General features: G+C 40.5%; 2 protein-coding genes across 3 annotated transcripts; one reads left to right on the forward strand and one right to left on the reverse strand.

Annotated features, from left to right (window-relative positions):
* Positions 1–11,296: 11,296 nt before the first annotated feature.
* On the reverse strand, positions 11,297–21,366 carry nts (neurotensin). Of its 2 annotated transcripts, none has more exons than XM_079684645.1 (4): positions 20,741–21,366; positions 16,265–16,326; positions 12,395–12,571; positions 11,297–11,748 (listed from the first exon to the last, which is right to left on the reverse strand). In XM_079684645.1, exons 1-4 carry the CDS (start codon positions 20,751–20,753, stop codon positions 11,605–11,607), a joined length of 396 nt encoding a protein of 131 aa, XP_079540771.1. In that variant the 5' UTR covers positions 20,754–21,366; the 3' UTR covers positions 11,297–11,604. The 2 variants fall into 2 exon arrangements, with proteins under 2 accessions (XP_079540771.1, XP_079540770.1); XM_079684644.1 differs by lacking the exon at positions 20,741–21,366 and adding an exon at positions 17,530–17,825.
* Positions 20,083–32,199, forward strand: rassf9 (Ras association domain family member 9). The gene is made up of 2 exons (XM_079684643.1): positions 20,083–20,680; positions 29,828–32,199. The coding sequence occupies exons 1-2, from the start codon at positions 20,634–20,636 to the stop codon at positions 31,074–31,076; spliced, it is 1,296 nt and encodes a 431-aa protein (XP_079540769.1). The 5' UTR covers positions 20,083–20,633; the 3' UTR covers positions 31,077–32,199.
* Positions 32,200–72,089: the final 39,890 nt, after the last annotated feature.

The raw sequence follows: 72,089 nt of genomic DNA on the forward strand, positions 1-72,089 counted from the left end.
GTATACATCACTGCACATGTTTCACTACCGTTACCTCCAGGGATCATTATCTATTTTCTGAAACAGAAAAAAAGAAAACGCCTGGACGCGAAGCTTACAGTGTGTCACGGGATGCGAAAGCCAAATAGAAAAAAGCCAGGCAAAGTCTTTACAGATTAACCGAACCTTGACTTTGATGAGACAAAATGAGCTCACCACGAGACATAATGTGTTGCCTCGCCTCTGCCCCTCTGCTCATATCTATCCCCAACAGTAACTCTCATACTCCCGGGCATGTCGTCCAAAATTGTAAAGGCCTTAATTAGAGATTAATGTCAGGGTTTCTTGCATGTGTCGCTTAGATAGCTCATTTCCCAAAGGCGAGTTGCTAAAACCCTCCCAGGCCGGACACCAGATATTTCAGCGTTCAGAACAAAAGCCCTCAGCTCTGTGGCCAACACGAGCCTTTCAGCTGAAGGACAAGTAATAACAGCTCTGCTGCTGACTGCAACAGGGGGAGGTTGATTCATTTTAATTATCACAGGCAGGCACAGAGACACAATCAGCCAGTTGAAGGCCCGCCGCTCTGACTGCTTGTCCCTCCACCCCTCGCAACAATTACCAATGCTCTTCTTCTTCGTGGAGCCTGTTTATAATGTCAGGGCATGCCACAGCGTCAGGATCTGTCTCAGGGAATCAGCCTCGCTCTCTATAAGCCTCTCCACACAACCGAGGTGTAGATTCATGTTGTACACGCAGAGCCATTCAATATATGTGTACCATGTGTGTTCATGCTTTGTCAGCAATTTCAAATAGATATAAATGAGATCTGACCCACTACAGCGGAGTGCCAGCAGCGCTGTAAAGGGGCTTGTTGTTACATTATTCCTTCTCTCAAGGCCGACTCTCCCATGGAAAAGACAGTGACAGGTTAGACACATCAGCTTCCACCTTTATAATCAATATGATAAGGCTTGCAGTGACAGAGCATTGCATGGATGTTATTTAGCTCATTCTCCACTCTGGGATAATCTCAATAACAACTCTGCAGGAGCCTCACAGAGATGAAAAACAAGCCCACACTGAAGTATCCAGCCGGCTGTCCAGTCCAGCAGATAGCAGAGACGAGGTTTCAAACACATTATATCTGCTGTGAAGGGAATGCTATCTGATCATTGCTGTATTTGCCTAACATCTCAGATGCCAAAATGACTGTATCATAGGAAGTGCTGCCACTGGTGGGAGCAAATCTCCAACATGATATTCTGGCAGTTTCAGACGTTGAATTATTTTTGCCTGGGATTGATTTTGACTTCTTCTACAGATGATGTCATCACAAGTCAAGACTGAGGTTGTTTAAAGTGTACTGAGATTGGTAGTGAAAGCAAACTTGATTGTTAAATAAGTAATAACATGACAGGATTTTACACAATGCAGGATGAGCTTTTCCATTGTGTTCCTCAGAGAGCATTATCACCATTTCCGTATTGACAATTACCAAAGAAACAAAAGAGATACTGTGTTTAATTAACTCAAGACAAGTAATCAAGAAGATTTATTGCCAGTGTACCTGCTTGACCTCTGTAATGTGTTATCGTCTTACTGCCGATAACCAAGGCTATAAACCATACAAAGTGACCACACACTCCTGGAGAAATGAAAGCTCCAGCTTACTGGGTGGAAACCTGTTTTAATTTATTACAAAAATGTACTATGTTGGCAGCCCACATGCTGGATCTCGGTCCCGATGCTTCGAATACGGCCTGGGAACGCGTGTCATCACCTCCGCAACTGGCGTGGATGAATAAAAAAGTGATATCACATGAAGAAGCCATCTCTTGAACAGTGTCAAGTTTTGAAATGTTCACTATTCTAGTTACTTCTATGGTGCACAATGTGTACCTAAATTGCAAGATATGCTTACCCTCTGTGTTTGCTTTTTTTGCACGTTGCTAATTCTTAATTTGATTGTGCTCATACAGTCAAACACACACCAGCCAAAGGATCCCAATAGAAAGAAGCTATATTATATCATATTTTCCTTTTCTGTATACCGTGAATACAACATTAAATCAAAAACCATGTGAGGGTGATGAGTTAAAACAATTATCAGTGATTAGGCAAGGCAAGGCCATTTATATGGCACTTTTCAGAACGTGGAAATTTACAGATTTAAGTGCTTTGCAGATTAAAAGCAAAAGACTTTTAAGAACAAATACAGCATAAATACATTATTAAAAAGGCATTTAAAAACAGGCATAATAAGCAAAGGTAATGAAATAAAATAAATAAATAAACACAGCAGGTACAGAATACATGACTAAAAAGGCATACTGTAGTGTGAGTATGGGCAGCTCAATTAAAAGCAGCGGCAAATTGGTGAGTTTTTAATCTGGATTTAAAAATAGGAAGTGTTTCGGCGGACGTGCATGATTTGGGCAGTTTGTTCCAAATTGTTGGGGCATAATAGCTAAAAGCTGCTTTTCCATGTTTAGTGGTTATTCTGGGAACAGAGAGCAGACCCGACCCAGAAGACCTGAAACTCCTGGATGCTTCATAGTGATGGAGGAGGTCGTCTATATATAGATTATACAAGATTAGACACACACATGTAAATTGATGGGGAAAAAGTGTAACAAATGTCATTGATCATGTATTATACATTATAATGAGCTGTAATTAACAACCAAGATACACGTTTCAACTGACCTCCCTGACACTGAAAATGTAAACATGCTTCTCCGTGTGTGTATAAGCAAGCCTGCACACTTGTGTTGACATGGCTGCTTTCTTTAACAGATGTTGTTGACAACATTAATGTATCCACTTCAGTTGAATCAACCAATCAGCTTGTTTGATGCACTGAGATTTACTAGATGTTTTTACCCCTAACATTTGTGTTTGTGTTTATCCGCGGAGATGTTAACATGTATCTTTGCTAAAATATTAAACACCACTATAGATATAGTAAACCCACTGTAAGACTTTAATTGCCTTTGTTGTTTCCCTGACTGTAAAGCCAGCCATCAGAGTAAAACTCAACCGTTTGAATCGATGACTAACCTATAGACAGAGATGGGGTCGTTACTAAAAAAATGTAATATATTACATATTACATATTACTTTTTTAAAAAGTAATATATTACACTACTTCGTTACTCTCTTCATAAAGTAACTCGTTACTTTACTCGCCGAGCACGTACGAACTGCGCACGCGTGAGTGGCAATAACTCTCCTTACCAGCAGGCGGCGGTAGTGTGTATTCGTCATTCAAAAAAGGCAACAACCGGAAGACAGAGAAGAAGAACAGACTACGTGATATAAACAAACAACAAATAGCTGTGCGTTAGCTTCACTTTAGCATGTGTTCTTTGCAGGTGTTTGTTGAGGTTTGACGTGGTGTTTACAGCAGCGGATAACAGCTTCTGGCCTGGACACAGTTTGCACCTCACCGTCACATTCCTGTCTATTCTTCGGACGAACTCAAAATAATGGGCATACCTCCTCCATCCCTCTAAAGTTATCGCTGACTCAGCCAAGTTTATGCAGCACTGCACGTGGAGATGTGGACGCGCAGATTACGTACATATAACCTGCAGCGGAAACCCCTCTTGTCTGTCAGTGTAATTATGGCTGATTTTTAGTAAGTAACGAAGTAACGCGTGTCGGGGCAATTTTAGTAACTGTAGTGTGATTACTGAATTATAAAAGTAGCGCGTTACACTACTCCGTTACCGACAAAAGTAGTGTAACGCGTTACACCCAACTCTGCCTATAGATGTTGTGATTCAGATTAAATTATAGCGGACATCAAAGTCAGTTGTTAATTCGGATAGCAAACTCTGACGCTGACTGCTCTTGGAATTAAACCAGTTGAGTCTTGAGGCTCTTTTTAGTTTTACTTTGTCTCTGTCTGCTGTCTAACTTAAGTAACCAGAGGCCACTTTTAACAGCTGACATTGACAGCCTAACCTGTGACAATAAACAGCTCCGACATTGCCGAAGGCGTCAGTAATGCTGCCCATATGTGAGGCCTAAGTACTTCCTCCACTGGCCCTGCCACAAGGTCGCACTTGATATGCCACTTCTCCATCCGCACAATCAGATTCCTCACAAAAGGGAGCTAATCTCATTCCTTCACAAGCCATTATCTTGATCAGATTGGATTTTTACGCAATTTGCAACGCTGTCCAGATGAGAGAACTACTTTCCTTTTCACAGGAGTGAAGACGCTCATCAGCATCCCAGAGAGAAGTTTCAAACTGTCAGCCAACATCCACCAACTCGAAATTGGAGTTAAATTGAAGAGGCGTCCGGCTGGAGAAAGGCCAAGACAAGCCGGCCGAGCCTCGCTGCAGCGGCAGATGTCGATGAAGGTTTTTAATGGAGTTGAATTAATTCACGCAGGGTATAATTTGTCTCGTGGATGTGGGAGGCGTACTAAGTCTGAACTTTTTCAGGGTCAGGAGAGTCGTTATATTGATAGACATCTGCTGAGGTGGCCGGCGAATGTACTAAAACTGACAGATCTGCTCTGATGGTGAGATAATGATACATTGCATTTCTCCAATGTGAGGCCTGTCGTGAATCTTGCATATGTTTCACAAATATTCAGCAAAGGGAAAGTGTTAAAGCGCTCAGCAAGTAAATAACTACTCTTTAATTAGTTAAAAAACATAAATTGGTGCAATTATTGAATTCACATGGAAGTGTATGTTCAAATATATTTACATTACATGTCATTTGTTAGACGCTTTTATCCAAAGCGTCTAACATACATTCAGTACTGTGGGCAATCCCCACAGGAGCAATTTGGGGTGAAGTGTCTCAGGGACACAACGACATGCTGACTGCAGTGGGACTCGAACTTGCTATCCCCTGGTTCGAAGTCCACTGAGCCACAGCCTCCTACAAGTCCATTTGATTAGTTTTACTTTCATAAACTGTACATTTTTAATATGTTCCAATATTGAGGAGGATATAAGGATGAACAAAATGTGATTCACGGTTTCTCAGATAATCAAATGTAATACTGTAGGCCTCGTTTTCTTCAATGTTTTGCAAAAATATTAATTGAAATGAACTTGTTAAAATGTAGTCAGCATTTCCAAGGCAAATGATCAGTCCTTTTCTTGATGACTTTGTCACTCAGTCCGTTGTACCCCCTACAAAGCTCTGATCTGATTTGTATCCATCTAGGACGTGAATCGCTGTCAGTGAACACAACACCAGATCAATTGCAATTGCTGGAAATGATCCGAGGCGTCAGCGATTCAGAGGTCTGAGACCAAGCTAGAGTTAGTCTGTGTGTTTATAGATCTGTCAATCAATGCAAGACTGAACGCTGATTCCAATCTTGTTTTTTGTTATGTTATTGGTGAAAGCAATCCTCATTGCTGTTGTTGTTTATATCTGCCTCAAGGATTGTGCATAGACCGCTAGAAGCCAAGGGTCATAATCACTAGAAGCTACAACCAAAGGGCCAACAACACTGTTTCTTCAAACCCTAACCCTAGGAACCATTCAGTCCAACTAGATGATTACCCAGAGTTGAACACATCCTCAAAATCAGGACTTCCCACACTTGATATTTGTTCCATTGGCCTGAGCAATAGGAACCGGAAACCCAAAAAACACCATACGAGAAATCGCACCACCTTCCCCAATGCAGACATATACTTCTCCTTCCTGAACTTTTTTCACACATCTCACCTCAACACAGCAACAGACCCTCACAAAATGCATCAACTCCAGAGTCAAACACTTTCCAGGATTCACAGCCAAGACAAATTCAACACGGAAGAGAATCATCTCACTTGGACCAGAACTACGGCCAGACACATTTTCAGGAACTGGTGAAATCTCACACACACACACACACACACACACACACACACACACACACACACACACACACACACACACACACACACACACACACACACACACACACACACACACACACCATGTATACATCACTTCAGGGGACATTACATTGACTTACATGCATTTCCTGGAGACTTATACTAACCTTAACCATAACCAACACATAACTAACCCTTACCCTAAACCTTACCCTAACCAAGTCTTCACCTTAAAATTAATGATTCCCCTTATGGGGACCTCCATTTTGTCCCCATAAGGGAGGCGAGACCCACACGTGACTGTAAACTGATTTAGGTCCCCACAAGGATAGTAATGCTAGGCCACACATACACACACACACACACACACACACACTCACACAGGGAGGCCAGTGCAAACTATTCCTAACCAGAAAACCTCAAACCCTAACCCTAACCAAAAAATAGGAGATACAGGGTCCTGCGATTTAAGAACGTTGCCCACTCAGTTCTAAATTGAAATGCAAACATTGATCCCAGATAAAATGTCAATAAAGAGTTTTGAAATTATTTTTTTCAGTGATTATAATGTTGTGTTAAATGTCCATTAACTTGTTGATGTTGCAAATGTAGCAACTGTGATAAAGAAAGAAATCAGACTTTATCTGCCAATAATATATTCATTGTATAATCTGTATATCAGCTCCTGTCCAATCAGGGTTTAGTATTTTGACTGTTAAGACTTCAGGTTAATCAATTCAGCAACTAACTGCAACTCTAATAAGTGACATGGTTATTAGGAGCGTAAACTGTCTCCTATGACTTTACGATCATTGTTATCTCCTTTCCTCCGTCTTCCGTCAAATTGAAGTTTCCTGAGCTTCGTTTAAGAAGCTTCAAGCGTTGGGCCTGATCCAAAGAGAAAAAGTTATACTCCTCCTTGACATTGAAACTAATTAGAAATAGCCTGAGGCTTCACACTGTCACACTTAAATGGGCAATCCTGGTATTCTACATGGAAGAATGAATTCAATGTTGGGGAAAAATAAGAAATACTGCATTGTCTATTAGAATTAAGGTCAGAACATATTTTCTGTTTTGTTCTGACCGGATATTATTTACACAGGGATAAGATTTAAATGTATTTTGGTGGAGGAAAAACAAAAGGTTATTATCTGAAGATATATAGTTGTGGTGTTGTACTGCACTGCCACCTGCTGGTTTATAGCTTACTTGTGTAAGACTTAACAAAAGAAAGTGGGTAAGTATTATTTAATGAAATGTCAGGATATTTTCTCTTTCATCCCACACACAAACACACATCTCTGTGCTCATGAGACCTTTCATATCTGCTGCTTTGAAGCTAAATTACTTTATGAAAAGTGTCTCACTGGATAGAGAATGAAAAAGAAAACTATCTCTTTGCTTTTGCCAAGTTTTATCGCATTGAAGTGATATTTGTATTGCTGCTCACCTTACTATCAAGACTTGTGGGGCTTCTGAGCGTTTAACTGTGAGACGTTCAAGGGAAATCTTGTAGAAAATCATTCAACATTATTCCTGTGGACATTGTTTTCCAACTTGCAATTTCCTTTTTCTGTATCATGGTAATTGGTTATATAAAGCACCAAATATGTGAAAAAGAAAAAATATGTAACACATGTAAACATCGGTTCGTTTTTTGGAGTGAAAGCTTTGCATTATTGCATTATTATAATAGAGTTGCTCAATGAACAAAGCTGATTTGTCTGTAAATGGATGTGCATGAGGCAAATGAGTGAAACAGTCTCCATCAGTCAAACGTGCAGCACCCCCTCCCCCCCTTCCCGTGTCCATGGTGCTCAGGCTGAGTTTTGCAATGTCTCGCTGTCTCGCAGACCCCACGCCACAACCAGGAAACGACCCCAGTAATCCAGCTCACACTAACCGGGTTATGGCTAGAAAGGATCCGTCTTGTGTAAAACTCTCGCGAGAATTTGGCTGAATGTCACGTGGCTGAATGTTTACGTTTGGCAGGCAGCCTTTCAGTTACGATCGTTAACATCAGTTGGCCACAGCAAATGATGGTGAGAAGCTAAACTATCTATTAATTATGTCAATTACAGGGAGTGTGATTATTGAAATAGGGTGTTAGCGGTCTTGTTGGTGTTCAAAGAAGAATGACAACACTGTAGATCACCAACACTATGGTTTATTTTTTATTCACAGGCAAGTCAACGTTGTCGCAGTAAAAGTCCCAAGATAGCTCCTGGTGCAATAAAATGTTCCCTTGCAGTGTTTTACCATTTAGTCGGATGTTTCTCTATTAATATTGCTGCTGCATTAATGTGTATGTTGCATCATGTTACTGCTGAAGATGTGTTTCCGAGCCGCTCCGATTACAACGAGAACGTGACGTCATATTTACAAGACGGATCCTTTCTAGCCATAACCCACTAACCGCTCCTCAAAGGGCGGAGCAGCGAGCCGCGCAACGTCCCGCCAACACGGCACCCAGTCAGACCCCACGCAGCATTCTCATCTGTTGGTCATTACTGGTGTCCTTTTCTGGTTGCTAACAAACGCCATTGTAACACATAATCACCGATGTTCCGCTGTAACGGTGGTGGGGGGGGGGGGGGGGGGGATACACACATACTATACAGAGATGCTGTATGAGAAACCAATGTGAGTTTGGAGAAAATTGAACAATATAAATCTATTCTAGTAGACCTCAACAATGGAATTATGATCAGTGGAAATGGCCATGACATGGGACCTTTAAGCACATCTGACTGTTAAAACTGACCAAGGAAAACATTAGAGTTCCCCCGGTTCTTTGAAGAAATTCTGTTGCAAATTATCTCTGTTTCTTTTTATAAACAGTTTTCTTTAGGGATACTTGTACGTATGTGACACTTTGCACTTATTCACACTGCGCAGTAAATCACACTAGTTAAACAACACTGCCATCCGCTGCCTGTGACGGGCACTTACACTGTTGGTGGTCCCTGACATGAAAGGAATAATAATAGAGGCTGCCTTTGGTATTTATTATACCTTTTCCTGCTTCACAGGTATAATTTGACACATTAAAGTTCAGCAGCAGCCAACTGAAGTTGAAGCTATTAGTTACAAGGGTCTGACTCAAAGGCACCTAAGCGTTTTAATGTTGAGGGAACATTTAAACAGCAGCTTTGCAGTTAGGCTTTTACAACCATGAGAAGATAAATATTTACTTGAAGTGAATAATAATCTGGAACAGTGACCGCTGAAGCTTATTTTATCTTTTAAATATCCTTTGAGTTTGGGTGCTTCTGGACTACATACTTTCTCCACTCGACCCTTTCCATCTTTTAAGGCCATTTATTTTCTTTCATTCACAAAACAATTGAATTGAGACAGTATAAGCCCCTGACACTTCAAAATCCAAATGTATCTAGCAGTGCTGAAAGATCAATTTTAAAAAAGATATCTGTTTCTGAGATTTCTACTGGCACCCCAATACAAAAGAGCAACATGTAATCTTCTTTTCTGGAGCTCAAAGATACGAAGAAAATGAGTTTTTCTTGTAACCTTTTACTCCCAAAGAAATAGTCCCACCGAAATCATTTCAAAGTCAGGACTGTGGATTATTGAGTGTAATAGTGTTTCTGGAGACACATAGAAAAAGACTTGGTAACTCAAGACCAAAAGTGTCGGTTTTACTCGATACTACTTGAAATGTTTTTGTGGAATTTTGATGTACCGACCATCAACTGTAAATATAAAAGGTACTTACCCTGTGAGATGAATCCCTAATAGTACCTTGTGGATAATACAACTGACTTTGATGCTTTGAAGAAGCCCATATTATGCTTTTGGGTTTTCCCTTTCCTGTACTGTAGTGTGTCCCTATGTAACATTCACGCTTGTATTGGCTAGGGATCCAACACATTGTACGTGATAGGCTAAGGGGCGGGACATCTTTTGGACACTGGTGCAGGACTGAGAGGAGTTTGATTTGATAAAAAGGTGAAATAGGTGTATACGTAAAAAAACGTCCTGTGTCTTAGTCTGGTTTCTCAGCAAGAATGAAATGCAGTTTTTGTCCGAACTGATGTATCACTTAACGCATCCAGGGACGTGTAACAGTACTTTAAGAGGTAGAAAAGCAGAAGTTATCTCGTGGCACCGATCATCTTGTTAGAGGAGTGGGCTTCAGGGAAAGCTGAAGAAACATCGATACAATTAAAACCGATGTACAACTCTCATTAAACACGGTTTAAGTGTCTGCTAAGGGGTTTTACTGTCCTTAAAACAAATCAAATCCATCCTAATTGCCTTACCTGCTCTGAGACCAATGGTGTAAATTGGAGTAGTAAAATTAAACATTTAGCAGAATGTTTTTCCTGAAGCTCCAGAGGAACAGAGCGAGGTTGTTCAAAGAGGGTTTCTCTGCACTTCATCCAAATCTTTGACTCAGGGTTAAAAGCTGGGTTTTAAAGGACAGAGAAGCACTTTGATTAGGAGATGAAACCACATTTGTATTAAAGGCCAAGGCTCTCATTCGCCACGCTCAAAGTCTTTTTTATCTGCTGAAAGATGAACTTACTCGTTGCCGCTTTGAAACCTTCTCACCACCGGAGCACACACTGACCCAACGTTGACGGTATTAAGATGAATCAGTATGCTTAATTTAAACATCCAGAAAACCACTCTTTGCTTTAATTCCCAAACTTCAATGCAGTATTTTAAATCAATGACCGGCAGTAGCTGCACGGCTCATAAAGAAATACAGTAGTACAGCTACCACACCAGTCTGCTGAAATGTAGAAGTTAAAGGGGCCCTATCCTGCTCATTTTCAGGTCCATATCAGTACTTAGTGTCTCTACTGGGTCATGTATCCATGCTTAAAAGTTCAGAGCCCAGTCTGCTCTGATTGGTTAGCTGGCCGGCTCTGTTGTGATTGGTCAACCGCTCAGAGATGTCCCGCCCCTTAATCTATTATGTACAGGGATAGGCCAATTTAAGTGGAAATGTTGCATATTGATATCACTATGTTTCAGAGTGTAAAAAAGGAGGTGTTTCAGGCATGGGCGGGGGGGGGGGGGGGGGGGGGTGTATGTGTCGGAGAGAAACTCCCTCTAGAAGGAACTTTGGGATTTTAGTCGTTGAAAACTATGTATAGCACGAAAACCTATAGAACACACTACAGGACAGCATAATTGGGCCTCTTTAATTTTTCATAATGTGTGTCACTTCTGTACCTCTACAATCAGCCCAATATTTTAACTGAAGACCTAATGAAAACAAATATATATTTGTATTTTTAAAAAGACTTTCCTTAAACAGCTGTGTCCCTGTACTTTGTGTTTAAACTTCTTAAAAATACAGATCTTTTCCAGGCTGAATCTTTTCATCAGTGGATGAATACACATTTGCTGATTAATTGAACATCTCTGCTAGCAAACTGAAATAAAAGATTTTCACATCAAACTAGTTTTGTTTCATGAATTCTTTAATCATATCCTGAACAAAAAATAGACTCAGTGTGCAGTCAAGATATTGAGTAGATAAATATAGTTTCTCGGGAAACGCCATTTGCTTGATGCTCAGGTTAAGTTTATTTTCAGGAGCTTTGCTTTTCAGGAGCAGGATACAGGCAGGCCTGAATGCCGGACATACAATCGAAGGGTCTGACTGGATCAAAACAACAATGGGAAAAGAAAAAACAGTGCAGCCACAGAAAATTGGAGAAAAATCACAATAACATCTTCACAGGTTTTACTTCGTCTGGTCCCCTAAACCCAACTTCTCCGGTCAGTAAATTGAACTTCGTTTCAAGATGTACGGTCTCCGGGATTTGGTGGTGCGTGCGGCTTGCCTCTTCAGGATGTAAGGTGACTTTCGTTTCAGCTGGGTGTCACTGTTCTCCTCTAGATACTCTTGAGAGTCATGGAGTAGCTGTTAGGGGCAGAGAGAGACACGATGAGAGGGAGAGAGACACGGTGAGAGGGAGAGAGACACGGTGAGAGCAGGAAATGACACGCAGACATGTGTTTTGTTGCCAAGCGGCCAAGGTAATGGGAACTGTGATTGAACGAGAGCTTCTCCTCTGTGCTTCCATGCATTGCAAAACAAGAGCTAATCTGCAGTCGCTGTGTAAGGATCATCAGAAACTGAAAGGCTGTTGTGTAAGGAGCTGATGGAGGAGAGGAACAGGGAGACAATGAGGAGTGAGATACATAAGCGTTTAATGAGGTGAGTTTATAGGATGGGTGAACACTAAACCTGTTCCTGTGTTTGTGTGAGTGTGTCTTTTATTTGATATCAGACAACACATGCTGTTACTGAATTTACTGGATTGGTTATTTTAGCGTTTTCTTGGTTTTTGGTTAAAATCATAAGTAAAATCAAAGTGAAATGTCGTGGTGCTGTTACTTGTTGTTTTACTTTTAAACCAGAGACTAACTTCTTCCAAGAATATTATTTTTTATAGCTAAAATAAGCTCATAAATTGCTGATGAAACATTGTGTGTGTGTGTGTGCGTGCGTGCGTGCGTGCGTGCGTGTGTGCGCGCGTGCGTGCGTGCGCGCGCGTGTGTCTCACCCTGTCCTCCCTCTGCAGAGCTCGGCAGATGTATTGCAGGTTGTACAGCTCCTCCCTCAGCTGCCCCCCCTCCTCTTCCTCCTGCTCCTCTTCCTCGCTGCTCATGACGCTCACCAACCTGCACAGGTTGCCCAGCGACACGCGCCAGTAGGGGGCGCTCTGCTTATTCTGTTTCATCTGCAGAAAGAGGGAACAAGAAAAATGGAGATGGATCAGGTTTCAAATCGAATTCAGGAAGTGATTGCTTTTCTGAATTCAAAGTAGGCAATACATTTGATTTAATTAAAGTTTCAATTAATTATGTGAACTTGGGTTCAGTGTAAATTGAACATGGAGACGTTTATTTGCTTATTAAATTAAAGTCTAATTATTGCAATTTTATTTTCATCTTCGGTCTGCTCTGATCATTAGATCCAGGTTGGACACACACAATTATAAAAAGATGTAATAAGATATATAATTTATTCTAATCCAACAGACCTGCTATAACCTTAACATGTTTTTGTTTTTTTAATTATGTCATGAAGAAGCTTTAAAATATGACATTTGTGGTGGTAAGTGGTATTATGGAATTAATTAAAATGTTATTAAATTCAACTTTATTGTCATTACATAAAGTACAAGTAATGAGACAGTGAAATGTGGTTCAGCATTACAGTACATATCAGCACAAAGCGGTAAAGTACAGAGTTTATTTATATATGAGATATGAAACACATTTTCAGTAAGACAGTGTTACAGTGTGGGGTGTGGTATATTGAATTGATTTCTTTATATTAATACATGTTCGGGTGTATTCAGTCATATCTCCGTGTGTTTAAACTGTGGAGATCATTCTTATTTAATAAAAAGTTATCAATGATACATCTTCACTACAGTATGTGGTCACGTCTGTATCTCCATATTCAAGGATGTTGATTTCCTTTTTTTTAAAACTCTAAATAATGTATTTTATATCGTAAATAAGAATATAGAATAAGAATCTGTGTGTCCTTAAAGAGCAGCTTACCCAACACGATGCATTTGAATGTGTTGCGCTGAAGTGCTGCGCTTTAAATGCTGTTTTGGAGGATTTTTACACTGAGAACCATTTTACCCGCTGAGTGTTTACAGTTGAGGCCGTAAAAGCTTCTGCAATTCCCTTTAAGAGGCACTGAGGATGCATTTAAGCCCCCCTCTCCCCCCTCTTCTTTTACACAGTGAGCGCTGATGCAGACTGCCACATGTTAAGACAGCAGTTAAGATATATGTGTGCACTATTCCCAAACATTCTCAGGCACCAGACACCCAGAGTGATGTTTCTGTCACATCTAACCTCATCTCACCGCAGCCTGTTTCTGTGGTTTGAGTGCTTTAAGATGGTGGAGGACATCGGGGGCCCCTGCGCGTGGGAAGGCCATCTCACACACACTGCCGCAAAGACCACCGTGTGTCACTGAGGGTGGGAGGCGAGGGGATATTGTTGCCTGTAAATGTCCAAAGCTCTCCAAGACTCGCTTTGGGTTATGAGCGTCAGAGGAATACAGCCCCCTCTGATGTTGTAATGACTGCAGACATGGTCAATACACGGTTTCTCGGAGGGGAAGACATTCAAAAGGAGACGTCCAGAAAACAAACAAAAGCAGCCAAGGGCCAATATTGTTCTTTCAGGTCACATATATTTGACCGTTTACTTACTTTCAGCTTATAAGCCTAATAATAGGTAAACATTAACACATGATTATTACTATTCATAAAAGGTACATCAAATCAGATCCAACATTACCGCTGTGATGAATACATTAATCCATAATTAATCATAACCCATCATTTAATATACATGATTGTTAAGTACTTTTACTTCTGGTAACAGTATTGTACCTTTCCTCAAGAAAGATTTTGAATGCAGGACTTAGTATTAATAAAGTATTGCAACTTTTCTAAATATTTGAATAATCTCACACACACTGCCGCAAAGACCACCGTGTGTCACTGAGGGTGAGAGAGAGAGTCAGGAGGCGAGGGGATATTGTCGCCTCTAAGTTACTGTAAATGTCCAAAGCTCTCCAAGACTCGCTTTGGTCGCATCGGTTATGAGCGTCAGAGGAATACAGTCCCCTCTGATGTTGTAATGACTTCAGACATGGTGAATACACGGTGTATACAAAATGTATTATAGACCCAAATCACAAGCAATGCCTCAAAGGGCTGCACGAAGCAAACAAAAACAAAATACACACGTCATAGCATGAAAATGATAAGAACATTATACAAATTTATACATCAACAACATAAGTATTGCCATGTGATAAAAGCATGTGACTGATGTGATGCTAATGTAGATAGAAACTAGGTGGTGGAAATGAGTTTACAAGGAAGACGGATGCGAAGAGATGGGTTTTGAGTTTGCTTTTAAAGGAGTCAACCGAAATAGCTTTTCGCGGATCTGAAATCGAAGACAATTGAAAAGGAGACACAAGGGACCAAGGGGTTTTCATTCGAGTGTTCCGATGTGGTTTTAATGGTCCTAAGAAGGTCACTTGAACGATTGTTTCAATTTGTGGCGACATAGGGAACGTCTACTATTGTCCTGGTCGGTTAATAACTTTGAGGAGGGGGGGTTCAGAGTTAATGTAGGGGTTCAATATTCAAAAAATCCTCATCCTCAATTCAAATTAGCCTCCTCTCTATGAATATTGAATTTTCTGTACGTGAAAAGCCACCAACATTTTAAAAGTGCTGCAAAACTCAATCTATAACTCAATCAGGAGCAACTTCGCAAAGGTCAATGTAACATTTGGGAGACTAACAGATGAACACTGGATGTGGATTATTGCTATCGTTTTCAATCGAGAAATAAGAACTGGATAGGAAGTCTACTTCCTGCACGTAATCAGATGAAAAAGAAAACTGGACAAGCAGGTCTATCAATCTAGCTGCCTCGTAAAAAATAAATAGTAGTGATGATAGCATATATTCTCCCATACGGCACTTTCCAGACTCTTGAGCACTCCATCAGTCATCCGGCAAGTTATGATTACAATCATCACCCCTGAGCTACCTTCAGCAGCGATGAATCATGCCACTGAAGTGTTACTGTCACGTCTCCGTAAGAGCACCACGGTTATTTATCGAATAGAAGGAGGTGGAGGATGTGTCGTTATTATTCTGCCAGGTCCATCTGAATCCAATTAGGCTCGGACATCTGTCTACTCGAGTCTCACTCCAACTTCACCCCCAAGATGTGCCTGGTCTTGAACTCATATCACCAGATGATTGAGTTTAGAAATCATACAAGAGACAACTAAATAACTTTCCTTACCTTAGCATTAGCTCTTATTTACAGAAATGTAAAAAAAATTAAAGTGCCATCTAGTTTCCATTTAAAAAAAAAAACAAGTTTGTATGTGAGTTAGACACAAAAACGTAATAAAAAAGTGCAGCTATGAGTGAAACATGGATCCAGATTTCATGTTGTTGGTGTCTACCCTATTATAATGTATTTATTTATTTATGATTGTGATGCTATTAACTATTTATAGTGTAAATTGGAATTATCCACATCTGTGCTCCCGGGTGTATCTGTGTGTTTGTTCTTTAGCTGCTTCTCATAACCAATTGCCCCCTGCGGGATTAATAAAGTTGTTGATTGATTGATTGATAAGAAGTGGGGCATTATAAAATATGGAAATAAGGATTTTTTGTTTCTTAAATTGTTGGTAAACTTAGAAGTAGAACACATCCACACTGCTTGGATTAGGGTTAGAGAAAATTCTCTGAACGTATATTTCATCAGCATTTTATGAGTTTCAGGTTTGAAGGGTTACTAGTTGACCGCCGTGGAAACTCGGTCTCTGAAATGACAGCTGCAAATAAAGTGGAACTTATTACCTTGGAAGCGAAGAGGCTGCTGAGAATGTCCTCTTCCAGCGCTCGCTGATCCTGGTCCACGCCTGTCAGTTAGAGGAGAAACGGATATTTAACCTTCAACCAAATCTGATCATGAATCCTGCGATGGCTCCATAAGAAATGTCAAGGAGATATGAAAGCTATTTTGTCTGCTGGTGTTAAGACTTTTCTTTGTGAGCTGAAGTCAAGAAGGGGTTGCAGCACTTATATCTCAAGCACTATTTTTTTTTTTTTGGTGTGTCAGTCGACAGTTTTAAGCATTCAACAGGTGACACATTATTGATTTATGGCGCTCCCAGTGTGCCTTGAGATTGAAATAAAACACAGTTTACCCAATAAAGCTTTGTTAAACCAATCAACAGTATATCACCTTCAACCAAATCGTAAATCCTGAGATTGCTCCATAATATTCTCATTTGAAATTTAAGAATTGAAATGAGAAAAACCCACTTTTTTTTTTGCAGACTGACTGTTATTGGCTCATTGGACCAAAAGTGACATATGCCTTTAGATTTTGATTCTTGAAAAGTTCAATGTGACATGTTTTAATTTGACTAAATAAATCAAATACATTTTTTGGGTTTCTATTTTGTATAAAAATAACCCCTTTTATACAAAATAGAAACCCAAAAAATTCAACACAGCAGAGTGAACCATATTGTTTGATATTTCTGAAATTGATGCCAAATCAAGATACATTTATTTGATTTATTTAGTACTGCGTATAACAATGTCACTTTTGACTAATATTTCAATTGTGAATCATTACATTGGATAACTGAGGGGAAGGGGTTTATTGAGGAGGGAATCCTGAATTAATAAGTCACAATTTGTCCCGAAAATAAGAAGAATGAAATACTTGATGAAACATAGAACTCACTCACAGAATCACCCTCCTTAAGTAAGCCAGAAAATGATGTAACTATCTCAAGAATATATCATTTTAGCCGCCAGGGTGTTTAAGGATTTAATCTGTAAAACAAAACTCAGTAAATAATAATGTTGTGTAGAAGTATTGCCGTGAAAATTCTGTTTCAAACAGATTTCCATTATTAAGAATATGCAACCTTTTAGAACATCAACAAAAAAAGCCACCTGTTGCATTCAGTATGTTCCTACACGTGTTCCACAATTCAGTGTCATGGCTTTTCCCCTATTGTGTTTCTATGAATGAAGACGGTGACTGATCGTGAAACCAAAACACAATGCATACATATATAAAACCTTGAGAGAGCCCCTGAGCTTACCTGTACAAAGTCCACCACATGTGAAACAGAGGAGAAGCATACACGCCAACTGACCCTGCATCTTGATGTGAAAACGACTCAAACCAAACGACAAAAAGGATCCCGCGGAGAAGAATTCACCTGAGGAAGAGGCTAGTCCATAAGGTTAAAGGTCAGACAGCTAAAGAGTCTGGAGTTGGATGAGATGCTTCCTCTTCTTTTTCTTCTCCTCCAGCTCCTAAAATGCTTCCCCTTCCTTGCAGTTTTTCTGGTTGGTTGTGAAATGCAGTGGGCTCCATTCCCTCAGCTTATAAGGATCAGGCTCTCTCTCTCCTCATCTCCACCCCCACCCTCCCACCCACATCCAACCATCCTCCCAACAGTCTCTTCATACTCTGTCCAGTGTCATCGTTCCTTCAGACGTCACTTTTGCATCACAAGGCGAAAGCTTTTTGCGTCAATCTATGGGAGATTGGGTTACATTTCCTCACGATTGCACATTGAAGTATGTTTTGCAGGAGTGATGTGGAAAAATGCACGTCAGAGATTCCCTCTTTTGCCGTTATTTGAAAAGTTGGTTTCCGCGACCTCTTTGGCTTTTTCTTGCAAATGACGTCTTTTCAAAGCAACAGGAGATACAAACAAATAAGGGCCAGCTAAAGATATGAAGGGTGTTGATAAGTAACTATTAATATCTGGAAATGTAATCTTATTTTAAAGTACAATTGTTCCATCTTCTCATCTTCTTACAACCTTAAACTAATATATACTGTATACTGAAGAGGATTAGGGCCACATATGAACTTCTTGAACAAATATTATTATTTTTTTTTATTACAAAGATTAAAGTCGGAATTGTGAGATTCAGATTTTTTGCAGAATTCTGTCTTTAATCTCATTATTCTTCCTTTTTTCTCAGAATTCTGACTTTATCTCATTATTCTTCCTTTTTTCTCAGAATTCTGACTTTATCTCAGAAGAGTGACTTTAATCTCAGGATAAAAATTATAATAATTTTGGTGAGATCTCCCAATAAATGTATTTCAAGGTATAAAGACACGTCTTCAATATTTGCTTAAAGGTGGGGTAGGTAAGTTTGAGAAACCGGCTCGAGATACACTTGTTGTTATATTCCATGGAATGCTCTTAACATCCCGATAGCAATGAATATCTGAAGTGCTTTGACAATAAATCCATAAAAAAATGTCATCTGTTGAAGCCGTGGCGCTGTAAAAAGCACGACCAATCATCTGAGCCGGCCCGGCTAAAGTAACTGGATGGGCTACCTGCCTGTCAGCCTTCCATCTGTGCACAAACTTATCTCGTGCCCTCATTGGTCATTTTTTCCGGCTGTGTATTTTCAAATTCTAGCGCACTCAAGCTGGTTTCTCCAAAATTACCTACTCCACCTTTGAGGTTCAAATCTAAATCTTGAATTTGGAACCAGTTTTAAAACAATGAAAAAAAACGATCTGCTCCACGAAAGGATTTCTCTCTTAGCTACTGCAAAGAAAGGAAGGAAGAAAGAGAAGTATGAACAGCTCCTTTACAACACCCAAATGTAATAAAATGAACACGTTGACCATTTAATACTGGCTTCAACCCTTAAAATAATGCTTTTGTCTTATGGCTTTCTTGTACAAATATCTTAAATGTTCTGTTAGTTATGGAGTCCCACAGGGATTACGTTTAGATCCTCTTAGATTTGTTTGACGTATCTGCTGTGCATTCACATTTAAATCTAATAGGGATACAATTTGTGCAATATCTGAATATATAGTAATATCACATTAGAGACTTTAAAGTGGCTCAGTCAGTAGGGGCTTGGACTGTGAGCCGTAGGGTCGTCGGTTCAAGTCCCCGAACAGACTGTCCAGACTGGACTGCTACTTGGAGAGGTCCCAGTTCACCTCCTGCCCTGCCGTGGTGCCCTTGAGCAAGGCACCGGACACCCCCCTTCCCCCCTCACTCCCATTGCTCCCCGGGCGCTGTGCAATAGCTGCCCACTGCTCCTAGTACTAGACTCCTGGTACTAGGATGGGTTAAAAGGAGAGAATACATGTCACTGTGTGTGCTGTGTGCTCTGCATGTGAGACCATTAAAGAGGGTTTCTATCTGCTGTCTCATTCAAGTTCTACATAGTTGGACTTTATATAAACAAAAATGTAAGTATTTGCTCAAGTACAATTCCAAGCCTTTATACTACACTACAATAAAGCCAATATTGTAGTTTTAACTCACATATTTGACCAATTTACTTACTGTACAGATTCAGCTTATTTGACTATATAAATACAATTAAAAAAACATTAATATATGATTATTACTATCCATACAAAGTATGTCAAATCTGATCCAACATTACCCATTGTGATAAACACATAAATCCATCATTAATCATAACCCATCATTATACATTATTCTTAGATACGCCCTTACACATAACAAGTACTTTTACTCTGTTGTACTTTTCCTTTTGAACGATTTTGAATGCAGGACTTTTAGTTGTAACTATTTAGTTTTTTTTTAAAGTATTGCAACTTTTCTAAATATTTGAATAATTTGTCGTTATAACCTTTTATGAATGTTTCACTTAATATAAAAACGTAGGATAAAATCATATTGAACTAATTATTTTGTTTTTATCCACAATGTTTTGACGTTTTTACTGAACAGTGTTTAGTTTAGTTCATTTGTGTATAGTGTCGTTGACAGTCCCCATTGATCAACTGTCACAAAAAAACAGTAAATGGGGCAGCTTTAGCCAACATTGCTCATTTCCAGCTGTTGTCCCCGGCCAGATGACATTAGACACCCTTGAAATCACAATACATCAACAGCATTAGTTATAAAGAAAGGATGAAAGACAAGTAGATAGAGGCGGAAGTTTAAACTACGCTTCAAACTTTAAACTAGTCTGTCAGTCTGTCCCTGCAGGTGGAAGGGGGCAGAGACACACCAATATCTGTCAGTCTGGAAACACCTCCTTCCCTCTTTCGGTGGGGCGTTCAGAGTTGCACTCTTCAACTTTTCAGGATCTCTGCTCAAAGTGTCCCGCGTCCTGCCATGCGGGGACTGTAACGCTTTTTTCGGATTGCTGCTGTGTTTTGTGGCGCTGCTGAGACATGGCTCCGTTTGGAAAAAACTTCCTGAAAGCTCGTCAGAAAAACAGGTAATTTGGCGAGATTTAAGTTTCTAGACGGGAAACCTGTTGAGTGTGAGTTTTTCTAACCGAGTTCTGTCATTTGGAAGTAGTTGAGGAGGGAGAGATTACGCACAACGCAGTGCGCATCGATTAAGGAGTGAGCTGCACAAGAGGGGCAAATGAGGCTAAACTTTAAAGGCAGTTTAGTTTTTCACATCCGAGTCATATGTCTAGTTAGTATATGCAATCAAAGTAAGCAAATAGTTACACGTTGACACTGTGGGACATAAAATACACCCAAGTGCATCATTAAATAACATTAGAAACCACAGGGAATACGAAAAACCTCCCAGGAATATGAAGTGATAAAAAAAAGTCCAATGCAATTTATTTAAATATCTTGTTTATCAGCATAAACCCCAAATATATTCCGTTTTATTATGATATAAAAGAGAAAAGCAACACATCTACATTTTAATGGCTGAAAATCGCATTTCCTGCCATGATTAGAATGAACAACAACTTTTAAAGCTAAACATTTACTAGTAAAATAGTTGACAACTTCAATTTATTCTCAACACTGAAGCCTTATTTTATCAACAAGGAAGTTGTGTGTGTGTGTGTGTGTGTGTGTGTGTGTGTGTGTGTGTGTGTGTGTGTGTGTGTGTGTGTGTGTGTGTGTGTGTGTGTGTGTGTGTGTGTGTGTGTGTGTGTGTGTGTGTGTGTGTGTGTGTGTGTGTGTGTGTGATGGTGGTACTCGGCACTGTACTGAACATAAAACTAGAGGACCTTCTCTTGCTCTGTAATTATGTCAAAGATGTTTTAATTTTAACACACCAGACCAAAAGAAAATTCACACTTAGGGCGGAGAGCGATCCTGTCATCAACACTTGTGTAATTCGCTTCAGCAATTCCCTTGACTGGTTATATCGGCCTTTTGATGCTCCTGCTGGGATCAGCTCTAAAAAGATTGGGAAATTCAATTGAAACACAATCCGTCCTCTGTTTTTGCCACTTAAATTCTATTTGAGTTCTTGAATGCAGACTTTTGTTGTGTAGAGTTGATAAACAGTTTTTTTTAAAAGAGTAATTAGGTCATGATCCAATCCGTACAGGGTGCAGTCCAAGCCAAGTCTGGATCAGAAAGGTTTCAATTATGGGTAAAGAACTTTTTCATAATAGCTTTACTCATTAAGACTTCTTTACCACCAAACTCAGCGGGAAGGGTTTGGATTAAATTCAGAAATAAAACAAACATTTAAACTAAATTGCTGTTAAGTTGTTTGACAGTGGCACCCACAGATGTATTTTCACATCACACACAGCGCTGAGATGAAATATCTTTGATAACTTCAAACAGTCTCACTGAGGCTGTCTCCAGTCAATGTCTTCCTTTTTTCATGTTGTGTAGTAATTACTCTAGCGGCACCTATAATTACCTCAAGTGTTTAGATCTGTAGATATGTCAAACGCTTGATTTCGGAGCTGTAAAGGAATGAAAAGATGATGTGGAGTCAGTTGTCTAACTTTTCAGAATGAATGCGATGTTGATTATCGCTTTCAATATGGGTTTCAGTTCCCTTCATTAAAGGCTCAAAGTGCGTCATCGGGGAGTCCTGTGTGTCACACTGGTGTCTTTTAGTGAGCCAGCACGTACAGTTCTCAAATGCTCTGAAATTAAATGGTTGCCAGCCAGTGACAAGTGTGACCAGAGCAATGCAGCAGCATGACAGTGATGTGCACCGGACCAATTAGCCGCCAAAATTGTTTGGTTAACAAATCAGCAGGCCACAGCAAACAATAAAATGATCGTAATTGTGTTGGAAAGAGGGTGAGACATTTATCTTCACTGAGCAATAGCTCATTTGGTGATTCACAGACATGGAGGAGGGGGAGGGGAAATAAGAGGGGTGGGTGGTATCCCAGAGGAAGGGGAAGAGGAGGACAGGGGTGTGTTGTGTCTCTGTTCACAGATGCCTATCAGAGTGGGAGAGTCATCCCAGAGATCAACATATTGAGATAGGAAAAGTGATGTTATTTCCTCCTGGTCCCTCATCCTTTTTCTGATAAGAGAGGGAGGACGGATCTCCTGTCTACTATCTGCTCCACTACATTATCTGTGTAAACAAACCACCCAGCGGAAACACCATTTAAACACATTTACTATACATCTATCTTGTTTTGAGAAGGAACATTGGGATTTGAGCCTTTGCAGACATGTCACATGCCCAACAACCTTTAAAACAGACTAGAGCACATGTGTCAAACTCAAGGCCCGGGGGCCAAATCAGGCCCTTGGTGGATTTAATTTCGGCCCGCAGGATCATTTCTACTCACTATTCGATCTGGCCCGCCGGTATATTGCACGCACACCTTCACTCCATCCTGAGGGTCTCCTCAGCTCAGAGCCTGAGCCCAAACATTGATGAGCTTGCACCCAAGATGAGATGCCAAGTATCTGAGCTAGCATCACAGAGCAGCACACTGAGTTTAATGGATGTTTCCTTTTGCACTTTCTTTCTCACGAAAACAGAGCATGTTTGATTTTTTCTTTGAGTGAAATATTTTTGTTGAAGCTGTTGTTGGCCTGTGGGAAAATGTAATCATAAGAAATGACTCGGGAGAAGCTGCAGATAGAGCCATAAGAAATGAATGCAACTGATTATTTAATGTTTAATGTTGTTTTTATAGGCAACAATTAAAGCTTAGTTAGTTCCTGGTTTAATATTTGCAATAAGTTCATTTCAATACGTTTTGCAATAAACATTGAACCAGTCCGGCCCTCGACTAGTACAGATTTTTAAATATTGGCCCACTGTGTATTTGAGTTTGACACCCCTGCACTACAGGAAAGGGAAAATCCCAAAAAGCATAATAGGGCCTCTTTAAACTAATATTGTGCTTCTACAGTATGAAAGCAAATGGCAGTCTGTTGGTCCAAACTAATATATATCAACAACTATTTGATAGATGAGCTCAAACACCTTCAGTGATCCCTTGACTTTTGTTCTAGTAGTTCTAACATGAGGCTGTCATCTGTGGTCGTATGTGAAATGTCTCAACAGCCAAAAGATTGTGAAGCAATTTTGTACAAAACATTCATTTTTCCCTCAGGGTGAATTGCGACATATAACTGTCATACGGTCACATTTGAATTTGTAAATACATTCACATCAGCATGTCAAAACACGTGCGCCTAGTTCAAGTCTCAAAGAGCATATCTTTAGTTTTACAATTATTATTATTCTTTTAATTGCTCTGAACACCACAAACAAATTCCCTATTAGTTTCATTGTATTGTAGCTGGCAGCGGACATTTTAGATATACTGTAGTTATCTGAAAACGTGAGAAAAAACATGAAAAGCTTCCAAAACGAGTTGTAAATAAGAAAATATGTTTGTGTATTTGGTGAACCAACCAAATACAACTCCCCTCAGGAATGATTTACAGTTATCATGTTTTTTTTCAATTCTAATCTACAATTTCAGTGTTTGTTTTACAGCTAACCTATCATTTCACCACCAAGCTAAATGTTTATTCCATCGCAAGGAAATTCCAATCCTGTTGACCTAAATGGATACAGGTTGAATTCCATGATATGCTATCCGATCTTTGTTTCTGTTCAAAATATCTGCATCATATAATGTTATCACGATTGATCTGAGACAACACGCTGAGACACTGGAAAACTGTAAACCTGTCATTTGTTATGACTTGTTCAAACCGCCAGCATGCAGTCCTCTGCGGTAACTTGTTGCTTGCAAATTTATTACACAAAAAGGAATTGTTCATGTCTGCAAGGTTGTCATTACGGGGATTACAATAGGTGAGAGCAATGCCACCATGGTTGAGCTGTAACGTAATCATCCTACGCAGAAACGTATGCAGAAAAATGATATCATTTGAATGTGGTTTGTCGTGTCTCACTCGGGATCTTAGCTTGTAAGTTCAAACTGTGGTCAAACGGCTTCGCTCAGGTTTCCTGGGTTCACTCAAGTGTGAGAAGTTGAGGTGTAACCCGTCCTTTGTTAGCATGCATCCTTACTTTGACTTTATAAGTAAGCATTTCTATTAATCTTTGTTATTCAATTGGCATCATGTCTTTGTCATTTGTTTCCCTATACGGGCGCCCTCACTCGTTGCGCTTGGTTCCACAGCTTAATCCAAAACTATGAATATCAAATGGCTCCCAAAGTGTCAGCCCTTATGAACACTCAGTATTAGCTGTGATGCAATCAGCCCACTGATGCATGCAGTATTTGTGTTTGTCCTGGCAGAGTGTTGACTAGATAACGTTAGAGGGGATATTTGCACTGCCAAACACTGACGCCGACTGTCTCAATAAAATGTTTGTCCTCTGAAAATAAATATTGATAACGTGAGAGATGCTAGCACACATCATGTTTTTTTTAACGCTGAAAGATTCTCATTGGTCGACGGAGGTAATAAGAAACGTAGCAGTCATCTAAATAAATAAACCAGAGGCCATGTTATGAAGCCTAGCATTCTTGGAAACGCCTCAAAATGTAGCATTTAGTCACCCCAGCGTTCACAGCCAAACTAGCCTTCAGCTACATTGGTAAGCTAGCTAGCCTGCCGACAATCTAATATCATGAAAGTCATTGTCACTGATAGTCAACCACTTAGCTTACTTTTGCTTCCCACCAAAGACACATGTAATCATTGACAAGTTATCTGTCACAACAGCAGCTTATTTTTAGCACTGCTAAACATTATAAGTGTAATTCCAGACTTGTCAGCACTAAGCACATTCACATTAGCGTGGAGCTGAAAACGGACCATAGTGACCACCGGTATGAAATCCATTTTTCCCCTTCCTCCCTCTGTCTATTGAACTGTGGTGGCAGGATGTTGTGTGAGCGTTAACGATTGTGGCCCAGGACAGATGCAGGTGTTTCCCTGCCTGCTGTACCCTCTTCCTGCACAGCTGAGGGCTTGGGTCATGCTTTCTGAAATATCCAATTGTCTGTTTATTCACCAGCGGGTTCAGATATGACCACAGACACATGTTTGTCACATGTTTAGGCCAGTGTAGTGTAGTGCTGCTCAATTAATCGTATTTTAATCGCAATTACGATTGTGGCTTGCAACGATTACGAAAACAACGTGATTGAAATAAAACGATTATTTTTTTATTATTATTATTACTTTTTTTTTTTTTCTGTTGAATTATACTTAATTATTCTCCAATAAATGGATGTTTTCAAAGTAAATGGATAATCGTTTTTAATAATCGTGATATCAATTATTGACCCAAATAATCGAGATTATGATTTTTGCCATAATCGAGCAGCCCTAGTGTAGTGTGTGTACTTCACATTGATCCAGTGATGTTTATCGGCTACTGCTTATGTGCTACTTTAGCTGTGTTTTGGCTCTCCTGTCCTCCTTTCCCCTTCCTTTTGCCTCATGTATTCTTTCATCAATCTTCTATCAATTTATTGCAATGTAGCACATTAATGGTTTTTGGCTTTTCACGCCTTGAAACAAAGCCCTTTATATTTTGTATTCCTCATTACAGCTATCCACAGGTGGGAAGATTATAAAAATAACCTTAATTGTGATTGTTAATGCAGCCTTTTAAACGGTTTAGCTACAAACTCAAATGTAACATATTAAATCAGTAAGTGTGTTATGTATGTCCCACTTAGTTGAGTACAATTATAGAGAAGGATATGCTACTCTATGATGAAGTACTAAACTACCTCATCTGTAACATGCAGTTGTGTATCAGCATAATAAGTACATTTAATTGCAAACGTGACTCAGGAAAAGTTTCACCTTATTTGACTTGTTAACCCCTTTAAATTGTTTAACTTTATATATTTTGAAGACGTAAAACAATTCACATTAAAAACTCAGATACAGTAATAAGGAAATATTCAGACTTTTATCCTTGTCATCATTTCTAGAAATCTAACTTGTATCGAGATCACAGGGTTATTATGAGCATGAATTCAAGAATGATGTAATTATTGAGTGTTGCAGAGCTGTTATGATTGAATGCATTATATTCTACAGGTGTGGTCTTCACTATGTGCTCCCACTGTTTCCCTCCCGAGCAGATTAAGCGTTTTCAGGGTTTCCATCATGACTCAGCTGCAGTTTAAAACTCTGCGGTCAAAGTCGTTGGGGTTGTTGTCTTTGATCGCTTGAGGCTTGCTAGATTTGTTTGTCCAACGCATAGCTCAGGTATTTGCTCTGCCTCGCTCTTCTCCAAGGGTCTCCATAACCATTAACCAGCCTGTTGCATTGTTGCAAGCGTATCGCATTCCTGAGACCTTATTCACCGCCAGTTTCAACAATGCACCAGTTGTGTGTTTTCATGCCGTGTGGGAACCAAAACACACGTCTGATATCAGACTGTAAAATCAGCAAAGTGAGATAAATGCAGCATTTAAGTTTCCCCCTTTGAATACTTCTTAATACATCTCACTTGCCTGTGTTGGCATGCCGTATCTGATCTTCAGGGGATGTGTATTTCTGTCCACCCTCGTGACGATCACCGGATAATGTGGGCTCAGTCAGCCAAGGTTATCTCCATAGATAAAGACACAGGAGTAACCGGATGCAAGGTTCAGGTCCGAAACCTTTACTGCATACCAAGGGGAAGAGCAACACCTAACGAGAATTAAAGTTATAGTCCCCCTAACCCTAATGATTGTAAATGTGCTTCCAATAATCTTTGAGCTGAAATACCAACTGGAAACATCTATTTTGGTTTCATAATGTGAACAACCATCTTGCTGAGCTACAGATAAACTCCCCCCGTCAATTTTCTGAGTGAAATCCCTTTTTTGGACTGCTTATGAAACTCCACATTAACCAGGATTACATGCACTTTAATCTGATTTATTACAGTTAGCAGTTTCATGTATTGCCTGTTTGGTGGGGGTAAAGGAATGTTGGCCTGCGGTTTTGCAACCAGTCTGCAGTTCCCTGTAAGAGGGAGAGTTTAAGTCTTTGTCTCTTGGTGATATCATAAGACTAATCCTTCTCTGGTTTCTTTGAGATTGAACTGTCTGTAATTATGGGAGTATTAAGTGTCGCTTCTTTTTGTTTTCAGAGTGGGCTTTAACTTTAAATGTGAGACAGAAACTTGGCAGCTACAGCACATCAGAGTTAACCTAATTAATCATTTAAACATGTTATCTTATAAATAATAACATGATACATCCTTGTTTATCTTGGAATCAAATTGAAAAGCCTCCATAAGTTATCTACTTATTTGATTACTTGTTCATGTTGTGGGCGTCTGCATTCCCGGTGCATATCATTTAATGACTGGATATTATGTCTCGGATATTGCTGGCAGTTCATTAAGTATGTAAAAAATCCATATCGTCTGCCCATCTTAGATACATTTTTTAGCAAGTTCATGGTCTAGATGAAAAGGTAATATGGCCTTGGGGTTAAATATCTAAAGACTCAACCAATAAATGATCATCTGTAACGATGAGTCACATAATCAAACCGGGAAGCACAAATGTAGTTTTCTACTCATTGACCTGATAGAGAACCATCAAAGTAAGATATATTTAAGAAAATATACTATTACACACTAACACTAAGTGTTGTCTAGATCGTGATAATGCGTGGAGTGTGCTTAACACTGCAGCTGTGTAACTTCGGTTTACAACTTGTGAATCATTTGAACAGAACATTGTGTAAAATAAGTTGTTGAAATAAATAGGGATGTCCCGATCACCTTTTTTTGCTCCCGATCCGATTCCGATCATTTGATTTTGACAATTTGCCGATACCGATCTTTCCCGATCCGATCTTTATGCAATGCATTAAGAGAAAAAAAAGAAAAAAAGCATTCAAGTTGTCCCTTAAGGTTATTTTTTTATTTAAATTGGATATTCTATCCAACATGGATATAGCTTCTTTCTTTCACAGCAGCATTGGATCAGTTCAGTTGTGCAGCATTGGATCAAAACAAAATAAAGCTTTCAGTACTCGTTAGCTTACTGCTACAATTAGACACTGCGCCCACTCTGTTGCCAGATTTGAGAGAAATAAGCAACCAGGTCTATGAAAACAAGCCTCAAAGAAGCAACACATACATGATGTTCTGTAATTTGAAACCAAAACTAAGGCCTCAGGATGACTTTAAGACTTGAACATGGTCATTTTTGTTTTGTAACATTGAATACAACATTTAAAAAAAAGTATTTAAAAAAAAAAAAGAAGAAAAAAAATCCCGATCCCCGATTTCTTTCTCCCGATTCCGATTTTTTGAAAATCACGTGATCGGCTCCGATCCCCGATCAAGTGATCGGATCGGGACATCTCTAGAAATAAATATAATTGAGAAAGTTATGCAATGGTAAAGCTAATTTGATTGTGTCTGTCAGATGACTTTTGTTGCATGTCATCCCCTCTCTGTACCCCCTCCTTTCCTGTCATCTCTAATGTCTGCTATCTAAAGAAAGTTTCATATAGCTTAGCGATAATGTTAGCATGCTAATACACTAACACTGACCAACATGCTGATGTTAAGCAGGTATTTACTCTGTTCACCACCTTAGATTTGTTTGTTAGCATTCTAGCATTTAGGAAAGAACAGTGAGGCTGACTGCTATATCATTCAATTAGCAGATTGTTGGTCTTAAAAAGTACCAGATTTAATGCGATCCATTGATCATTTGTCCGGACATTTCGCTACAAAAACACAAAATATCAACCTTGTGGTTTTGCAAGTTTTAGGCATTACTAAAATAAGTAGGCTTTTTTCTTTCGGGACCATGAACATCTGTAAATAACTTTTGTGTGAATCAATCCAATGGTTGTTATTTATTTGTATCAGTCTGTGTCGACCAATGGAGCTTCAGAGCACCATTACTATTTGTTGCGCTATTACGACATATAATACCCGGCGTAATATAATATACTTTAAAAGCAAATTTGTTTTACATTTTAGTGTTTGTGAAGACAAGATGGATGAAAATTATGATTTCTTAAAACGTTTTTTATTCAACAATTGTTTGGCTTTATTTTAAAAATGAAAGCAAAGAGGCAGACTGGAATAGGGAGAAGAACGAAGGGGTTATGACATTACAAAAAAGGCTCCCTAAAATCTGCTGTATATGTTAATACTTCAAAATGTAAAGATTGCTAACCCCATTGTTTTTCTGTTTCTTTATTAGGACAAAAGATGGCGAACTTGTGGAAGGAAAGGAGATTCAGGTTACGGTCTGCAAAGAGGAGAAGGTTGTCTGTGGAGTAACCAAACACACAACATGTGCAGATATGATTCAGGCGCTGCTGGATGACCACAAGTCAATCCCAGAGAGCAAGAGGCTCCTGCACGGGGAACCCAAAGACTTCTGTCTGGTGGAGCGCTGGAAGGGTTTTGAGAGAGCCTTGCCTCCTCTCACCAGAATCCTGAGACTCTGGTACGCCTGGGGGGACCAGAGACCCTTCATCCAGTTTACTCTGGTCAAAATAAGCGATTTTGTGCCTCAGCCTGCCAAGAAGGCTGGAAAGCCAAAGGGCGCCAAGCCAAAGCGATGGGAGCACGGTCAGCTCACCCAGCCTCTGCCGGTGGAGAGGCAGAAGCGCCTGGTCAAGAAAGCTTTCCGGAAACTGGAGAAGATTCACAAGGAGAGCAAGAGTTCCCCGGGTTCTGACGAGGTTGACCGGATGGTGCAGCTCATTCTCAACCAAGACCACACCATCCGGGAGCAGATCCAGCGCATCAGGGATCTGGATTTGGACGTCGAGCAGTTTGAGGTGCAAAAGGAAGCCGAGAGTTCATCGGCTCAGGCTTCAAGTCAGAGTTTGGAGGCAGACAGTGAGGAGCAGCTGCAGGAGTACCTGTACACGAGCGATGGGGTGGAACAGCTTGATCTGCAGATTCAAAGGCACCAGGACCTCATCCTCCAGCTGTCCCGGGACATTGACTCTGAGCTAAGGAGGGCCGACTTCCCTCTGAGCCAATATGAGGACGGCGAACAGGAAGGAGGCGCGGCTGCTTCCTGGATCCACTCGGACACCGACGAATCGTTCTACACAGCTGAACTCGAGAGGTTGCAGGATGAAGTGAAACACAGCCTCTTCGCCGGCGTTGCCCTTCACAACCAAACTGCAGAAATAGACAAGCAGCTGAAGTACTTTGACGCTACCCTGGTCTCCAAGGATCAGGAATGCTGGCAGCTGGCTGCTCAGCTGAGCTCAATGCAAATTGGGGACGGAAGAAAAGAGGAGGAGTCCAGTGTCGCCCCTCTGAAAAGTGAGACTCAGTGCAGCGTCTCTCAGACAGTGAAACTCAAACACAGCCTGTCCCCTCTAGACATTACAGACACAGACTCAGACACTGGGATTAGCTCCACACACAGCCAGGACTCGCTGTCACCGTGTCTGGACTTCCCTCCCCCCCTCGACACAGACGTTTGAACAACCCAGTTGACCCTGCAGTTTATTGTTCTGTATGCACGGTGTGTGCCTGACGTGTGTTATCATTACATTCATGGAACAGAGCTAAGCAACGTTTTCTTCTGAACGACCCCGGACTATTATTTAGGAAACACGAAGGTAATTCAGCTGGAAACATTTAGATCAGACAGAAAATTATTAGCAACTTTGGTGACTGTCGTTTTGAATGAAATGTGTAAAAATGTTTGGTATCGGCTTCTCAGATGTAAATATTGTTTGTGTTTTAGGCTGCTGGTCAACAACATAATGTACGGGAGTGGATTAGGGCCACAACAAAAGACAGAATTCTGTAATTAAAGTCAGATTCCAAAACATTTTTTTATTAATATCATGAAAATAATTAATAAATTATTATTCTTTATGGTCAGCCGTATTTATCGACAATGCTATTTTCTTAGCAAACAATGATTAGTTCTCTGATTCTGATGTAATGAAAACATGCCAGGGGACACAATGGAGTTATGTGTGTGCCAGCTAAAGTCCATTACTTTTGATGTTGGCTGGGTTTCCAGACTTGAAAGTGTACATTTTTTCACCAAAAAAGCAAAGACTACTTCCTAGGTATAACCATCCTTAAGGTGTGTTACCCTTAGTTACGTAAGCATTGTTTTTGTAACACTCAATAATGGTGAATGTATGCTTTTTTCCCTTTTGTATGTTTTAAGCTATTAATGAAGCTGCACTTCTTCGTACACACGTATACGTTTATTAACAATGTTTTATATTAAAACAGATAGTTGTCTTGGATGTAGAATTTAAGATGTGTAAGAAACATTACATTCCTCCTGACTACACTGTAAATACACTTCTGTATCCGCTATAAATGATTGTTTTTTTATGACACAGGCACAATGAGTAAAGACAAATTGATAAAAAAAAAACAGAAAGATATTTATTTAGAGATGAGATATTATTACTATGACTGTTTAAACTCGGGGGCAATCATCTCTATCTGTCACTTACCAAGACTTTGTATTAAGGGCCATTATGACACAAATGTCTGGACAATATCTGTTCAAACACACAAATGATGTAAGAGTTAAATGTGCATTTCAGCTTTCATAATAAACACTAATACTGTAAATGTTGCAAAGAGTAATCACTCTGTATTGTTGCTTATGATTTTATGAATTATTGCCATCTACAAGAAGGTACAGGGTCCCATGATTCAATTATGGTTCCCTCAAGTACCCTTTTGTGCAGCTGTCAATCCTACAATTCAATACAGAGTTTAATTACATTACATGTTAGACACTTTTATCCAAAGCGACTAACATACATTCAATACTGTGGGCAATCCCCACAAGAGCAATTTGGGGTGAAGTGTCTCAGGGACACAACGACATGCTGACTGCAGTGGGACTCGAACTTGCTACCCCCTGATTCGAAGTTCAACGCACTATCCCCTGAGCCACAGCCTCCTAGGTCAAATGTACTTAAAATGGTCTTAAACATATTATCCTTAGTGATAGCAATGTTATGTTAGAGAGGCCTTATTATGTTTTTGGGAGTTTCCCTTTCCTGTGTGTTATATAGGTTTCTGTGCATGTACATTGTCTGCAAAGGACACAATCCCAAAGTTCCCCCAGAGGGAGTTTCTCTCCCAAACACTTCCCGCCTGAAATGCCTCCATTGAACTCCGTTGTTTACTTCTGTAACATAATGACATCACTATATAAAACGTAGGCTTCACATTGTGGGTGATAGAGATGTGTCAGAAAATGCCCCGCCTCTCAGCCGAAGTGGTTGACCAATCACAACAGAGCCGGCCAGCAAACCAATCAGAGCGGACTGGGCTCTGGTTTCAGACAGAGGGTGAAAAGAGGTGCTGCAGCACAGCATGAGAAAAATGAAGAGCTTTTTGAACATTAAATCATGGAGACATGTCCCAGAAGAGACACTACATACTGATATACACCTGAACATCAGCAGGAGAGGACTCTTTAAAGTAGAGACACTACATACTGATATACACCTGAACATCAGCAGGAGAGGACTCTTTAAAGTAGAGACACTACATACTGATATACACCTGAACATCAGCAGGAGAGAACTCTTTAAAGTAGAGACACTACATACTGATATACACCTGAACATCAGCAGGAGAGGACTCTTTAAAGTAGAGACACTACATACTGATATACACCTGAACATCAACAGGAGAGGACTCTTTAAAGTAGAGACACATACTGATATACACCTGAACATCAACAGGAGAGGACTCTTTAAAGTAGAGACACTACATACTGATATACACCTGAACATCAGCAGGAGAGGACTCTTTAAAGTAGAGACACTACATACTGATATACACCTGAACATCAACAGGAGAGGACTCTTTAAAGCAGAGACACTACATAGTGATATACATCTGAACATCAGCAGGAGAGGACTCTTTAAAGTAGAGACACTACATACTGATATACACCTGAACATCAGCAGGAGAGAACTCTTTAAAGCAGAGACACTACATAGTGATATACACCTGAACATCAGCAGGAGAGGACTCTTTAAAGTAGAGACACTACATACTGATATACACCTGAACATCAGCAGGAGAGAACTCTTTAAAGCAGAGACACTACATACTGATATACACCTGAACATCAGCAGGAGAGGACTCTTTAAAGTAGAGACACTACATACTGATATACACCTGAACATCAGCAGGAGAGGACTCTTTAAAGTAGAGACACTACATATTGATATACACCTGAACATCAGCAGGAGAGGACTCTTTAAAGTAGAGACACTACATACTGATATACACCTGAACATCAGCAGGAGAGGACTCTTTAAAGTAGAGACACTACATACTGATATACACCTGATCATCAGCAGGAGTGGACTCTTTAAAGTAGAGACACTACATACTGATATACACCTGAACATCAGCAGGAGAGGACTCTTTAAAGTAGAGACACTACATACTAATATGAACCTGGAAATGAGCGTAATAGGGACTCTTTAAATGTTGTCTCCATGTTTCTTGTCTTATATATTTGTCCTTGTTGATGTTGCAAATGGAGCTGATGTGAAGCAAGCTAAAATTCACACATCAATGCTGCTGTTCCAGAAGCAGTCAATGGTAAAACTACAAGGACAAAACAAGTCAAGGTGCCACACTGTATAGATTCCTCAAAGCCTTAAGTCACCAGACAGAAGTGACACAGCTCGTAAGAGCCCTCTTCCAGTCACTGCAGGATATAATCAGACAAGATGGTCGCCAGGCAGGCACAAACAACAGCGAGCCCTCTCCTGTTGTCCAGCTCCTGCTGACAGACTAACACTTTGTACTCGGCTGGCTGCTGGAGAAGCAGAGGATATCTATTTCACATACTAATTGCTTGAACCCCCCCCTTCTTCGTCCTCCTTCACCGCTTCTAGCCACTAAGTAACTCCACCAAGCATGAAAGGCCACAGATCTTGTGAACAACCTTGCACCAATACCTCCCACTTTTTGATGTTAAAATATGCAAAAAGTACCATAATAAACCCCTTTTCCATTACGTTACTTTTCACTAACAGGTATGCACCAGGCTGGAATAAATGGGGCATTTCGTAGAGTTTATATTCTAATGCAAATCAGACCTGTCTTGAGTTGGTGGAAATGTTAAAGGAAAGGAATGTTGAATAACTGAGTCTGTAGTTCAAGAGAGGACTACTCTCAGTTAACCTCATTATTTTATGACAGACGTGTTGAGGCACCTGCCGCTCTCAAATGGAAATACGTAATGAAACTAGCGGGGGACTCAAGGAGCACAGACCTCAGCGAAAATCGTATCCAAGAGTGGAAAATAATGTGTGTCCGCCCCTTGATTTGCTTCAAAATGTAATCGGTTCTTCCTTGACATATGCATAATTCTTCTTTATAAAGAGTTTCATGAAAATCAGGCAAGTAGTTCTTCTGTAATCGTGTAACAAACCAACAAAGTGGATTTAACCCCCATTGGCTGATATTTAAATCAGAGTCACACTGTGAACGTGTACCTACATATTGAACAATATAAAGTCAGTGCATCTTTGTTATTTAATACAACACCATCACTGTACTCTAACCCCCGACTGTATTGGTCACACACTTGTTCACCCATCAATACTTTAATTTCAGCAACAAACAAGTTTCACACAGAAAACCAACTTCAAATCTACACTCTAAGCGATAACTAGCTAATTTAACATTTCTCCTACTTTTTTTAACCAAACGAAAAAACCAAAAGTAGATTAACTAAGGGTTTACATTTCCAATCTTTTGGCAGATTATAAAAAAACCTAGAAACAGTCTTTACTCTAAGACAGGAGCATTACATTCTCCAGTATATCAGAGTCTTTGGAGTAGTCTGGTTATACTTTGTCCCCAAATAAAAAAGCAGTCTTTGCATTACAGAGTGACTTCATTTCCAGAGAGGCTGAAGCTTGTTTGCTTCTTCACGTTGCCGCAGACCAGCAATTCAAACACTTACCAACTCGCAAGTGTGTTAGCAGACAACAATAATTACATTGACCAAAATGCCAATTAGACTGACTGCAAACCTGTCTTCGTTCAGCCCTCACAGTCACAGTTACCATGACTGGGCAGCTTGAGTAAACCATCATTTGTTTTCAGCTGCAGTTCAAGTGCTGACGATGAAGGCCTGACATTTTAAACATCTGTGCATTGAACCAGAAACACACTTTAAAATGTGTAACACCAAACACAGTATATGGACCATGTATGACTGGTTTATCTGGTTTTTTTTGTCATCTTAAATGCACCCATTTATTTTTGCACAGACCTATGGAGGAAGCTGAGAGTCAGGAAGACGTGAAGCTACCTAAAACCTTGTTCAATCTTGTTGGGAAGGTTTTCGCCAGTGAGGGGAAATAATAATTGTTAAGAACTCACACACTTAGGAGGTAGGACCCAATTGCACGACCCGGGAGACAGAGGTAAAGTATTCGTAAGATACTTTATTTGATCAAAAACAGCAAAATGAACAACAAAAAATGGTCACTATCAAATCTCTAGCTGAGATGACAAAAATGAGAACAAAAAGAAAGCGATCACGTAGTGAGGATCAAAACTTTACGAGAGCACAAAAAGAGCATAGACCTGACCATGGCAAGAGACAAGCACAAAGATCTGAACATGGCAATTGACAAAAACGAACTGACACTGAACACTGGGAGACAGGGGAATTTAAACACATGACAGTGGGAACAATCAGGGGCGGGACTGACGCTGATGAGCACAGGAGACACAGAAGGGATGACAGGTGAAAACAATCAGGGGCGGGGCTGGTGCTGATGAGTCTGGAATGACAGGTAAACGGTGAGTGACAAAACAAAACAGGAAGTGGAAGACAATACAACCAAAAAACAACATCAAATCTCAACATTTCTGTCGGTGCATAGAATAATTGACAATTTACACATTTCAGCAACCTTTATTTAGCACAATTTTGACAAGAAAAACTATTTTGTCTGAGGTTATAAGTGTTAGATCCTAGTCCACACAGCTGTGAATAGATCTACCAATGTATGTCCCTATTTATAATTATTATAAAATCATATATGGTCTTGTCTTAGTCAAATAAAAGCATATTTCTTTTAAATTAGTTTGATACGTTAATGCTGTACGGTCCGGTCCGGTCCAGTTCATCTTATTCATGGAAGTTTACGAAAATATTTGTAAGGAATAGTTTCAATACCAAAATTAACCAACCTTAAATATAACTGAACCCTCTTATAATTGAAGATCTTATATATGAATATATTTCATCAGCCAATGACATTGGATTGTTTGAAAAGCAATTTGCAAGCTATTACTTTGAAGAAGATTTATTATTTAAAACACATTTACGTTAAGGCTACTTGACATTTGGAAAGCTGCATGATGTCCAAAAAACTACTGACCAAATTCAATGTTAAGGTTTATGGACAACAGTTGGACAAGACAGCAAAAGTTGCCTCGGAGTAATCAGAGTATTTCAAAACTTTTGAAAGGCTCGGTCGGCATAATCACACATAATCAAAAGAGACACACAGCACATTGTGCATGTGCCAGAATCTGCTCTGCATCTGTTCCCACAACACGCCTGACAGTAAATCTCATTTGATTACGTGTGATTATTTTTAGTTTATGCCAAACAAGAATCTTTCCAATCCTTCTTGCATCAATTAAATTAACCTTCTTCTGCCGTCATTTACTGAACTGGAGCGCTGATTTGTTGACAGCGAGTTCAGAATGAAATGACACAAAGGCAGCATCACAGTGGATTAGTGTAAGTGATGTTCATGCGGTGACCCTGCACTGCTCCCGCCCGCCATATTTGCATCAAAGTTGGACGAGTCAGGACTTGTGAAAGCGGTTCAAGGGCCTCGGGTTTAATTTCCTCAATCAAAGAACATTTGGAGTGCCATCCCATATAAGAGGCATGAATCATTAGATAAGAGAGATCCAAGAAGCAATAAACTGTCCCTGCCGCTGCCAGGCGGCGACAAGAGAGCAAACACGGGGGGGAGGGGGGGGGGGGTGCTTGTGTGTGTGTGTGTGTGTGTGTGTGTGTGTGTGTGTGTGTGTGTGTGTGTGTGTGTGTTTGTGTGCGTGTGTGCGTGCGTGTGTGCGTGGATGTCTCTGTTTGTGTGTGTGTGTGTGTGTGTGTGTGTGTGTGTGTGTGTGTGTGTGTGTGTGTGTGTGTGTGTGTGTGTGTGGAAACCTGCTGGCTTCTGTTTTAAAGACGGGGATTTTTTATAACATGAACTTGGTTGTGTGGTTTCTTACATAAAATATTTTTATTTGCATTTATAAATCCACAAATGCTCCGTGTGCAAACACTTCACATGTGTGCTTGTTAGCACTTCAAACGTTTGCTTGTTAGCCCTCAAACCAGCTCCGTTCCTGCCAGCTTTATAAACACGTTTTAATTTAGAAGTGATGGTAATTTTCCGGTTTATTAGCAGTGCTGCGCTGGCTAAGGTTTGCTTTACTGCAGGTGTTCTCTGAAGCTCCTCTGACTTTACGTTCATGACAAGATGTTGGAGACACTTGTCACTGCTCAGACAGACAGATAAAGAAAGACAGACAAGAAAGGTAGAGACACCGACAGAGCAAAGACACTGATACACGGACTGAAGTTTAAAGATTTGAGCAAACATATATGATGACATTATTTGAGACAAAACTGAACTAGACGCGGTTTGATTCCTTTATATATCAGAACCATGGTTGCTCTAATGTAAGGTTAACCAGCTTGTAAACTCTATACTTTATACTATGAAGAAAAAGGCTCGTCAACGACCTTTTTTACATAACTAAGACGAGACGATGACGAGCTAAAAATAGATTCTTGATAACGAAAACTATGAAGAAATGTATATTTATTTAGTTTTCGTTGACGAGACGGGACTAAGGTGTTAATGGTGGACTATCGGACACTCAAAATGCAGCATATTTTCCCCCAAGTGTCCATCTTGTCTGTCAAAATGCAACTTACGTTTCTAACTTGCAATATCATTATTTCCACTACCCTCACTCCAAAAGAGCGATCTCCCCGTGTCTCTCTGTGTGCGGGGGGCGGGGCCTAAGAGACATGCTGCAGCGGACACAGAGATCTGCCGGGGACGGAGCGTTCAGAGAGTATAGAGACACCTTTTGACTAAAATGTAATTTTTCATCGACTAAAAGTTGACTAAAACGTTTTGAGTTTTGGTCGACTAAAACTAGACTAACACGTTTTGAGCTTTCGTCGACTAAAACTAGACTAAAACTAGTCTAAAACTACGAAGGATAGGAATGACTCAAATGTGACTAAAACTAATAACCATTTTCGTCTAAAGACTAAGACTAAATCAAAGACAGCTGCCAAAATTTAAACTATTGTGAACATGTTGAAGAGGCCCTATTATGTTTAGGGGGTTTTCCTTTTCCTGTATGTTATACGTGTGCATGTAAATGGACTGCAAAGGTTAAAATCCCAAAGAGGGAGTTTCTCTCCCACACACTCTAGCTTTTTGAACATTAAAGCATAGAAAAATAGTCACAGTAGAGGCACATGTGAACCTGATAATAATCATAATAAGTGCCCTTCTCAGAATAGGAGGAAGCTCTTGGCATCAGTTGTTTCATCTCCGAAAATTGATTGTAATTGATTAACTCTAAAATTCATAAAATCGTTTGTGTTTTCTTTATTTCAATATCCATATCTGAGTAGCACGACATTAGCAGACAACAAAAGGCCACTTTCATTTTCAAAGTTGCCGATAATATTCGTGACATCTGTGTGGACTCCAATCAATGGCTCCATCTCCTCCAAGTTTATTGGTTAACTATTAAGCCTTGATGACCTTTAAAGCTCGATCTTTTTAAACTATTAAAGTATGAGTCATTTAGTTTAAAAGCCATGATCGTAAATCTATCAAGTCTTTACAGGAGGTGTGGAGTTTGAAGTGAAGGGTATTCAGAGAGAAAGGAACTAAAATATGCTTTACGGGAAGTTTAATATTGTGTAAGTTTTAATCCATATTTGGAATACATTGTAGTCTTATTTAACTGTTTTCCAGCCATATTTAATCATCAGAGTATAATCTTCATCTTCATTTAACAGGAATTGGTTACTCATGTACAATTTTAGATACTTGTATTTTCCTTTAATGTTACTTTTTACTTTCAATCGACCACCCTTCAGGAACCAATATTGTACTTTTTACTCCACTACATTATCTGACAGCTTAAGTTACTTTAAAGATTCAGATTATTAGGTTATATAAAATATAAATACACAAATAAATAAAAATTGTCATATATTTATTGGTTAACATATCCAGTAAAAACCGCTTAGAGATGTCCCGCCCCTTAGCCTATAATGTACTGTACAATGTGTTGGAGTTCTAGCCAATAGAAGTGTGAGTGTTACAAAGTGATGTCACTATACTCTGGAAGTAAACAAAGTCCAATCAAGGTGTCTTAGGCAGGGGGGAGTGTTTTTAACATTTTGTATTGATACTTTTACTTAAAGGTGGGGTAGGTAATTTTGGAGAAACCAGCTCGAGTGCGCTAGAATTTGAAAATACACAACCGGAACAAATCTGCCACTTCCTCACAGAGCCCCTCCTCCAACACACACGAACGCGCACATGACCAATGAGGGCGCGAGATAAGTTTGTGCACAGATGGAAGGCTGACAGGCAGGTAGGCCATCCAGTTATTTTAGCCGGGCCGGCTAAGATGATTGGTCGTGCTTTTTACAGCGCCACGGCTTCCACAGATGAACATTTTTTATGGATTTGTTGTCAAAGCACTTCAGATATTCATCGCTATCGGATGTTAAGAGCATTCCATGGAATATAACAACAAGTCTCTCGAGCCGGTTTCTCAAACTTACCTACCCCACCTTTAAGAGAACACGAATGACCACAATAAAAAATGTAATCCCTTAAATCATTCTGTTAAAATGTTCCTTTTAAATTCATTCAGCATCAACAGGTAGAAAGGAAGGTAGGAAAGTCAAACGAGTCACACTGCAGTAGTCTCACCTCTTTGACATCCCCAGGAAACACACACACCCTGAAGTCAATTTCACACACAGCAGGCTGCGTGAAGATGATGGCGATGGAGCGCCGGTGCCCCTGAGGAGTACCAGGAGCCCACCGTTTCCTCCCACCTCTCTCCGATTGGCCGGCTGTGCCGCTCTGATTAGCTACTTAAGTAAACATGGCATTCGTTGATGTCGCCTCACCTCTTCACAAACCTCCAACCTGCCCTCTACACTCCTCAACACTTCTTCTCTCTTCACTCCCTAGCGTATAGGACTCCTGATTACGTGTGTTTTCTTTCACACTGCGTAATCAGCTGCTGAGTCGTGACCTTGAGAAAGAGGTTAAATTTACCAGGGGTCACAATCAAAAACCTGCAGAGGAAACAATTATATTTAAATTGCAAGTATTTCTATAGCTTGGGTATATTTAAGTGACGTTTATTCTGATGGGAATTGGATTACTTTGTCAATAGAGAGGAGCAACAGCCTATTTCTTTCTCATGACATTACATTAATGATTAATTTCTCGAATGAAAAGAGAAGTTTGAGAAGTCTACTTTAGCTGTCATCCAATTAGTGCTGTTTTTTGCATTTGATGATTGGAATTTGAAGAGTGTTTGCAGTCAGTGTAATCTAGCTAATAACACTGCAGTACATCTGGTCTCTCTCATGGACCAATATCCAAAGCTGATACTAAAAAGTAAAATATAACTTTATATATAAGTTGACATCCTTTTAAAGCATTCTTCAAGTGTCTTTACATGTTACTACAAACCATGGACTAATCATCAGGTCGTTTATTAGTATTTACAGTCTCTTGTTCCATAGGTTTGATACAACAATCCACAATATCTGTTTGCCCTTACATAGAATATGTCCAAGAGGAAGTAATCAAAGAAGTCTCAAGGAGTCCAATGGAGGCGTTTCAGTTACAGTTCTTCAACTTTGGGATTTTAGCCTCTGCAGACCATTTACATGCACCAAAACCTATAACACACTACAAGAAAGGTGAAACCCCCAAATCGCATAATAGGGACCCTTTCTTGTGGTTTTACAAGTTCCTCACCTGCCCGTCTTCCTGCAGCTTGCAAAGACACACTTCTTATACATGACTAAAATGAAACACAACACATGTTAACTTAGCCATTAAAATAATGTGAAAACTCTTCTACTTTGAAGATAAAGCTTTGGCTCACAGCAGATTTGAAGTGGCAGACTCTTGACGAGCGGCACACTCTGTGTTAGATCTGCTGCTCCTTTGATGGCGGGCAAGAGGCTCTCCTGTTTCCTGAGCCATGTCGCGGTTGGATGGCAGCACTAATCTAGACGCACTTCCCCTCCAGAGCTGCCACTTTGAAGACCCCGGTTTGTTTGTGAGATGAATATGATTCGGGCTCTAATTTCCAGGGAGGGGTCCTGTCATTGTCGCCAACACACCCAACGAGCCTGCACATACATACATGTGAGATAGCACACACACACACATACACACACAATCAAAACAGAAAACACCCCTATTTACCACCTGCAGCCAGTGTGTCTTTCACCATATGTTGCTAGGTAACTGAAAGCACACTCAGGTCCATCTCTATATTGTTTTAAAAGGTGCAAAAGCCCAATGGAGAAAGCTAACAGACCTTATTTGAGGGTACATTCATTGTAGCAGAATTGGTTTTGTGCTCCTCGCTGTCCATCATGAGTTAGAAACTCAGAAGGTATTTTTCTTATACTTTTAAAAATGTAATGTTTTCTAAACAGAATTTCTCCAAGATGAGATATGCTGACATGGTATGACAGTGGAAAATGTTTAAGGCAAACTGAGATATGATTTTGAAGATACTATACTCTTGGGAAAATACTGAATGTACTCTTTCAAGGACCTGATAACGAAAGCCCAAGAGAATAACAGTGTATATGGCAAGATGATTACCTAGTAAGAGAAGCATGACACACTGTTTAGGGCATATGATAGCTATGTGATTAACATGATGATTCAGCCTCTATGGAGAGATACATATGATAAGCATGATCATTTCTGACGTGGAGCTAATCTGAAGTAAACATTGAATACTGCTTTCTATTCCTCCATCTTGTGACTGTTTAACTCCCTCTCTTGGATATCAGCATGTGAAGGACACTGTTCAGGAACTAGTTGATGCTCTGTATGTGATGACTACTTCCATTCTGGAGAGGATCACAGATACATGGATCCTGAGATTGAAGCTCAAGCCGGAGACGAATACGATGTTTCTAACACATACCAACAATGCCCTCATGGCCGCTGTGTTTGAGTTTGTTGTTCATGTTGTCGTTTTTCCTGCTGTAGTTTTTTTACATTTTGTTTTAGATTTTAGTTTTCTTCCTCGGTACATTCAACAAAACGTATTCCAATTGTTAATTTGTGGCTTTATATAACCTCAAGCAATCCAAAAACTCAATACAGATTTAAATATTAAACAAAAAAGCAAATCCATACTCCACGCTGTCAATCATGAGTCAGGATTTATTTATTTTTTACTTATTTTTTTAAGAAGATTTTTGAATTCTTAGATGTACTCCTGGTTATCATGAAGATGCAATATTATCGAAGTGGAATTTCTCTAAGATGAGATGTGCCAACCAAGTAGGAAATGCTTAAGGTAAACCATTTGATTTCAATTTGTGTATATAGCCTCTTTACATATTTTAACCATCGCTACTGAAATGTAGTTAGTTTTCTTATTTTGTAATTTTTTTTCTCTGTACATCTGACACTATTTCAAATATAGCCTAAAACAAACACAAACCATATAAATATTTACATAATAAAGAAAATCAGTAGCCAAAGAAATTACTCTTTCTCAGCGGTACCACTGAAAATGGTTTGTTTTAACATGGAACAGGAAAATAAGGTCTGCATATGAAACATGTTATGCCTATCTAAAACAAATCAAATAGGCTTAGTAGCTTCCACACGCTAAAGCAACTCAAATCTCTCACCAGCAAAACACCTCGTCAGTTAAATGCCATTTTACGTTTCATTACCATACAGTATTTATTATTGTTATAGTATTCCTATTTCGGCGATTAGCTACAATATAAATTATATTTGATGCAACTTTAGTTACATTTCCATGACTTTTCCAAAATGTTGGGAAAAATATTGTTTTCCATAACTTTTCCAGGGCCTGGAATTAGCATTTTGAATTTCCATGACTTTTCCAGGTTTTTAATGACCGTAAGAACCGTGAACCTCAAACAAACAAAAACTCAATTAATATTTAAAAATGTAAGAAAAAATTAATTTCCATACTCCACGCCTCCATCATGAGTCAGGATTTTTTATTTTTTTTATTTTTTATATTTATTAGATGTATTCCTGGTTATTATGAATATTCAATATTTTCTATGCTGAGATGTGCTGACACAGTGGAAAAGGCTTAAGGTAAACCTATATGATTTCATTTGTGTATACAACCTCTGAGAATTGCCTCTTTTAACCATAGCTACTGAAATAGTTCGTTTTGTAATTTTATTTTGTGCATTTGTTTCTATTTTAGTTTTCTTTCTCTGTATATCCAATCATTTCAAATGGTAACTAGTAACTTTTTATAGCCTAAAACAAACACAAACCATGTTTACATAATAAAGAAAATCAGTAGCCAAAGCCAATCATGAGTTTTGACTTTAGATATCCTCCTGCTGGTCATGAAGATGCGATATATTCTGAAATGGGTTTTGCAGAGATGAAATGTCTGGAACTCATCTCCTAATTTTATATAAACAGTCTTTTGCAGACTCTGCTTTCCCCTCTCTTCCTTTTGACAGACTGCATTGGATTTACAGCAGAGATTGAGCTCGTGTTGACTCTGAAACAAAGAGCGCTGCATTCCTGTGGCTCTGGACGTATGAAAGTGAGGCTGGGGTCTCTCCGTGGCCCCTGTGCACTCATGGGTAGTGGCTTCCTGCGATGCTTCCTGTCAGAAAGGGCTTTCAGGGCGGCAGCTATAGCCTTGTGGGAGGAATGTGAAAGATGCCAAATGGATGAGTTGGTTACAGACCTTGGCTCGCAAGTATTTGCACTTTTATGGTTTGTTATTGTCTGGAGATCAGCACAACCGGTGGGAAAACGCAGTGAATGTCAGAAAGGCTTATGTATTATTTCAAACAAAAGGTGTTCAGTGTCTTACAGAGGAAGCTTGGAAACCTGAGGCTCACACTTATATTTACATTATATTTTAAAAAGTACTGCGAACCTTCAAAGATATGGTACGACCTTCTGGGAAACATGGCCATAACAACTGCAATAATATAGGCTGTACTTTATTCTTAAGATTGAGCTAAGCAGGAAAAAGCCTGGGAATCAGTTCTCACAGACATGGGGCGAAGCCTGCGAGCTAGTTCAGGCAGTCAACTCGAGCACCAATGATACATTAACACGTGACGCGTCTCTCTTACAACCAACCAAACACATTCTCCTAAACCTGCCGCTCTATTTAATCTGCCAGGTCTGCTGCCTCTGCCTCGCTATGCTGCGGCTGTGTCACATTGCTGATGCGTTCACAAGCTGCGTGCCTGCCCAACCACCACCCCAGCTTCCACCCAGCTTCCATCCCACCACCACCACCACCCCAGCTCCCACCCAGCTTCCATCCCACCACCACCCCACCACCACCACCCCAGCTCCACCCCACCACCACCCAGCTTCCAACCCACCACCACCCCAGCTCCACCCCAGCTTCCACCCAGCTTCCACACCACCTCCACCCCAGCTTCCACACCACCACCACCCCAGCTCCACCCCAGCTCCCACCCCACCACCACCCCAGCTCCACCCCAGCTTCCACCCCACCACCACCCCAGCTCCACCCCAGCTTCCATACCACCACCACCCCAGCTTCCACCCCACCACCACCCCAGCTCCACCCCAGCTTCCACCCAGCTTCCACCCCACCACCACCCCAGCTTCCACCCAGCTTCCACCCAGCTTCCACCCAGCTTCCACCCCACCACCACCCCAGCTTCCATCCCAGCTTCCACCCAGCTTCCACCCCACCACCACCCCAGCTTCCACCCAGCTCCACCCCAGCTTCCACACCACCACCACCCCAGCTTCCACCCCAGCTTCCACCCAGCTTCCACCCCACCACCACCCCAGCTTCCACCCAGCTTCCACCCCACCACCACCCCAGCTTCCACCCAGCTTCCACCCCAGCTTCCACCCCAGCTTCCACCTGTAGGCTCGGGGGATAGTTATCTAATCATCACTCAATAATGGCATCTGTAAATCTGTGGAGTGATGAGGCCCGAGCCTAGACGCCAAACTCAACTATATGCTGCTCTAATAAACATATTAAGAACACGTGAGTTGTCTGACTGAAATACAAATACAAATTAAATATTTACTTGTGGAAATAAATGTCACAAATGCCTTCACGACACAATTCCCCTTAACAACATGTAATAATAAGTAGGGTACAACATTTCAAGATATTCCATCTGATGATTGTTGAGATATTTAAATCCTTTGTAAAACTGTAAACATACTATGCATTTTGCCCTGGTTAAATCTACTTCAGACTTGAAGGGCGAACTAATTGAGGTGGTAGCCGGCGGCACAGGAAGTGATGTATTTGTGCAGAAAAAGAGGACAATGGAGCCTGGCTGTATAAGAGGAGGAGGGGGGGGGGGGTGCTGTAAATCAGCCATTTCAACAGAGACTCCCACTTAAGCACTACAGGGGGCCCACACAGAGAGAGTGTATTTATGGGAAACCTTTTAAACGTGTTCTCGGAAAAAAGGTATACTGTAGAGATACAGGGGTAATGTGTTTTCAATTCTCTATCAACACTGAGACCAACACACATGGCACAAAACATGGCCTTGCTCAGAATACACTTTAAAAAGTATATATTCTGCTGATGTTCAGGTGTATATCAGTATGTAGTGTCTCTACTTTAAAGAGTCCTCTCCTGCTGATATTCAGGTGTATATCAGTATGTAGTGTCTCTACTTTAAAGAGTCCTCTCCTGCTGATGTTCAGGTGTATATCAGTATGTAGTGTCTCTACTTTAAAGAGTCCTCTCCTGCTGATGTTCAGGTGTATATCAGTATGTAGTGTCTCTACTTTAAAGAGTCCTCTCCTGCTGATGTTCAGGTTCATATCAGTATGTAGTGTCTCTACTTTAAAGAGTCCTCTCCTGCTGATGTTCAGGTGTATATCAGTATGTAGTGTCTCCATGCTTTAAAGAGTCCTCTCCTGCTGATGTTCAGGTGTATATCAGTATGTAGTGTCTCTACTTTAAAGAGTCCTCTCCTGCTGATGTTCAGGTGTATATCAGTATGCAGTGTCTCTACTTTAAAGAGTCCTCTCCTGCTGATGTTCAGGTGTATATCAGTATGTAGTGTCTCTAATTTAAAGAGTCCTCTCCTGCTGATGTTCAGGTGTATATCAGTATGTAGTGTCTCTACTTTAAAGAGTCCTCTCCTGCTGATGTTCAGGTGTATATCAGTATGTAGTGTCTCTACTTTAAAGAGTCCTCTCCTGCTGATGTTCAGGTGTATATCAGTATGTAGTGTCTCTACTTTAAAGAGTCCTCTCCTGCTGATGTTCAGGTGTATATCAGTATGTAGTGTCTCTACTTTAAAGAGTCCTCTCCTGCTGATGTTCAGGTGTATATCAGTATGTAGTGTCTCTACTTTAAAGAGTCCTCTCCTGCTAATGTTCAGGTGTATATCAGTATGTAGTGTCTCTACTTTAAAGAGTCCTCTCCTGCTGATGTTCAGGTGTATATCAGTATGTAGTGTCTCTACTTTAAAGAGTCCTCTCCTGCTGATGTTCAGGTGTATATCAGTATGTAGTGTCTCTACTTTAAAGAGTCCTCTCCTGCTGATGTTCAGGTGTATATCAGTATGTAGTGTCTCTACTTTAAAGAGTCCTCTCCTGCTGATGTTCAGGTGTATATCAGTATGTAGTGTCTCTACTTTAAAGAGTCCTCTCCTGGTGATGTTCAGGTGTGTATCAGTATGTAGTGTCTCTACTTTAAAGAGTCCTCTCCTGCTGATGTTCAGGTGTATATCAGTATGTAGTGTCTCTACTTTAAAGAGTCCTCTCCTGCTGATGTTCAGGTGTATATCAGTATGTAGTGTCTCTACTTTAAAGAGTCCTCTCCTGCTTATGTTCAGGTGTGTATCAGTATGTAGTGTCTCTACTTTAAAGAGTCCTCTCCTGCTGATGTTCAGGTGTATATCAGTATGTAGTGTCTCTACTTTAAAGAGTCCTCTCCTGCTGATATTCAGGTGTATATCAGTATGTAGTGTCTCTACTTTAAAGAGTCCTCTCCTGCTGATATTCAGGTGTATATCAGTATGTAGTGTCTCTACTTTAAAGAGTCCTCTCCTGCTGATGTTCAGGTGTATATCAGTATGTAGTGTCTCTACTTTAAAGAGTCCTCTCCTGCTGATGTTCAGGTGTATATCAGTATGTAGTGTCTCTACTTTAAAGAGTCCTCTCCTGCTGATGTTCAGGTGTACATCAGTATGTAGTGTCTCTACTTTAAAGAGTCCTCTCCTGCTGATGTTCAGGTGTATATCAGTATGTAGTGTCTCTACTTTAAAGAGTCCTCTCCTGCTGATGTTCAGGTGTGGTTAGCTGCCTGGCTCTGTTGTGATTGGTCAACATGCCTAGAGATATCCCGCCACTTAGCCTATCATTTACAATATGTTTGAGTGCTAGCCAATAGAAGCGGGAATGTTACATTGTGATGTCATTATGTTACAGAAGGAAACGAAGGAGTCCAATGGGGGACACCGGGATTTTAGCCTCTGCAGACCATTTACATACATGCACACAAATCGATATAACACAATACAGGAGAGGGAGACCCTTAAAAGCATAACAGGGCCTCTTCAATAATACACACTCACTATTTTGAAACAACTTTTTCAGTATTGATTAAGTGAAAAGTCCATATCGCCTTTTATTTTTGTTAAACTTTTATGTGAAAAACGTCATATTTCAAAGTTGAAGTTTACCTTTTGTTCTGCAAACTCATTTATGAAAATGGGTTTTCACTGCAATTGTTGTACCCGAAACTTGAGAGAGAGAAAAAAATAGGCTCCTGCTTACAAATGTTGGCTTTTCTTTCTGTGGGTGTCAGGTCATTGACAGGAAGTAGAAAGCTTTTAACCATGTGAATAATTCATGTTTACTGACAACAGACAGCAGGAAGAATGGACAGTTCCCTTTTGAACTGATCATCGTACCAATAGACATGCCAGGTCCTCTTGTCCTTCTCATTCAGTCTGACATGAATTAGATTATTGATCACATGCTTAAGCACCATTCTGCTATCTCCTCTTTGTCTGTGCTGGATATTACGTTTAACTTATTTAAAAATGTCTTAAATGTCATGGGGACATCCGGACCAAAATCAACAATGACTAAATGTGTTAAGTTGGCCAAGTCAGGAGTAAATGCTGATTGAATTACCATTTATTGTAAACATCTGGTGGGGTTGAAATGGACGCATATCAGCACAAATACACACAACTAAAATGACTGAACAAAATCTCCAATGTGTTAGAAAAGTGTGATCATTTCCTCATGAGTCTTGCCCTTAAACTTGCAAACTTTCATCACCCTGGCATGCTTCAGGCTTTGCACACTCTCTTATTTAATGGTGATTGTTTCAGGGGGTTTAAAGGGTTACACATTCACTGTTTTTGGTTAGGGAGGAAATGGAGTGTTGAAAAATCCCCCTTTATGTTTTCAGTCAGGCATTTCCCGCAGCAGGCCTGTGACATTACTCTTTGACACAATGGGCTGAACTGCCCATTACGTTAGTACATCAGGGAATTATATTACCTGAGAAGAACAAAAAAATCCACTTTGAAAAGCTGGAAAATGAGAGATAAGCAGCTTAGGGGGTAGTTCATGCTAAAAGTAGTGGAAGAAAGTGGAGATTTAACGATGTGTCGTCTCATTTTTGGATGTATGTATGTAATCTTATCTATTGAAATGTCATGATACATTTACATAACTCTTCTTCCTGAGAGGCAATACTACTCAGAGCACTTTATCTGTGATATTGGCTCCGTGAGGCCCAGTGGTTGAGCTTATTACTAAGATTAAATGCATGTAAGCATGCCAACATTTTGTAATTAGCACCAAACAAAAAAACAGGTTTGGTTCCAAAATAGTGGAACGAGCTCCCCGTTGATATGAGGACGGCAGAAAGTCTACACCTTCTGTTGCAGAGTGCAAATCCATCTGTTTCTGCTGTCCCTTTGCCAAACAAGACAGCATTAAGGGAACTGGTTTAGCTTATTGGAAGCTCACGTACTTGCAGGATTCTTGCTTGCTTTTGAGTTTGTTTCTTCATGCTTAAATACGGCCATTGTAAATCCCTTTGGAAAAACTTGTCAGCTAAATTAAATTCAATGCAAACTTTCAAACATTATTTTTGCAAGTTAAGTTAAAGTGACATTTAAAGCCTTTTATTGTCATTATACAAAAAGTACAACGAGAGTCCCAGTGTGCAAAAACTAGACATACATAACATTAAAAACACGGCAGTAGAACAGACAACATGAGCAATCATACGGGGGGAATACATAGTCAAAAATATTGATATAAAAATAGTTTATAATTTTTAAAGTGCATTCAAAGTGTGTATAGTGTATGTGTGGAGTCCGGCAGTGGCTCAGTCAGTAGGGGCTTGGACTGTGAGCAGTAGGGTCGCCGGCTCAAGTCCCCGACCAGACCTAGTGTGGACTGCTACTTGGAGAGGTCCCAGTTCACATCCTGCCCTGCCGTGGTGCCCTTGAGCAAGGCACGGGACATCCCCCTTCCCCCCCCACTCCCATTGCTCCCTGGGAGCTGTGCAATAGCTGCCCACTGCTCCTAGTACTAGACTCCCGGTACTAGGATGGGTTAAAAGCAGAGGAAACATTTCACTGTGAGCTGTGTGCTCTGCATGTGTGACCATTACAGAGGGGTTCATCCCTCCCAATTCTCCTTCTTAGATGGTTACGGTTATTGCATTAAGTGTGGTGGTTCAGCAGTCTGACGGCCCAGGGGTAGAAACAGTTTTTTATTCTGTTTGTCCGTGACTTGAAGCTCCTGTATCTCCTCCCAGAAGGCAGGAGAGAGAACAGTCTGTGACCCAGGTGAGAGCTCTCCTTTATTATTGTATTTGCTCTGCTGAGGCAGCGGGAGATGGAGATGTGTTCCAGAGAGGGCAGGGGGCAGCCGACGGTTTTATCTGCCATCCTGCTCAAAGTATTGGATTGAATTACATTTTCAACCTGATTGTGCTGCCGGATGAACAATCAGGATCAATGCAATTCATCTCAAGGGGGACAGAAATGTCGGTACCAAATCCAGTCCATCTCCTATTTGTTAAGATATTTTTCTCAAAAACTTGATTACACAATAAACAGTAGAAGGCGTTTGGAAAATGTTATGGCAATCCTTCTAAATAGTTGTAAAGATATTCAGCCAGGACCAAAATCATGGACAAACAAACCAACCAACCCACAGACAGGAAATAAATAAGAGATAATGCCATTCCTAAAACCACACTGCAAATGTTGCTATCAAGCCTCTGGTGGAAAGAAGGTGAAGCATGTTCCACCTCAGCTGGACCATCATTACATTGGAATGCAGTTTCCTTTTATTCTTAGTTCTGAATCTTTAAAAACGTTATAACATTGACCCCACAGTACCTCCCTCATTGTTCAAATGACAGGTCATGTCACCAAAAACAAGTGCAGAGGCATTAAAGCAAGTGAAGAAAACTAAAATATCCAAGGTGAGTGATGGCTACAATGGAAAATACCTAGTACAAAATACCTCAATACCATCAGGGGACAGTTTTAGGACCAATTGTCAGGACTTTGTTAAATGTCTTTCATCCCCCTCATGACCCGTCACCTCTTCCAGGAAACCCTCTTCAGGAATGTGGGTTTTTCAACTTTGAAATTCAATGACGTCCTCAGTGTTTCCATGAGACCTGACCGTCACATTAGCTCTCATGGGAGACGCATGTCATAAAACATCACCCCCTGCAGGACCACTGACGTCAGCCGCTTTCTTATCTGTCCGTCCATCTCTTTTGAAATCAATCAATCAATCAATCAATCAATCAATCAATCAATCAATCAATGTTTATTTATATAGTCCAATATCACAAATGTTACATTTGTCTCAGTGGAATTCACAGTTTGTACAGAATATCAGTATGACAATATGACACCCTCTGTCCTTAGACCCTCACATCGTACAATAGTCGCTTTCACACCGCAGTACTTTTCCCACAAAGGTTCATCAGAACTTAGTTCATGAGAAATCTTTAGTTCTCATGAACTAGGTAAAGATCGCGTTCACATCGGAATAAGTCCCTGGGGGTGGATTAGTCAAATGAAGCCGCTGACGTCACTTCTTCTTCTTCTGCTTTGGGTTTACTGGCAGGCCGCAAACTACTTCCCAAAATCCCCGGCCGGAAGTCCCCGGATGGCTTCAGTAGAAGCTGCTGGGACTCCCAGCAGCTTCTACTGAAGCCTTCCGAGTAAACGGCCAGAACGGAGACACCTCCTCATCTCCACCGCTCCCATGTTTTATTTTGTGTTGACATAAGTTAGTCTCTCTGCGTTTCTGCGCTGGGCTATAATGCTAAGGCTAATAATGCTAATAAAATGGCGGCTTCACAAACGTTTTTGGGAGTTTGACGGGGCGTGGTTTGCACTCCGCCCAGCCAGACACAGGAACCTTTTTCCTGTGTCTGGCTGGGCACTTTTTTTTGTGAACATTTCGGAACTATATCAGAACTAAAGTGGGAAAAGTACTGCGGTGTGAACGCGGCTAAGGAAACACTTCCAGAGAGAAACCCCACAGTTTAAAGGGGAACATGGGAGAAACCTCAGGGAGAGCAACAGAGGAGGGATCCCTCTCCCAGGACGGACAGACGTGCAATAGATGCCATGTGTAAATTGAAGAGATAATACATTTACAACATAGGTAGACCAAATGTTTGGAAATGCATGTGTGTATAATAAGAAGATGAATCCACGAGGATATCCATCCAGCCTTGATGAGTACTTTGCTGAATCCATTTCACAGTGAAGATGAACACCCCCTGCAGACAGTAAACAAACAAGTGGGCTACTTTCACGATGCATCATCACTAAAGTTGATTGCTCCACAAAATTGGTCGCTGCCAACTGTAAACAGCAATTACTGCACCCGTGGCTTTTTAGCTCTTTCATACACAGAATTCAAGAGCCCCTTTCGCCCTAAAAGCCTCATTTCTATTAATGTGCATGTTAATGTATGGGTTTTCGAGCTGTTCATTTTCAATTGAGCTCATTTTAGAATCAGCATGTTGCAAACATTTCTAGAGGTCTAGAGAAGTTGGATAAACAGATCAGGAAAGTCCTTGAGGTGGACAAAGCAACTTTCCAGGAGACATAACCACAACACAAATGAAGAATTTAAACATTGGTCTGACATTACCAACCCTCTTGAAAGTAGAACAAAGGGTGTGGGAGGCATGTGGCGCAGTGGTTAGAGCCTTGGTGTTGGGATCAGGGGGGCACAGGTTCAAACCCCACTGCAGTCAGCATGTCGTTGTGTCCCTGAGACACTTCACCCCAAATTGCTCCTGTGGGGATTGTCCACAGTATTGAGTTAGACGCTTTGGACAAGAGTGTGAAATGTAAGGTGAAAACAAAGTGATCTCCTCACAGTCCCCAGAAACCTGTTTATCACAATGAGAGTGAAGGATTAAAAGTGGAATGTAATCGCCCACTCTGAGTATGTGACATGTACACAGATTTAACATAATCTGGCACAGGAGCCCATTAGTGCAGAGAAAAGGTTGGCTTCACTTTTGCCTCTGAGTGTTTGGCCTTAAGCGTGTGTGTTGCTTTGGAAATACGTCAACGCTTGCTTAAAGCTCCTGCCTATCAGCATGATCATTACCTTCACTATTCAACACCAGTGAGACTGCTCCTTGATGTGTTGTGACATTCTTACAATGGGATTAAATACCTGCCTTCCAAAATTCCCAGAATAATTGTGGTTGATGGCCACACCCATCTGGCAACCTTTACTTGAACAACAATATAGAATATAATTAATTTAACAAACTCTTTAAAGAAGGGGTATCAAACTCAAATACACAGTGGGCCAACATTTAAAAATGGGTACTAGTCAAGGGCCGGACTGGTTCAATGTTTATAGCAAAACGTATTGAAATTAATTTATTGCACATATTAAACCTGGAACTAACACAGCTTAAATTATTGCCTATAAAAACAACATTAAACATAAAATAATCAGTTGCATTCAGAGTCATTTCTTATGATTACATTTTTCCACAGGCCAACGACAGCTTCAAAAAAACAATTTCCCTCAAAGAAAAAACCAAACATGTCTCAAGAAAAAAAGTGCAGAAGGAAACATCCATTAAACTCAGTGTGCTGCTCTGTGACGCTAGTTCAGATACTTGGCATCTCATCTTGGGTGCAAGTTCATCAATGTTTGGGCTCAGGCTCTGAGCTGAGGAGACCCTCAGGATGGAGTGAAGGTGTGCGTGCAATATACCGGAGGGCCAGATCTAATAGTAATTCGAAATGATCCTGCGGGCCGAAATTAAATCCACCAAGGGCCTGATTTGGCCCCCGGGCCTTGAGTTTGACACAAAGGATCACAATCTGTGGCCGATCAAATTTGGCGAACAATTAAAACATTGGGGGAAAAAATAGCTTTCAAAACCTTTACTAATTAGCGATACTAATTGGTGTCATTTCATGAGATTCTTAAATTGAGAAGTTGTGTGATGATTTATTTCTTAAAATAAGAAAAATAAATCTGTTCCATGGCCTGAATTTATGGAAAGCTGCAGCTTGTTACGCGTTAAATCTATCTCAATATAAGATATTTCTTAATAAGAAAAAGTAAGATGTATTGTCTTAAAGTAAGAATACTTTTCTTAACCAAAAAATTCTTAACAAGATTATTTATCTTTTTAGACGAAAAATAGAAAAAAAAGTTTTTTTACTTTCTTAAAATTCATTTTTTGCAGTGTAGTGGCCAAAAATCACTTTTCTTGCTAGGAGTACATTTTATTTTATGGAGGCGATGGTGGCGAAGTCCCCTACACTGCTCCCCGGGCGCCGTACATAATGGCAGCCCACTGCTCCTAACACTAGGATGGGGCAAATGCAGAGAAACCGTTTTGTTACATCGTACCTGTAGTCCTGTACTACGTAATGACAATAAGTTGAATCTTCAATTATGATCTCTCACGTTATTTATCTCGACAATGTCTTGAGAACCTTTTGACATTTGACAGCCCCACCTGCTGTCCATGTCAACTAAAGAAATGTTGGCAGTGAAATCAAGTTTCTCCCCCCCCCATGTGTGTTTCCACCTTTCACTCCCACATTGTCTTTGCTCTGCTTCTCTTCGGGATATGATGTCAGGACAGACGTAGGGAGCACCTGTCGATTTACGCACAAAGGCAGCGAGCGAGCTGATAGGTTCACGACCCCCTTCGGCCCTTATGTGGAAGCATCTGGATGAGCCTCCATACACCCACTGTATGTAAGCACTGTAAAAAGCACGTCTCTGCAGCGTTAGACGATATTAACGAGCAGCCTCCTCCTTCAGTCTATTTCAAACAGCAGTCACACTCCCTCAGCAATCAGAGGAAGCTGGTAGCAGAGCGCTTTGATTCCAGCAGGAAACACCCTCCATTGTTCTTCACTGGTAGCTAACCCACACCCAGAAGCTGGCCTCGCATTAAAATGTCAGATTTATCCCATCTTTCATTACTATGACAGGATTCTGTGTTTTAATATAGCCCAGATTTCCCAAATTGATATTCCATTTCCATTTTAGGCGTTAAGTTCACGTACAAATCAAGAGTTATTGAAACTTTGCCTGTAGTGCGATAAAACATTGAGGCTTTAACCCTCCTGTTGTCTTCGGGTCAAATCTGACCGATTTGAATCACAACTTTTTTGTTTTACATTCGATCGCATTAAGGCTTTATGATATCCTTCACAGTAGACATTTGAACATATTAAATTGCTGATCATCACTTTCATTGGATTTTGGATGATTTAGTCAACTTTGTAACACCCATAGTGTTCCCGGTCAAAAATGACCGCCATAAAGAAAAGGAATTAGTAACCATCCGGATCAGATAAAACACACACACACACACACACACACACACACACACACACACACACACACACACACACACACACACACACACACACACACACACACACACACACACACACACACACACACACACACACACACACACACACACACACACACACACACACACACACACACACACACACACACACACACACACACACGGAACAATTTGACACATTTCCCGCTCGTATGTGCTCATCCCCCCACATGGATCACACCTGGCACACGCAATACATGTCCAGTGTCTATTAGACCCTCCAGAAAAACGCGAGAATTTACCGCATAATCAGCAAAATGGCGCAGATTTTTAAAAGGCCGCATAATCCCCGCATTTTTCCACAAAGTTGAGAAAAAAAAAAGTTAACTCTTCTTGACGTGAAGTAGTGATGATGACGTGACGTCATCAGCTCGCGCATCACAGAAGATAAACAACACCGTAGAGTGAACGTGTGGAACTCACACGAGAGAGAAAACACCAAGATGAAATAATCTGATGCATCTCATTTACCGACGAACATTTCTGCTAAAGACCGGGCAAAGCAGTACCCTGATGTCTTTCACGAAAGTGGGGGGAAACTATTCTGCACCCCGTGCAACTGTGTGTTGGAGCATAAGTCTTAGAGAAAGTCGACGACCCACTTTGATTCATTCAAACATTCAAAAATGCTTTCTGCTGCTGCGGACAAGAAAGCCAAACAACTCACGTTCACCGAAGCATCAACCTCCAAAACCCTTTCGAGGGCTACAAGAAACAAAGTGAGTAGCCTACAAGATTGAAGCTGGTCAGATAACGAACGAGTAAATGAAAACAGAATGAGGCGGAGAAGTGTGTGTGTGTGTGTGTGTGTGTGTGTGTGTGTGAGTGAGTGAGAGAGAGAGAGAGTGTGATTAAAATAGCCCCATTGCTTTTACAATAAATAAACATTGAATGTGTTTAATTGAATAGGAAAGGGGTTTAACGTTAGTGGCAGGATGTGTGTGAGAGAGAATAAATAAGACAGCCCAATATTTATTTATTTTTTATTCTTTTTCGCAACTTCCCGCAATTGTCACCATAAAATCACATAAAAACCCCGCATGTTTAATCGCATAATCAAGGATTTTTGCCCGCGTTTTTCTGGAGGGTCTAGTCTATTCTTTGTATATTTCCTGCAGTGTTTCATGTATACCAGTAGTCTGATACAATATTTACAAATTGAAAGGGTGTTGAATGAAATGTGGTGATGATTAATGTTTTTTTTTTTTATGTAATAGCAGTTAAAACAGGACCGGTCAAATTTGACCGTGAACACCAAAGTAAGGGGGGGGGGAATCGAAGACAATAGGAGGGTTAAATGAGGTCAACCTATCTATAAGGCCTTTGATTCTTTACATTAATAAAAAGTTAGAGATAATATTTTCTTTAAATTTACTATATTTTGTATGTGTCACTTTCTCTTTGGGAAAATGATGCATCGTAACGTCTACATTGTGTTTACATCAGAAGTTGGCACAGTCAAATCCATTCCTCCCAAAAAAGGGGTTCTGAAAGCTTGTGAAAGGGATTGGCTAGTTTCAAGAACACTTAGCCGGCAAACTAACAGCAAACATGCTAGTGCTAGCTATCTGCCACGCTAGGGTTTTCAAACACAAACAACATCTGGTTATTGCCTGAATATTGTCAGGTGGCGACAGATGTCTGTATTTGTGTTTGAAGACATGTCTTGGTAGAAATTCAGATATGTGTTTGTGTTGAACATGATCACTGCATTATTGTGAAACGGCAATTAACATAAATTGCATGAGAAAATGAATCACAATATCATTTGTTTGATATTGTGTTTAGTGTAAACGCACATTACAGTAATCCAAATCCAATTTATCATATTGCAAGATGAATAGGCTTGACAGTGATGATAGTCTTGCTTCACCAGTCTTCAAAAATAACACTTTTTTTCCACTACCTTCCGTTAATAGATAACCTTTTTGGCTGGTGAGTGAAGTGAAAATCACTTTTTAACCAGCATGTGGCTTGTGGCTGATGCTAATTCAGTACTCTGCTGTTTCCCATGAATTCTAGTTCAATCTTGTCAGCTACCTAACCTATGCCAACAGCTGTGTGGAATGTCTCCTTAATGGCAAACTAGTATGTGTTGGCTTTGTAGGGTTAGGGTCAGTGTTTGAACTTCCAAGTAGGACAAGACAATGGATTACTATTTAGCAAAGGACCTGACAAGTTGGGACTCACCACTGACCTGTTGAGGTCCAACCAAGGAGGGAGGGCCAGTATTAGATGGTTAATTATCTTACTCTGTAAAGCTGCCTTCACCTGACACTTGATCTGCTCCTTGCCTACAGCATGGTAGTGTGCAGAGCCTGCGGTGGAAAAAACGAGTTAAGTTTGGCCTCTATGGTTACCTCCTCTGCTAGCTTTTGCCGCTTCAAACAGCTGTTATCTGATTGGTTGTGCGTCGAGAACTCAGTGGCGATTGATGTCAAAGTTTAAATAATTTTAACGTATCATTTAAGCCCTGAGGAAATCACTTCCACCTCGTTGGGCGGACATTGCTTTTCTCCATAGCCCTTTTACTGCTGATCATGTGAGGGCAGCTTACGTTCTCAAGTCTTCACACTTTAATGAATCTCATGTTCTGACCCTTCAAGTTGTGTCCCACTTATCTTTCTGACATTGCTAACCTAATGTCAGAAAGTTGCATTTGGGAAAGCATTATTTAAGGCCATTTCAGTTTTTTTTTTCCTAGAGAGAACTCTGAACTTCTCAATGTTCCAACATCTCTGGAATGCAGAAATGTTTTCCCAAATATTAACAAACTCCACAGAAGCACATCCTCAACATGCCTGAAGGCCCCGCCTGGACGTGTGATTGCTTTGTCTGAAGAAGTCTCTGTTCCTAATCTCAGAGAGGCTGCTGAATATCTGGTGTCTAGTTCAAGGCTGCGGCGTCTATAGGGGTGAAAAGGCAGCCTTTGTTTTGACACCATGAGACAGATCGCTTTGTTCTTACTTATCTCCCCCTTCTGAAGCTAACCCCCCTACATAGTGTTTCCCTGTGATGTCTGGGCGTAAGATAGGAAACCCTAAAAACACACTATGCTCCTTGGAGAGGGCAGTAGAGCCGTCCTTTGAGTAATGACTTAAAAATATGCTGCTCTGTGTTTGTACCTGTCAGACATCTCATAGCTATTTGACAGTGGGTGATAAATGTGACACAAGTACAGAAAAGATTGAACTCAAGGAGGCTCAAAAGATGTATTTTTTCAAGGTAATTGGACTGTGTAGTGCCGAGAGATAGGGAGTCAGAGGCGGTGCAAGGAAGGTGCAAAAAGGTACTTTATTTAAGAGCTGAAGAAGAGAGTGAAGTCAGGAGGGCACACAACATATATAGTAAACACACAACATGTCCGTGTGGGGACAATAGCCCCAACTGTAGTTCCATGTATGAATTATGTCCCAGTGTATTAATAGGTGGTCACCACACAAGTACCCCGAGAATTCTAACATGGCAAAAAAATCCCCGCGTCCGTGGAGGAAGCACCACAGGGGCCGAGGAGGGTGGGGTCGCAGGTGAGGACCGGGCCATGGAACGGGCCACGAAAAGGGGGCCGCAGGAGAAGGTAGGGGCCCCAACGAGGGCGAGGGCACCCCCACCGGGGGCGGGCCGCAGTAGGCGTCGTGGCGAACCCAGCAGGAAAGAGCGCTGCCCGGCCGCAGGTGAAGGCACGGAGGCGGCGGGCATGAAATCTCCGGAAGGACGGAGCGGTATCCCAGGGAGGGAGAAAAACTCAAAATCATTCAAAGTAAATGGTTCTTTGTTTATTATTTTGCAGGCACTGTGCTTATTTGTTTCTATCCTTTTAGACCGGCAGTATGTATCACACTGGCCTGAAACTACATTGTGGATGGATTGCAGTCAGAAGGACCTGCTTTCAGTAAAATTTGCAGAAAGCTATAACCCTATTTCATAATAAACAAATTCCACTTGATCTATGAGTATACAATACTTCCTCCCATTTCAAGGCCGGTGTAACGAAGCTGATATATCATTTCAATCCTGCAAGAGTCAAAACCTTGCATGTATCTATTACAGTCCATGCCATCCACTTTATCTCATGAGCATTTGCCTCTCCACCCTCTCCCCGGCATACAGTACCTGGGTGTATTGTTTCCTGGAGAGCCCATGTGATTTGCAGTGCAGAGCTCAAGATTATATTTCAGCCCGAGGCTTTGGAGTAGCCATACGTCTTGGGAGAGGGAGAATTGGCTTCACAGAGGGACAGCCAAACAAGCCACCACCGACCGTTTCACCTTCTAATCCCTTTGAATAGCAGTAAGAGGTGAGAAACCCTATCGCACATAAAAAGACAGAGGCCTCATTTTACACACCCTGCACCGAGATGCCAGCTTCCCACAGCCCGTCGACAACAGGAATTAATGACTTTGTAGCTTTGTGCAACAGTGTTTGGCCAAAACAGCCTGAGATTTGCATGAGAGCCTTAAGATGGAGAGCACGACTTTGTACCCACTTTCCCCTTGGCTGCACCGAGCGGGGATTAGTTCAACACCTACCTTTATAATGGTGTTTTGTACACTTTGTTGGGCTTGACTCACACAGACACAGCAATGTTCAGTAAAGCAGTTTCACATACTAATTCAAATGTGGTTTTTAAGTATATTGTATTGTGCTTGTTTTTGAATTGTGTGGTTCATGGATACTTTTGTCTTGTCTCTCTAAGCAATGAACATAGCAGGAGTGTCAAACAGCTGAGACAAATTCAAAGTATGTGTGGAAAATGGTGGGAAAATCCAGGATTATCTTCGAGCAAAAGTATTACTGATCTGATGATTTGCAGGTCAAAATGGAAAGACAAGATGTCTATGTTTAGAAACCTCAAGAAGTATTTCAACTATTTTTAGCGAACTTTAACCTTGACATATAAATATATTTTGGCCTTTAAATCATCAAATGTATGCTCACTGGGCTTGACATATTAATCGACATCAAGCTGGGACGAGTCTTGCAACATTTCCTGCCATAATGGAATGTGCAATAATTATAATTTCTTCGTTAAGAACTGCTAAAACTGTGTATATCAATTAGACCCTCCAGAAAAACGCGGGCAAAAATCCTTGATTATGCGGGCTAAATTCCTTGATTATGCGGGCTAAAATCCTTGATTATGCGATTAAACATGCAGGGTTTTTATGTGATTTTATGCGGTGAAATTGCGGGAAGTTGCGAAATATGCGGGAAAAAATAATAACAATTTTTTTAAATATTGGGCTGTCTTATTTATTCTCTTTCACACACAACCTGCCAGTAACGTTAAACCCCTTTACTATTCAATTAAACACATTCAATGTTTATTTATTGTAAAAGCAATTGGGCTATTCTCACAAACACACACCCCCACCCGCCCCTCCCCCCCCCCCCCCCACACACACACACACACACACACACACACACACACACTTCTCCGCCTCATTCTGTTTTCATTTACTCGTTCGTTATCTGACCAGCTTCAATCTTGTAGGCTACTCACCTCGTTTCTTGTAGCCCTCGAAAGGGTTTTGGAGGTTGATGCCTCGGTGAATGTGAGTTGTTTGGCTTTCTTGTCCGCAGCAGCAGAAAGCATTTTCGAATGTTTGAATGAATCAAAATGGGTCGTCACGTCGATTTTCTCTTATGCTCCAACACACAGTTGCACGGGGTGCAGAATAGTTTTCCCCCACTTTTTGCCCGGTCTTTGGTAGAAATGTTCGTCGGTAAATGAGATGGATTAGATTTTTTCATCTTGGTGTTTTCTCTATCGTGTGAGCTCCACACGTTCACTCTATACAGTCTTGTTTACATTCTGTGATGCGCGAGCTGATGACGTCACGTCAAGACGAGTTAACTCTTCTTTTTCTCAACTTTGTGGAAAAATGCGGGGATCATGCGGCCTTTTGATAAATATGCGGCCTTTTAAAAATCTGCGCTGTTTTGCTGATTATGCGGTAAATTCTGCGATCGCAGAATCGCGTTTTTCTGGAGGGTCTAGTCAATATAAATGTCCAACTGTGTCAGTGTTGTCGAGTTATGGTTTTCTTTTTGATATGCTGGTTTATTAGAGGACTGACATGATGATACACACTCGTGTACAGTAGGTGGCGGTATGCAACCAAAAGCTGTTTGCGACCCGCCATTAAAAAAGAGAAGAAGAAGAAGAAGAAGTGTTGTCGAGTAACTGTCAACATTAGTATGGTATTAGTAAATGTAATCGCAGGGGAAAAGTCATGCGTACTGTTTCTGTACATCGACAGAAATCTTGACGAACCAGTGCCTGTCCATAACTATTCTTGTTAAACAACACTTTTAAGTCTGGACAGTCTTCAGTGTCTTTATTTCCTAGACTTCCCTGTTGATTTGAGTACACAACAATGATCATCCTCTCGGTATGGCTGAGCATCTTTTAGAGTCACTGAGAACTGTCTTTATTCTACGATATGTATCTGTTCACGCGCAGAGAACAGTGCATCTTTCTAATTAGTCAACTGTGCAATATGAAAAGTTCTCCACTGCAGTGACTCTCTGTTTGTACTTCTTGGGGATATGAAAGTCTGACGCAGTGTGTCTTCATAACGCACGACTGGCACGCTAAAACGGTATCCAGGAGCTTATTACTTCCACCTTATTAGCAACCTGAGAAAGCGCATGCAGTTCTTGTAGGAGAAAATTGATACTAAGTTCTGGGATTAACTGGGTGTTATGGTGTCAAATTAGTTTTGTCTTTATCTTCTCCCGTTGATAAAGTCTGAGAAGCAGAAAATATGTTTGAGCGCCGTGAATGTGTGAATTCGGCATTGCCTCTGAAGTACGTTGCATGTTGTGTATCAGCTTGGAATCAGCCCAGCCAGATCATAACTGGGGAACAGGTCGAGACATATTCAAGGTTTTTGCATTTTAACATGTATCGCTGATGCCAGCCAACAGAGAATTTCCTACAATTTCTACTCACCTTGATTTGTATGTCTCTGAAGGTTTACCTCTATTCTGATTGACATGTGGTTTGTTAATTGTTGCCAGGTACCAAATGTTTCATCACTTCAAAATATATTCAGACAGCTCATAAATTACGGATTCATATTACTCTGCCTTGCTCAAACCTTAGCTAGGCCTCCCTCTGTTTGCATCAATGAGGATATGGTGTCTGATCAATGTACATGTATTGCAGACACTTTGCGATCAGTGGGTATAGTGGCCATTTCTTGATCACCAGCATCTTTTTTTTAATTAATTTGATGAGAACAGAGCAAGAACAGAGCAGAGTTGAAGATATTTAAACCTTCCCAAAAGCACTGAGAAGTTTGTTTTTGACCGTGTCTTTCAGATGGAAACTATCATAACAAAAGCCCATTTGTTGTTGCAGATCAGCTGGCAGACCCTGTGTGTTGCTGATGTTGAGTTTTAGACTTTTATCGGCATACATAGAAAAGATATCTCATACATAGATCGTCCTACTTGCGCTACGGTTGTTAGACAGAATGTTGAAGCTCATCCAGACTAAGTGTGAGAGCAAGAACCTCATGGCTTCACACAACTACACGTTTACACATTTACACGGTCAAAAGCTTGTTGCGGTCCACACTTGCAGACTTCTATCTTCTTATTAGCATACCGTAGTGAAGAATATAACAAAATAATCAAACATATAAAGAAGAACAGCAATCAGTGAGATGATTATTGACCTTAGCGTTTATACAAAACCATGGTATCAATTTAAATAATAATCAACAGCTTTTTAATCCACAACATAAACATATGTTGTTAAGTGGGTTTTTCAGGTTAGTTTTTATAGACTGAAAGCCTGCAATTTGTCGCTGAGTGCAATTGTGACTCCAAGAGCAACAGTATGAGCACTCTGCTAAAAAAATAGCTGAGTGTTTTCTTGCCCTTCGTTTTGCCTGAGCTGATAGCCAAACAGCCAGCGATTGTTTTTGAACAAAGGCTCATGATCTGACCGTGAAAAAGGGCAGGAATGACCCACTTTCCTCCCATCATTCTTCATGTTTTAGTTTTGAATTCAGCAGATTTTCCAGTGACTACTGAGAAACATTTAGTTCATGTCAAAGGCTGCGCCCCTTTGGACAGTAAACACTGCCTGTCAAGTCAAGTTTGATGGATTGACAACAACTCTTTCAATTAAATCCAATAAAAAGATGTTAATTAAATCTGGTGAATGCAGAGCAAACGATTTATACCGATGTTTGTGGAAGCCTCTGTGCCAGCTTCAGGTTTGCATGACTGCACATTTCTTTCAGTAGTAACTTAAACGTTTTCAAAGCATTAACTCACCTCCGTCTTGACTTGCTATTTTTTTAATTGTGTATTTTACACTGGCAGTGATTGAGCTTTGGGAGTTTAAAGTACTTCTCTGATGTTGTGAGTTCCTCTGGGTTTGTTAAATCATTATATACTGCACACACGCCATTTAGTTTACCAGGTTTTTCATTTAAATATACCGCACATTTTGGCACAAATTAAATGTGCTGAGCTGTAGGTAAGTAAGTAAGTAAGTAAGTAAAACTTTATTTTATAGCACCCTTCTCAACACGAATGTACAAAGTGCTTTAGAGTATACAGTACACAGGACACAATTCAAAGTACAGCTATAAAATGTAGAGGCATAAAACACAGCAGGTAAAACATAGGATAAAACACCAATGAAAGACAGCTACTAACTCACCTCCTCCTCCTCCGGCGCCCCAAAGGCCTGTCGGAGAAGGTGAGTCTTTAGCTGCCCCTTAAAAATCTCTACTGAGACAGAGGCTCTTAGTTTCTGGGGAGTTCAGTCCAAAGCCTTGGGGCCACCGCCTCAAAGGCACGGTCCCCCTTAGTCTTTAGCCTGGTTCGGGGCACCCTTAGGAGGCCTTGCTCAGAGGACCTCAGGGCCCGGGTTGTGGATAAGGTCGTTAATGTAGGCTGGGGCTTGGCCATGGACAGCTCTATATTGGCGCATTTCCACCGCAGGCCTCGCTCGGCCTCGCTTGGTTTGGTTAGGCCTTATTAGGCCCGGCTCACTTTAATGCTGCGCTTCCATTACAGTTTAGGTGCTGGGGCAGTAACTATAGTAACACAGTGCAGGCGGAGCCGTGACATCATCTTCAATGAGCACCCGTGAGCACCCCAGAAAAAACAACATCAGCCATTAGCTGTTTGCACTCACAGCTCCTCTTTTCAGAAACTAAACAAAAGTTAAACAAGTACTAACATGGCGTCATGGCGAATACAGTCGCTGGTTCATTCATGTCTGTATAGGCCGTTGCGAGTGTGGAGGGTCTATAGCCCTCTAGCCTATATTGCGTTAGCTAAGCCGATCTCCATTTAGACAACAAATCAAATCAAGTTTTATTTATATAGCACATTTTTAAACGATTTTTGGTCGAGCCAAAGTGCTGTACATATAATAAAAATAGCCTACAGTAGAGACACTTTACAGCAAATACAACAGCACAGATTGTTCAGAATATCGGTATGAGAATACGAAACCCTCTGTCCTTAGACCCTCACATCGTACAATGAAAAACCTCCGGAGAAAAACCCACAGTTTAAAGGGGAACATGGGAGAAACCTCAGGGAGAGCAACAGCGGAGGGATCCCTCTCCCAGGACGGACAGACGTGCAATAGATGCCGTGTGTAAATCGAAGAGATAATACATTTTACAGCCTAGGTAGACCAAATGTTTGGAAATGCATGTGTCTATAATAACAAGATCACGCATTGTTGTTACTTCAGCATCATTTTGAAACGTGTATTACAATTGAATCACGGTCAAATATGTTCATCTTGTTGTAGTTGTAGCCCCCTTGCCAGCGATTCTCTCTCCAGTTTAGCAAACTCAGCCCGACTCAGCCCTGTTTGTTGGCCTCGATAGAACCACGATTTAGTCGGGCCAGAAAAAAGGTGAAAAAGTAGCCCCGGGCTAAAACTAGGCTAAGTGGAAGCGCAACCAAAAACGGGCCCCGCACGGCTCGGCACGCTTAAAGCGAGCTCCGCGCTGCAGTGGAAACGCGCCATAAGTGGAAACCAAGACCTTGAATTGGGTTCTGAGATGGACAGGTGAGCTTAGGGTTAGGGTCCAATTCAGATTCTTTAACATTGTCACTAATGCTATTTTTCATCCGAAGCTACTTGGCTTTATGGCAAGAGTCAATTATGTGATTACATTTAGTTTATTTCCTATTGATAAAAGGAAAAAAAACAAAAAAAGGTAATTACTGTGAAAGAAGCAAAAGGTCCAATTAAGTGTTTCAAATGGACTCGAGGACTATCACTTTGGATACATGTACAGCCTTGTTTTTACTTGAATACCAGAACATGTTTTATTTCAAATATGTTTCTATCTGAAGCAAGCAATGCCCTAATTTCACTAAATGGTATGAAACAAGCTGATGAATCACTGTGAGTCAAGACCAATGTTTCTCAACTGCTGGCTAGAAAATAATATAACAATAAAGTAATATTTCTGTGTGCGTTTATCATTACCATTTTGTGAATGTAACTTTATTTTTGGCCAGTATGATAATGATTTTGGCTCGGAGGTATCTTTGATTACCTATTAAAAGGGTATTGTCAGTTTAATCACAGCAAGCTAAATGTAACTTTTTCTGTGGTTTTGAGATATAAAAGCTGAGGTTGACTAAGAGTCAGAGCTTAGTGTCTCTAATCAAAGTCTAATTTATTCGATTTGAGGGGGCTACTCAAAACAAATGGAGTAACCTAACAAAGAGCTTTCTGTCCATGCTCATGCAGGCAGTGAGAAAATCAGGGCAGCAATCAGGCCATGTGTTTAGACAGATATTAGGTAAATGAAAGAACACAGATGTGCGTTATGCAAAGCGTCACGGCTAATTCATTTAATTGTTTGCTGAGTACTGAAGGCAGGGGAGGAAACACTTTGTGTGATTACGTTGTAATTTTTGGTGTGTGTCAAGACTGAAAGGGTGTTAATTCACTGTTAGGTTACCGTCATCGCTTCGTCATCCATGTGGAGTCCAAACATGTCCATTTAGAGGCCGGCTGCAGAGACTGAAGTCCCACCGAAGACCAGCTTGTGCAATCAAATTACAGGCAAAGCAAACTAAAACTATTAAACACTTCTGGACTTGTTTCTCTAATTGACCAGACATTATGTCAAAGAGAAATCGTATACATACGTTATAATAAGCCATGCATTAGCAAATAAGCCAATAAATGAGAATCAGAAGAATCCGTATTAGGTATATTATATAATATATGTGTATATATATAAATATATATATATGTGACTTGACTTCAACTATATTTATGTGTTGTTCTTTTCTTTTCTCTATCTCTGTAAATCTATTATTATTATTAATATATTATATTAATTAATTAGCCTGTTTTGGTGCAAAATAATCAACATTGTTAGAGGAAATGAAAGAGAAAAGCAACAGTAAAAAAGAAATAAAATGAGCAATAAAGAACATTGAAAAAAAGAACAAGAAAAGCTTGGCTATTATAGAAAACATTTACTAAATATAGGTTAAATGCAGATGTCATGGTCCGGCTGCTGCCATGAAAAAAGAATGGGAAAAGGACACGAGGTAGGAGTAAAGTAAGTATTTTTTATTATAAATAAATAGGTTTAAGTGTTGATTTAACATCGCCCACTTCCTGACCGTGTTAATTTAACACCTAAAGAGTCAATTCTAACACTGAGCCAGTGAGGTCCTTATCTCAGAGTGTTAAATTAACACTCCAGATTGTACTGTGTAGCATCATCTGTACTTTATGTTGTCGTGTTAGGATGCTGACAGTAACCATTGTTCAATCAGGAGAGACGGTTTTGATGTAAGAATACATATTTATTGCAGAGATACACAAATGAATGTAATGGCGATTTTGGCGATTAGGCCCCGTTGTGCAGGAAGTATCATTCGGGAGGGGAGAACCGATCCGATGAAACCCCGGGGTGGTGAATGGATAGTTGGGCCGGTCTGAAGGGGTGGGGCTTAGCTTGACCCTGGATTCAGAGGGACAGGAGGTGAAAAGGGGTGGAGGGGGGTTGCGTAGAGACACCTGAAATGACAGCTGTCAGAGGGGAGGAGCAGACTTAAAAGGTTTGGCAGAGCGCTATGATAGGCTGTTGGGAATAGAGCGAAGTGATTGGTTAAGCTGAAGAGTGACGCCCCCGATCACTTATTGAGAGGAGAGATAGTAGTTACGTGGGAATAGTAAATGAAGAGTAGCCTATACGGTTGAATTTACGCTGAGCTTCATTAGTCATTTGCTGAATCATAGCATGTGTTTTCCAAATGTGCGTGTTTTATTTATCAGCTGTTGCTTTTGAATGTGTTGCATGTAGGGGAGAAGATGTTTGTTCATTTGATTTCATTTTGTTGTAATAGAGAAAGTGAAACACTTTGCAATGAATAATGCTCTGTTGCCAAAATGTGAATGTGCTTTTCATTTCTGAAGAAAACAAAACCTTTCCAATTATTAGCTGCCATTTAACGACTCACATTATTACTATTATGAAGTAACAAGGACTTCTTCAATCAGTCAATCGGCTTTATTGTGCAACTATTATGTGACATGGAAAAAAAAACTTCAGAATTAATGTCACTGAGATTTATTACACAACAAGTTACAGTTAAAGCTTGCAAACACTTGTCTTAGGTTTGGATTTATATTTGTCAATAATGGTCTAAGCAAACAAACGTTATCTCACAGTATGTCCTTTCTTAACTCAGTTTGGCCGTTTTGAAGTCTCTGTAAAGCATGAAATAAAGGAAAAAATAACTTATTCCGACTTGTTTTGCCTTGAGCATAGAGTCTTTAAGATCCACGTGAGAGGTTGTGAATACAGTGAGGTCAGCCAGACGATCCTCAGATCTCTCTCGGCTCCTGAATTATTTCCAAGAAGTGTGAAAAGCTGCTCTATAAATCTGTCAAGGAGTGACAGCGCCGTTAAAGCAGCTGTGCAACAATAGCCACATTTATATTTTACAGGCAAGCATACATTTTAACCCGTCTGCTGCAGTGGAGGTTTAATTTCGTCAAAAGGCTCGGTAATTTTCTTAAATAGTTAGACAGAGTAGTTAATCGCATACAAAATAGAAAAAGGAGTAAACTGCCCAGCTAGACATTTTTGTTCTAAAAACATTCTGAGAATGTTACAGTCATTGTTCTAGGAAGGTTTTCAGCGGGAAGTTTGTGTTTGGTTCCCAGAACGTTCTTCTGAAAGGTAGGATAACGTTCTCTAAAAACATTCTTAAAATGTTTGGTGATAACATTGTGAGAACATTATGCTCTCCTATTCTTAAAACCTTTTCAGCGGGAAATTTTTGTTTGGTTCCCAGAATGGTCTTCTGAAAGGTAGGATAACGCTCTCTAAAAACATTCTTACATTTTTTAGTGATAACCTTCTTAAAATGTTTTTGAAAACATTGTTAGAACATTATGCCCTACTATTCTTAAAACGTTTTCAGCAGAAGGTTTTATTTTGGTTCCCAAAATGTTCTTCTGAAAGGTAAGATAACGTTCTCTAAAAACATTCTTAAAATGTTTTTGATAACATTGTTAGAACATTATGCCATACTGTTCTTAAAACATTTCCAGCTGCAAGTTAGATTTTTTATGTTACCAGAATGTTATTATTTTAGAGAAGGATAACGTGCTTTATGTTAAAGAAATTATGCAAATTTTCTATGGTAACAATTTACTAAAATATGTTTACATTATTTGAAGACCTAATATTCCTGTAATTGTTCAACTCAAAATTCCTTGGTAAGTGGACTGACCACTGTGGTCATCAAGACGATTATTATAGTTTACTTAACTATTGGAATTGGACTATTAACACATGTAAAAGGATGACATGGAATCAGCTGGTGAAAGTAACATTTGTTTATTAGAAAAGGGGAGCTGGGAGTGGAGGTTGGTTATGGCGGCAGTGGGAAACAGTTGTTCCAGGGTGGGTAGAGAGGCCTGGCTGGTCTTGGGAGTGTGGAAGGCCTTGGATAGTGATGGCAGTTTGACACTGAAGCTTCGAACGGAGCTTCAACCCTGGACTTCCTATTCCATAGAAGCAGTGCTTCGAAGCTTGCTTCAAATCATGTGACATGTGACGTCCGAAGCAGCAACTGCTTCAAATCACGTGGCATGTGACGTCCGAACCAGCAACTGCTTCATTTCCTGAATGAATCAACTCACTGGTTCGCCGTCCAATCAGGTGATTCAATGCACTGCCTCGTCTCGATTCTGACTGGTTGAAACTGTTTGCATTTGAGCGTCACTTATTAAGTGACACTTTATAACCGCTCAAAAATCTGTGGGATTGTCGTCGTAGTTTGCCTTGTTGCTGTTGAGTTGTTAGTATTGCGTTTGGATCATTATGGAGCCAACCAGGAAGAGAGGTCGTTCTGAGATGTGGGATCACTTCAATCTGATTGCGCATGATAAGGTTGGACAACTACAGTATTATAGCTATAGTTTATCTCAAATCTATATTAAGTAGCATTAAAGTACAATTATGTATGATCAATGTAGCCATTCGGCTATAGCTTTATAGACTGAAATTGCATTTTTATTTACAAATGCCTTTCTCTACAGGTTCAGTGCTTGGTGTGTTCAACTGAACTGAAGTATCATGGGAATACTTCCTCATGAATTAGGCACTTCAGTGCCAAACATGGAGCTGCTGTGAACCAGGGGAACATACATGGTATGTATTATATTATTATTAACTAGTAACACTAACACAATATGCTATGACTGTATTCCATCACTCACAAGCATAGACTGCTCACAAGTCTGCTTCCTTTGAGTGCAATTTCACATAAATTCTTATTTGCTTTTTTTGGTTTTGTTTTTATTCTTTATGTCTTTATTTCTTTGTCTTAGTGGACCGGAAGCGAGAGCTGGATGGGGCTCTTGTGAATATGGTGGTGAAAGACTTGCAGCCTTTTTCCATCGTGGATGACTGTGGCTTCAAGGAGCTTGTGGCCTTGCTTGATCCTAGATACACTCTTCCATCCAGACGGGTTCTAAAGGAGATGGTGGTCAAGCGCTATGAGGAGGAGAAGACGAAGGCCAAGGCTGTCATGCAGAGGATAGAGGCTGTGAGCCTGACTGCTGATATGTGGACCTCCATTAATATGGACGCATATCTAGCAGTGACCTGCCATTATGTGGATGACTCTGCGAAGCTGGCCACAGTGCTTTTGGGAGTGCTGCCTTTCCCTGAAGCTCATACAGCGGTTAACATCACTGCTGCAATGAGGTCTCTCATGGAGGAATGGGGCACTGAAGGCAAAGTGACCTCAATTGTGACGGATGCAGGAGCAAATATGGTTGCCTCTGTCAGAAGTTTAAATCTAAGACATGCACTTTGCTTTGCTCATTCACTAAATTTAGTGGTGAAGAAATCTCTGGATGCAACTCCTGGCCGACAAGACCTACGCACAAGGGCTAGAAAAGTAGTCACGTTCTTTAAAACCAGCACAACAGCAAAAGAGAAGCTCAGAGAAGTGCAGGAGCAGATGAATCGCCCTGTGCTCAAGCTTATTCAGGAAGTGGACACCCGCTGGAACAGCACCTACCTAATGCTACAACGCCTTTTCAAAGAGAGGCAGTCAGTGGGAGCAGCTCTTGCGACGCTGAAAACAGATGTGAGACCTCTGTCCTCTGAGGACTATGAAACAGCAGATGCATGCCTGCAATTGCTCTCCCCCTTTTTCCAGGCAACAGTGGAACTCTCCGAGGAGAAGAGTCTCAGGGTCCAAGATCATCCCAATGACGAAAATGTTAATGCTATACTTGTACGACCCAATTGGAAAAACAAGCCACGACACAGTGAGACTACTGGGACAGAACATGGTGTCAAATATGCAAAACAAGTTTGACACCACGGAGAGCCAAACTGCATTGACCCTGTCAACACTGCTGGATCCTAGATTCAAAACTATTGGATTATACAATCAAGTACAGGCAGCGGCATCAGTTAAACGACTGACAGCATTTTGCACACAACTGAGGAAAAACGCACAACCTGACACACCTACAGAAGAACAGCCCTCCACATCAGCTCAACCGGCACCAGCAAATGTTGACAATCCATCATCCACAGGTAATGTTATAAATAGTTAATTGATCAAATGCAGCACAAAATAAGTACAAGTAAAAAAGGATACACATTGAAACCTTTCAGTACTGATGATTACAGTCATGTTTGTCTTTC

This window comes from Notothenia rossii (assembly GCF_949606895.1).
Source record: "Notothenia rossii genome assembly, chromosome: 5".
NCBI lineage: Eukaryota > Metazoa > Chordata > Actinopteri > Perciformes > Nototheniidae > Notothenia > Notothenia rossii.

What these genes read in the sequence shown, in the direction of transcription:
- nts (XM_079684644.1), bottom strand. Translation starts at nt 17,590, where the DNA reads ATGCAGGGTCAGTTGGCGTGTATGCTTCTCCTCTGTTTCACATGTGGT. An exon ending in ATGTGGTGGACTTTGTACAG is followed by an intron (nt 16,327 to 17,529) that starts GTAAGCTCAGGG and finishes TCTAACTGACAG; the next exon opens with GCGTGGACCAGGATCAGCGA. An exon ending in CTCTGCAGAGGGAGGACAGG is followed by an intron (nt 11,749 to 12,394) that starts GTGAGACACACG and finishes TGCCCCTAACAG; the next exon opens with CTACTCCATGACTCTCAAGA.
- rassf9 (XM_079684643.1), top strand. Translation starts at nt 20,634, where the DNA reads ATGGCTCCGTTTGGAAAAAACTTCCTGAAAGCTCGTCAGAAAAACAG. An exon ending in AAAGCTCGTCAGAAAAACAG is followed by an intron (nt 20,681 to 29,827) that starts GTAATTTGGCGA and finishes TTTCTTTATTAG; the next exon opens with GACAAAAGATGGCGAACTTG.